This window comes from Raphanus sativus, unplaced genomic scaffold (assembly GCF_000801105.2).
Source record: "Raphanus sativus cultivar WK10039 unplaced genomic scaffold, ASM80110v3 Scaffold0116, whole genome shotgun sequence".
Taxonomy (NCBI): domain Eukaryota; kingdom Viridiplantae; phylum Streptophyta; class Magnoliopsida; order Brassicales; family Brassicaceae; genus Raphanus; species Raphanus sativus.
This window is the reverse complement of record NW_026615436.1, coordinates 1-65,133: the sequence shown is the minus strand read 5'-3', so window position 1 is coordinate 65,133 and position 65,133 is coordinate 1. Positions and strand designations below refer to the sequence as shown.

Here is a 65,133-nt window from a genome sequence, read left to right as displayed (position 1 = left end):
TTATACACTTGTACCATATGCATTTTTAAATTTATTTTTTAAACTTTATTCTGAAATTTGCAACATATTACATTTTTTTTAGTAGTTACCTAACATTATTAGTCAATAATATTCGTCACCAAAAATAGTGATTTAGAAATCGACTCGAAAATGAAAGTCTCATACTCTATTATACATGACCTATATACTTGAATGGTTCTTAAACTGTTATATCCAAAATCCAATATCAAATCCAATCTACACCGAAAACCAAACAATTTTTTTGAAAAAAATCTTTGAAAAATATTTTTAGTATATTATGCTAAATATGTGTGTATATATATGAGTTAATATGGTATTCACTAACTTTTAAAAAAATCACATTTAATAAATATTTTTAATTGAATAACCCATTTAAAATCCGTTAAACTAAAATCTATAGATTATATCTTTAGTGTGAAGTTCTATTAATAACGTTAGAAAAGTTAGAAAAGTCTAGTTTATTTAAAAGATTTATGTACATTTTATTTTTTGTATGTTTGAACAAAGAAATATATATTTAATTTTTATGTTATATTTATTTTAAATTTGTGTTAACTACTGGCGCTGATATATATATGATTTATATCTGTAATATATTTTATTTTTTATATCTAATTTATTTTAAATTGTGTGTTAAATATATTGATCAAATCCGGATGTTTTTGATATTACGGTAGCAAATAATATAACGCTCAACTTTGGATGGTTTTAGTAACTTAGCTTTTGGTTTAATTTAAGTCACATGCTTAACATGTCAATTAACTTCGGATGGTTTAAGTATATTTGAGGTTGGTTAGTTTAAGTGAGCGTGTATATAATATTTCGGATGGTTTAAGTATATTTGAGGTTGGTTTAGTTTAAGTGAGCGTGTATATGATAACAAACTTGTAAAGATATAATATATAAGGTAAGAAAATTGAAAGAGTTCAAATTTTAAAATGAACTTTTTTAGGTAGATAAAAAAATAGGATTCTGTTTTAATAGATTAGATACAGTATAATTCTTAGATCTTAAATAATAACTAAAGGAATAGAAGTCCCCTTTATTTAACAGTTGGCCGATAAAATCATTCAAATACATCGGATAACCTTTTTTTTTTTTACAACGCATCGAATAACCTTTAAACTTAAAGATACATATGATTTTTCTTCATAAAAAGGAAGTTAAGAAATGGTTTTGGCAGATTATGGGTGCAAGTTTCTTACATACGGTTAGGACCTCAAATAAGGTTACTATCATGATTAAGGGTCACGTGTTTCTTTAAAATCTAAGGTTCAGCTGGCAAGTGTGCTATAAAATGAAGAAGTTGAGGGGTTTCCAAACTCACCCATATATAACTTTTTCTGGAAATTTATCGTATCCAAAGTATAAATTTATTTTGTTAAAAAAAGATATTTATCTTGTTTGGGGGCATTACATTTTCAGATACGGTTTTGACAGTAGGTTGAAGCGTCTTTCGTGATTCCATGCGTTACGTATTTAATCATCTATTCAGAAATAGTTAAATCTATTCGTTGTCATGAGTTTATCATTGTTTATGGTAAACATGATAATGTAGTAGGTGAAAATTAACTCCAATAATTCATAACTAATAGGACAAAAGAACATGAACTTAATCAAGGCTTACGGTGTGATGGTAATTAATTTGAAAAAAAATTCAATAGGGTGAAGCCATCAGAATTCGAATGTCGGCTACTGGAGAATTAACATTCCGGTATCTATAATTCAAAAAAAAATAACATGAACTTCATTTGTATAGCTTTAGTATATACCAGAATCTTATGGTTAATAAGTAACTTGTTATGCTTTCACATTTGGTTTTCATTTTTCAAAGATAGTTCATTCTTGTAGGGTGGTTTCTTTTCTCTAGTCAACGACTCAACGTTATAAATGGAAATTACATTGATTCAATATATTATTCCAGTTACACAATGGCGAGAATGTTCATTATTTTTTTAAATGGGATACAGTTTTCTCTGACACTATCAGTGATGATATATCTAATCTAGAACTAACACTACAAAAAGTTAATGATTAGTTGGTATGTGGTTATAAATGATTATACAGTGAAACATCTATAAATCTTATTATATAAAGTTTGATTCTTCAAAGTTACTAATTAATATGATCGCGACACATGGCAATTGTATATTTAGGATTATGACATGTGTTAATTAATATTATAAAAGTAATAATTTTTATATAAATAGTTAATTAATATTATTTTCCTTTTTAAGTTTTTAAACAAAAATAGTGTAAACAAATAATAAGTTCATATAAACAATTAATTAATATTATTTTCCTTTTTATGTCCAAGAAATAAAAAAATTAAACGAAAATAATTTTCCTTTTTTATAAAATTATGAACAAATATAATTATAATATTTATTTAATAGTATTTTTCCTTTTTAAGGTTTATACAAAATAATTGTTAACGAAAAAAATTATATACTAATAATTATTTAATAGTAAGCTTCCTTTTTAAAAATAATCTTATTATATAAAGCTTGGTTCTTCAAATTACTAATTAATATGATCGCGACACATGACAATTGTATATTTAGGATTATGACATGTGTTAAGTAATAATTTTTATATAAATAGTTAATTAAAAGTATTTTTCCTTTTAAGTTTTAAACAAAATAGTGTAAACAAATAATAAGTTCATATAAACAATTATTTAATATTATTTTCCTTTTTATGTCCAAGAAATAAAAAAATTAAACAAAAATAATTTCCCTTTTTTAAAAAATTATGAACAAATATAATTATAATATTTATTTAATATTATTTTTCCTTTTTAAGGTTTATACAAAATAATTGTCCACGAAAAAAATTATATACTAATAATTATTTAATAGTAAGCTTCCTTTTTAAAAATAATAAAAATAAAATTCTATAAGCTATATGAAAATAATTTTCCTTTTCTAAAAATACTAATTCACAAATTGAACTTTAAAAGACTATTTTGTAAGACTGTTTATTATGTTAGAATTTGTTTCAAATGGAACACATTCTATTTTATAAATATATTTTTATTTACAATTTAAATCTCAGGTTTTTATAATTCGTTTAGAAAAATTTTAAACTACTATTTCTTTCATAGTTCTGTTTTTCATGATTTTTTAAAAAAGCAAAATTAGAATTTATTAAAGAGGAAAATGTACAAAATTACCATTTTTTATATTATATATTGTTAAAAATATTTGATAGTAATTTTAATTTTTTGATTGTGATATGTGTCAATAAATTTTTAAAATTGTATGTGTTAAAATATGATACAATTTTTTGTAAGGATTTTTTATTATATAAAGTTTGGTTCTTCAAAGTTAGTAATTAACATGATTGTGACACATGAAAATTTTATATTTAAGATTGTTACATGTGTTAAACAAAATCTTATTATAAACAATTATTTAATAGTAATTTTCTTTTTTTTGTTAGTAATTAACATAATTGTGACACATGGCAATTTTATATTTAAGATTATAATATGTGTTAGATAAAATCTTATTTTAAATAATTATTTAATAGTATTTTCCCTTTTTTGAAAAAGTATTGTAAATAAAAAAAATTACCATATAAATAGTAAATTAATAGTAATTCCTTTTTTAAATCCAAAATGAAAATTGTAAAAGCTATATGAAAATAATTTTTCTTTCCAAAAATTCTAATTTTCCTTTTTGTGTTAAATAAAAATTTTCATATAAATAATTATTTAATAGTATTTTTCCTTTTTTGTGAAAAATTTTGTAAACAAAAAAATTTCCATAAAAATGTAAAATAATAATAAATTCCTTTTATTATCCAAAATGAAAATTGTAAAAGCTATATGAAAATAATTTTTCCTTTCAAAAAATTCTAATTTTCCTTTTTAAAAAAATCGTGAACAAATAGAATTATAAAATAAAAATAATATTTAATAAGATTAATGTTTTTTACACATTTATAATTAATTAATAGTAATTTTCTTTTTTTCTGCGAAACAAATTATTGTAAATAAAAAACATTTCCATAAAATAGTAAATTGATTGTAATTTTCCTTTATAAATCTAAAATGAAAATAGTAAAATCTATATGAACAATAATTTTCCTTTTTTAAGAAAATCATGAAAAAAGAATTATAAAAGAAAAAATTGTAGTTAAATAATATTTAAAACGGATGATAAAATCCTAATAATACACCAAACTCTTTAATAATAAATCTATGATTTAGCTAAAATCATAGATTACTTTTGTTTTATCCTAATCAAAAATGTAAAAGAGTATTTAATATTATTTTTTATTGTAAATAAAAAGGATATTTATAAAATAGAACATTTTTCCTTTTTTAAAAAACAATTCAAGCAAAATAAATTTTTAAAAGCTTATTTAATAAATCATTAGATTAATACATAAGAAAATGTATAATGTTATAATTTACTTGATTGATGTTATTGACTTTCAATTTTTCTTATTTTAGGTTGGGTTTAATTCAAAAATTTAGGTATGATGTTTTTTCTAATCCAAGTAGAAAATTGATAACAATTCATCTATGTGCCATTATTATAAAATACAAATTTTAACTTGAACTTATGCATGAAAATTATTTTTAGTTATAAAATAAATCTTACAAAATATATGCAAATCAATCATAAAACTATAATAAAATGATTATTATTTATGTTTTTATTAAATTAAAACATCAAACAAAACCGTTGCAACGCAACGGGCTCATATCTAGTTAATATATATAATGTTGGAATTACAGCAAAATTATAAAATTTTATTAATTTATAGAGATTATTAATTTCTTGATGTACTAATTGAACCAAAAACTCAATTTAAAACTATAAAATTATATTATTTTATAGAAATTTTTAGTGTATATTAATTTATCGATTATTAATTTAAAGAGGTTATACTGTAGTATCAAAGTTTTAATAATAATTGTCTGGAGGCTAGTACATGGTAAACGCATGCATGGATTAGGCATATTGTGCTCTTAGTTTAATCCAAATAGGAAAAATGCTTTAATTCGTGTCATTAGTATTAGTAAAAGCTGCTTGCTGTGTACGAGAAGATCAGAGCAACTTCATAGAGGGTATCTAACTTAGAGTATTTCAAAGTACAATTATGTGTATGTGTATATTATATGTGAATGTAGTTGCGGGGTTATAAACTTTAGGGAAACGGATCCAAAGTATCTAAATTAGAGATTCAAGAAAAAAAAAATCAATAATGCAGTTTTCCATAATATATTTCATTAACCGGTGACGGGTTTGAGTTAGAAAAGTCATGTATTGCGTTCAAGCATAACGCTATGTTTCTTCTTTGGACATCATACCCCTCTGTTTACATTCATTCCGAAGTTCTCTCATTGCTATTTTAATATCTTCAAAATGTTAAAAGTAATTAAATAGTACTTTAATAAATTTGCTGTGCTTTTGCTTCAAGGATATTAAAGTGGTCGGTGGGACTATGGTATATGAAAATATCTGTATGGACTAGATATTTTCCCTTTCGAATCTAAATAATTCATTAGATCGAGAAGTTGATCATAAAATCTGGTCTTTGGCCCATCGTTAATGTAAATCATTATCTTACAAATCTAACACTAATGCTGATTTCTATAGTATAGATCGCTGATATACTCATCCCCTTGGACTTATTTAAAGCCTTTATTTAACAGCTTAACTATCGAAGATTCAGTTTACGTATTTGCTTGTTGTTAAAAGAAGATTTGCATAATGGTTTCCTATGATTTATTATGTCCCAACATTTTTATTGTGGAGATACATTTTAGTCTAAACTATGACGATTTTATTACAAAATGAACGGACAATTCTATATTTTCTACATCATGATATGTAGAATTTACTGGCATCCCTCTATGGTGGACAATTATATTGCATGTGGCTGAAACCTTTTGTAGTTTGTCCCCATTAATCTCCAGAAATTCCATTACAACCGAACCTAGATATTTTAGTGTAAATTCATTAATTAAACATTATACCAATCGCGAGATTAAGGAATCTTTTTCAGTGCATATATTTATATCCAAGTCGAATAGTAAAGCACCATATTATTAATTAGTAAAATCAATATTTATGCGAGTCGTGTTGTTTTTTCCTCTTTAATATTGAGGAGTTTCGCATTGTAAAATCTATCCAATCATATCAAGGGGAATCACTTTTGATTATAAAAATAACCACATAAAATGTTATTTTATTTTATAGTGCACTACAAAATTATATTTCTATCCGGTATTTTTCTTTAACATAACATTCAGTCAATTTTAAAAAAGGATTTCTATCCAGTAATTGAAATCCGACTTCCTTGCTTTTATTTGACTGCTTAAGATTTCAACTCTAAATCATGTAAAAGGTGACAAAGAGAATGAGTGGAAATATTGAAGTTCTTATAATTCTTTACAATTTACACTGTTTACAAAGAATATTTTTTACATATAATTTCTTTATATTTTTTTAACATTTAAGAAATAATAGACTTTGATTTTAACTCGTGATCATCATAGAAATTTTAGGAATTAATTTTGGTGAAAAACAATTTTTTGTTCTATATTACTCTAGAATAAAAAATAAGAAAGAATGAAAAGAAAATTATTCTTTAGAATGGAAACACATCTATTCTATTAAGACAGAAGTACACTTTAAAAATACCCCTTAATTTTAGTATTATTTACAATGATATGCCACTGAACATTTAATTAATTTTCTAATATTAATGCTTGTCCTTTTTCAGTTATTTAATGTGTGTTTCCTAAAAATTCTTTGTCTTTTTTTTGTTTAATTAATGTATTTTCCAAAATAAAATTCTATTAATGTGTGTTACCTTTTTTAATGATTTTTTCATCTTTTTCTGTTTTAATTAATATATTTTCTAAAATTCAAATTCGAAAATAAAAAAGTTTGGCAACAATAACTAATAAACCTAACTTATATTGTTCAATGTTTTTTTTCCTATTTTCTTATATAATGTGTGTGTGTGTCTTGGAAATAATTAATAAACATAGATTTAAATATTTAATAAAAAATATTATTTTAAATATGTAAATATAATTTTATTATTTATTAGTAATAAATAAAAATAAAAGTCACATTACAATAATCATTTATATAATATATAATATATTATGTCACATATATTTTTCATATAAATAATACGACAATGTAAGTTCAGTATGAAAAAAATGTGAAAATATAAATATATAACACCATATATTTTTACAAATATATCCAACAATTTTATCATACATTATCATAAATTTTGATCCATAAAAAATATCATATTGGGTATATTCTAAAAGTATGGATTATTACAATTGATGGGTTGTAAAACAAAAATAAAATTACTCCAATATAAATTATAAATTATTTTGTTTCAAAATGTCATATAAACAATTATCGGAATAAATTTTGAAAAAAATATATATTATCAACTTATACAGATAAATAATTATTACAAATTTAAGATCACATTCCTAGCTTTTTTAACTAATTAAAAATTTTCAAAAAAAAAAATCTATTTTTGGAAACTTTTCTAACATGATTTAAAATATTTCACAGTGCAATACACCTTATCTATTTTGAAAACTATTGATACAACTATATAAAATTAAATATTCTATGGAAAAATTGTCTATATATTTTTATTTTTCTCAAATGTTATAACTAATGTATCAATTTTTAATAATCATAACTAACTCAAATATTTGTATATGTTTTTTACTTTTAGTTCAGAAATTTAATTTTCTAGATATTTTTATACATAAATCTAATTATACAAATGTTTGATTTGTTTATATGATGTCCAATAAATATTATTCATATAATTTACTGTAGAAACGTAAAAAATTATTCGATGTAATTAAAGGACATTGTTATTTTTAAATATATTAATATTAGTACAAACCATGTATAGTATTTAATATAAAAAAAAAAAAATGAAAACTGATATCCGCCCGGTCGAGCGGGATCAAAAATCTAGTAGAAATATTAAAGAACACATTGAATTTTTTGCCACAATGTTAGATCCTATAATTATTTTTTATCAATTAGGAGAAAAATATATTTTCTTCTTTATTATTTTTCTTCTTATTCCGTGGTAACCAGTTAAAAACTGTAGACAAATATCAAAGATGATATATGCTGCATAATCTCTCTTTCTTTTTATTAAATACTTATACTATACGCTCTACTCGTTCTAACTAAAATGATTAATTTTCATTTGTTTACATATGTTAAAATGTATTGTAATATATTATTTTGATTAGTCAATTTTTAATTAAATTAATCAATAACATTTTAATAAATTTACTTTGTTTTTAATATGCAGTTTATTACTATAAAATAATAAGAAATTTATAAAGAACAAAAAAAAATTGTGAGTATTTTTCAAACATTTATCTTTATAGAAAGGATGTAGAACTCATGGCAACAGCCAACAGGGAACAATTATTTTTCCCCAATCACCCATCTTTTCTAATTAATATTGTGTCAATTTTAACTAATTACTAATCGATTATACAAAATCTTTCCTTTACTTAGCTGACAATAAATCAATAATGTTTCATAAATGCGCCTAAGTAATGTTTCCTTTAGTGCATCAATAAAGGAAAATTTAAAGGCACCTTTTTGTCCTTTACCAATTAATCAAAAGAAAAAAACCCTTATGTTTGGGTTCATCACCTGACTTCAACTCAAAGAGGCAAATCTTGTTCTACCTCACTCACATACTCATTTTTTACGTCCCTCGCGTATTATTATACACGATTATTACGATTGGCGTAAGAGCAAGAGTAATTAGCCCTGGGGTTAAAATATACATGAAATCAGATGTGCCTAAACAAAGCATACATTCAAATTATATTGAAACCCAAAGCGGTCGTTTAACCCATATAGCTGGCTAACCTTAGTACGTTTAGAAAAACATATTTAACCAACCTTAAATCACTAGGTGTTTTGCCCGCACTTGCGGACTTAAAATTTTTAAAAATTTATAAATATTAATTACCATTAGAATAATATTTCAAAATTTTATAAATTTTCAAAAATCATTAGCATAAATTGTTTTCATGCTTTTGGCAGCACAAAAAACTTTACTTATATAAAGCATGAGAAAAAAATTCAGATATCTAGAATAGTTTTCCTTGTGTTAGCACTTATTTGTATAGTTAATCACTTACGGATAATGAAATAATGAACCAACAATATAAAAATCTGGATGCACCAAATATACATATCTTATAATCAATTAATATTTAGTATCTATACCAAAAATGAGCCTTTAATAAAAAAACACCAAAATGAGAATCAACCAATATATATCCAAAAGTTAAATAATCATAAAAATATGATATATCCTGAATAAGATGATTTAATATTGTGATTGTCTTAAATCACATGTTTAATTAAAATATAAAATAAGTAAAATTATTAACTATATTTATTAAGCATATGATAAATAAGTAAAATTACCTAAACCAATGAAAATATGACAAAATAAGCAAAATTACTTAAAATTTACTTAAAACATCAAAATAAGAATCAACCAGCATATATCAAAAATAATTATAAATAAGATGATATATACTAAATAAGATGTTATAATATTGTGATTATCTTAAATCACATGTTTAATTAAAATTATTAAAAATAAGCAAAGTTATTAATTATAATTATTAAGCATATAATAAATAAATAAAATTACCTAAAACTATTGAAAACATGACAAATAAGCAAAATTAACTTAAAAATCATGGAATACATGACAACTAAGTAAATTTACTTCTCAAATAATGTTTAATTAAAATTATTAAAAATAAGCAAAACTACTAATTATAATTATTAAGCATATAATAAATAAATAAAATTACCTAAAACTATTGAAAACATGACAAATAAGCAAAATTAACTAAAATCATGGAATACATGACAACTAAGCAAATTTACTTCTCAAATAATAGTATAGATCGGTCATGTGGAAAATTAAAGTATGCATATTTGATTGTATATTACTCCTAGATCGTATTGGCAATTCATTTCATGAATAAAATGTGATCAATTAACAAACCAACAAAACTATTTGTTATAAATGACATTTGTTGCTGCATCGAAACACATAAATATTGATTAAACTAGTTAACATTGAATTTGGTAAAATAAAATAGTTGAACAATTGAAAAATAAATATTTTAGTCATTTCCCCATTTATTTAGTATTATTTTGGGTTTTTTTCTTTATTTACTATTTTATCATAGTAATTTTGGTGTTATCTAACTCATTTGCCTAATCTCAATGAAGTGATCTAAGAAGAAAAAATATCATATGTGTGGAGAGACATGTATTAAGAGTCTTTCAAACCTCCTATTAATAGAAACGTACATGGAAAAACAAAATTCACTGAGCCAATAAATCAGTACTACAGTATTATTTATTTCAGTAAAGAAAATAAACGACATTACATACCATTTTAGTAAAATGTTTTTTTCTCCAAGTTCAACACCGTCGAAGACCTTTCGGATTTTGATAAAACAGGTTTTACCTTCACATGAAAATAGTCGCCTTTAATATAAAGTTTTTGTCAATGACCATATCTTACCCTTTTTTTGTAGAAAACCATATCTTGCCCTTTCGTAATATAAAGTTTTTATATGACCAATGAATGTAAAAGATAGAGGAGCTGCAGGAGAAATCGCCATCGATTGATACGATGACGTCACGGGGTAATTGAATCCTTTCTCCAAACTTTTTGGCAAACCATGTCCATCGTGAATCATGACGTTGGACTATATCTCATGCAGATATTAAATATTATATGATACGAGACAACACAAAATAAATGGAACATGCATGAAGAGCACGTCGGCTTTATCTCTAGAGGCCCTATATAAAAGGAGAAATTGTAAAGATAGATTCAATAGGATATGATATGATTGGCCGATTTTGTTATTGCAATTACATAAATACCACATCTGTAAGAAATAAATAACCTAATTTAACATCTATAAATTTTCTTTTTGATGTTTACAAGTTCATGCTTCTAGTTTCTTTTATACGTATATGAATTTGAATGAGCAATTTCATATTCTTTTATAATGTAAAACCAGAGTTAAATATTACAATAACTAGAATTTGATCCGTGAGACCGTTCGAATATTGGTTTTTATATTTTCATACATTGTTATTTATTTTTAATGATTAGTGTTATATTTTATATATATTGTTATATAATTAATTGTGTTCAAAAGACCACTGTATTGGATAATATATGGTTTTTTTTGGTACACAATAGAATCTATTTTAGATACATTGATTATTTGAATTTTTTTAGATTCTTATACATCAGAACCATATTTATTCAGATCCGGAAGGATCTAACTCGAAACCCATCCAAAAATGTATAATATCTGAAAGGGGCCTAATTTCAAAATCTAAAAAATTTGATACCCAAAAAGGTAAAAAATATTTGAATGTTTACCTTAATGTTCATGTCTAACTGATTCATTAAGCATATAAAAAAATCTGTGAAAAGTTCTGAATTCTGGTAACGAAGAAATTCATTTAAAATAAATAATTTATGTTTTGTAATTCAATAATAAATATTATCAAATTATTTGGACTAAACAATAAATGAAGTAGTTAGATTGTGTTGGAAAAGAAAAATGAAAGATGTAGAAAACATTAACATTTAGAAAGTATTATTTATACTTTTGTTTTAATAAGATAAATACATATATCATAAAATTAATTAAAATATATCAATTTTCAAATAAGATCAAAACTAATTTGGAATCTGCACCCTATACAATTTTATTTCCCTAGCAATTAATTATCAAATTTACAAAGAAACGCATTTGGTTTTAAAGAAACGTTTAAAAATGTTTTTTAATGGCAGATAAGGTTTACGTGTAACGTACCAAATTGTTTCTAATTATTGAAGGCTTTATTGGACAATATATGAGTGATGCTTCCACTCCCATATAAAAGAAGAACATGATAATAACAATACTTTGTGTGATTTTTTGTCTCTTTTTCTTTCATTTTTTATGAACAAAATTGTTTCTCATTTCCATTTTTTAACACACAACTAGGAACAATGACGTTGGTCTTCCCAAAAATCTGTTAGAACAAAAAAAAAAAAAAAAATCTGTTAGAAACATTTGGCAACTTGTTAGTTGTATCAGGAGTGTGAGAGTGCGTGTTAAATATACCGTATATCCCATTATCATCTTGCTTATTAAAAAATATTATAACTCGAAAATTATTATATATGAAGATTATCTCCCATCCACTATTAGGCAAAACGTTAAAGTAAAGTTCCTTCATTTGGGTTTAGTACAGCTGGCCTGTGTTTCTTTGGTGCACCAACATTTTCCCTCTTTTTCAAATATTTAAACATTTTGGGTTTTTATTTAAATAAATTATATGTTAAGATTATCTGCTCAAATTTATATAAGAAATATATATATTAATAATACCGGTTCTGATGGTAAGAAAGAAATAACAAACCAATGGAATGTATTAGGCCATCCATACATTAGACAAACTTATATACACTTTCCTTGGTGGTTCAAGCATGTATATGCAGCCCCTCTCTCAGATTTTAGAGATATTCATGATTCGTTCTGTTTCGTTCAGAATAATCAATTTTTCAATCTGATTCGATCCATAGCTATCTGGATATTCGGTGTCTGGATATCCATTTTTTTAGATTATTAATTGGATATCCGATTCAATCTGTGAAAATAAATAAAATTTAAAAATTAATAATAAATAATAAATATTTATTCAATATAATAAATATTACTTTTCAAAATTATAATAAATAATTTAATAAATTTAGTAATTAAAATACTGTAAACCTTATATACAATATAATATTTATACAGTCTATATATAATTCTGTAAGATATCATAATATATATATATATATATATATATATATATAATAACGGATCAGATGAGATCCACTTCTAAAGTTTTAATATTTATTTTTTATTTTTGTTTCTTACAGATATTGCATATTAATATTTGATTCGTAAAATTACAGATATCCATGTTTTCGGTTCGAATCAAAACGGATAACGAATCGAATCAAAATGTAAGGATATGTTGCAGAGGCAGAATCTATAGTATTTATTCAGTGACTGTGTTTTGGTGTTAACAATGGCATATCCTAATTCATAGAAATCCTATTCAGCAGTTATATATAGAGGGAGAAAAAAACCTCTTTTTCCGCAGTCACTCTCCATCTTCTCCTAGATAATTAGACTACTACAATTACATATTATTTTACAAAGCTGGAAACTGAAGTGAAGAGTATGCATGTTTGCTGTTTCTTTGCACAAAAGCTTACCTTAACATGACTAAATATAGATGTGTTAAAGATAGGAGCATCTGGTTCTATGGTGTAGTGGTTAGCACTCTGGACTTTGAATCCAGCGACCTGGGTTCGACTCCCGGTAGGACCTCTATTTTTGGCTTTAACAATTTTGTTCGAAGATTCTAAGCTATATTATAAGTTCGTAACAAAATCTATTACATTTGGGCCTTGTGTTATTATTCGGTCCAATAATGTTAATTACCCGTAGCAGATCCGATCCTTTTCTTTGGGGTTGGGGGTACTTGAAAATGTTTAGCAAAGTCAATATCCACGGATGCTGCCCTGAGGGATGACAGGAAACATGTCATACACCTGTACTTGGTGCTCCTGTTGGTTATGTAAATAATGTATCTAGAATGACTCAACATCTACAAAACAAAGGTCGTCATATTTGATGACATAAAAGACATGGCCAATGCCAAGATGCTGATCACAAGCATAAAGAGTCATCATATATATATTCCTAAACACTATTATCCTCCATTCATGTTTCTTGTTCTAGTTCAGTCAAAACACCTTGAAGTATTATTACATCTTAAGTCTGACTTAAACCCAACAAAAAAGAAGAAGCTAAAAGTCTAACCACTTCTGATAATAAACACATGTTGTAGGAGAGATAACCCCATCAGGTGTACAAAGCCCTATATGTGGACAACCCCCACAAGGCATAGAAGCAAAAGCTCCATCTCTAGCTTCACCTCCACCAGATTTTTTACCGATCAGTTTATAGCAAACTTCACCGATTCTCATAGCGGAATGCTCACTCGACACATTGCTCTTCACCTCCATGATAACATTATCCAAAACCAAGTTATCGAGTATCTCCTTAGTCTGCTCTCTACTCAACTCCTTTTCCAAACATAAACATATAACATCAAGAGGAACAACCTTTTGCTTAGCTCTCTGAAGTATCTCGACACAAATCTCCTTGAGACCTTCGATCTTGGCTACGTCAAGAGCTCCATCGACGTACCAGTCCCCGCCTTGTAGCTCCTTACAAGGCTCGAACTCCACAGCAAGCAAGTGTTTGGTCCCTTTGTTTTCTTTGATGAGCTTGCTCTTCTTGAGAGAAGTGGTGGCTTTTTTTACGAGGGTTTGTTGGATGCTTGTCGCTGCTGCAATCTCGTATATAGTTGCACCCATGCCTTGCTTGCTACGGATAAAACCTAGGATCTTCTTCTCGTCTTCGTTTATACCACCTGACGATGATCTCGGAGCAGCAGGGCGTCTTCGTGTACTCATCTTTTCTAATCACACTGAAAACACACACACACACACGGATAAAATTTATAGACTCACTCAAGATACAACAGCGTTTTGAGGGAAGATCAGATTCAGTTTACCTCGAGGCTAGTTTCTTGGAGATGAAAACAATAATTAATCTATTCGGAGAATTGGGATTTTATGAAGCGATAATTGTGCGAGGAGGAGCCAGGAGAAGGAAGAAGCAGTCAGTAGCTGGAATGCGAAGGTAAGCGAAAAGGAAACCCTTATATAGAAGAAAATAGGGTTTAGATAATAATTAAAGAAACAATCGAGGAATTGAGAAATAAATATTAAGGACTTTCTTACAGTTTTAGGCTTATCTTATTTCTGAAAAATAATTTATAATGAATTTATTGTTCCTTGAATTTTCTACTAATTAGGGTGGTTTTTTTTTGTCAATTATTAATAATATATAAAATTCTATTATAGTTTTCTCATTTTCTTAAGTTTGATTTTTTTTACGAAGAGATTATTTTTCTTTAATTATGACGAATAACAATTTGAATATTTTTTTCTCTGTTTAATTTTTAATATATTTATTCATCGTTTTATTTATTTATTTGTTTCGTTTATCAAACACAGTCACTAATCGAAGTTTTTAAGTTTAAAATATCACTCTTTCTTTTAAAGCCAAAAATATTTTAAGAAACTAAAACCAAATCACATAATTTCGATGCATCGATAAAAAAAAATATTTTCGTTAGGATGGATCATGGATATAGTCCAAAGAAATGAGTTAATCCAGCTGCCAAATCTTCGAGGCTGGAACAGTTTCCAAAATATCCTCACCAAGATTCAACATTTAACATTGACGTTGGCATCTTAGTGATGATTTTTTGCAACTACTTCAGTTCAATGAGTTGGCTACTAGATTAGTTCATGTCTGGAGAGGATGACATGTGACTTGCTGCAATCCAACATGCTCGATCGGTTTAGCAAAAAAAAAAAAAAAAAAAAAACATACTCGATCTCTTCACATGAAATATAATTTCATCAAGATCCAACATAAGATAAGAGCCATTTGAGTACTAGCAGCGCTGCACGTACATAAATGGAAGATCAAGGTCCTTATGTTTCCCTTGCTAAGACTGGTTAGTTTCAGGATCCAAGTTCTTAGCAAGGGAAACACAAGATCCTTGATCTCCAGTTCAACTTGTTTCTCAAAGATGACATGATAACTTACACGGCAGTAAGGTAAAATTAAATTTCCTAGTCACTAGCTATATCTCATTCTTCATAAGTCATAACAGCTTGGAACAGATGAGGAAAACGGGTTTTTATATACATTTTGCCTGCCGGGTTTTATCCAATGATATTGTTAGTGACTAGGTTTTTGCATAATTGTATGCAAGTTCCATTGTATACCGTTGTTATCCAGTGGCATACAATTCTGCAAAACCAAGAATCACTAACAATGTCAAGCATCCTGCACCCGGATTTTGTCTTCGAAGCGATCGTTATAAACTGAAGAGTTTCAGAGTGCTCAAACTAAGTAATGCGTGACACTCTGCAGCTGCTCCTGAACCTCAGAGTCCTCAGCCTCAGGTGCATTGCCATAAACCAAGATGCGCTCATTAGATAAACTAAAAAGTCTCGAATTTCTCAAGTCTCAGCATCTCTCATTCTTACCTCATGGACCTGATAAGGAGTAAGCCAAAAAAAAAAGAACAAGAACAAAAGATGGATAACGAAGGTTTTCTTTTTCGTTAATCATTAAACATAAGCCTAGTTTAAGAGAAATAGCAATTTTATTATTATAAATGTTATTTTACGTTTTATTGTAAGAAAAACTATATTGTTACGAAACTTAAATTGGGGAACATAGGAATCTATACTATTATTTGCGAAGTAAAATTTGGATTCGAGCTCTCACGTTAAAAGTTAGAGTGGTTAATATCGTTTATACCCTTAATGAATAATATATATAATTAACTCCAAAATAAAAACGAATTTAAATGATTAAAAATAATAATAACAATAATAGAAGAATTATCTGAAACCTAATATATATTAAAAATGATATAAACACATATATATATTGTGTTGTTATCTGAAATTATCTTTTAATAATAAATTAACTAAAATAAAACAGAAAACACATAACTAAAGATTAATCAAGAAAAATTATCAATTTATATAACTGAAAAGAGAACATTTAGTTTATAATACTATATTCAAAGCGATTTTCTTTCTCTCACGTTAAAAGTTATAGCGTTTAAAATCTTCATTATCCTTAATACATAATTAAATTAGATTTATTAATATAGAATTACTCACAAATTTAAAACGAATTTCATTAATTTGATTCTCATCATTATCTACAAAATTATATATTATGTGATCCAATAATATTTACATCAAAATATTTTTAAAATAAATATAAATCCATGTATATAGTTTTATGAATACATGAATATTTTCAAATTTTTTACATAATAAATATTTTTTATTAAAATAAACTTTATTGTATATAAAATTAATATTAATTAATTATTAAATATATCAAAGACATGAAAATAATTTATTTTAATGGTTCTCGAATTAATAATATATTTATTTAGTAATTTGTAAAATTATTAAGCCCGCAACTGCGGGCAAAACACCTAGTTAATTATATAAATTGACATATGTAATCATGTCATTTTAACTTCATAAACTTTTGTGAACTATCAAACACCAAATACTTCAATTCAAATATATTTACTAAAAACCCAACAAGAGAAAAACAATATTAATATGCTGATAAATATTATTTATTGTTCCATCACCTTTCATTTATAAATTTTGTACGTTTCTTATGCAGAAAAGGTGTATGTATAGTATACAACTTTTTCATTTAATTGCAACTTTTTAATGGGATGTTTAGATTGTCTTCGCACACTAGTTGGTGAATTTTATATTGTAGGTATAGCTATTTGTTTTTTGTAGGTAGCTATTCAAACCAATGGTTTTGGAGAAACATTAATTATGGGCATTAAATTAAAGAGATCGAATAGAGTCCTTCAAGTATAGTAGGTCCAGGAATGTAGCTCAAGTGTCTTGAAGACGTGAGGCTGAGAAGCAATGACGAGACATAAAAGGGAGGACAATGACCAAAGGTGGTACTTAGCACACGTATGACCACTCCTCACTTTTCTGTCCACAAGAAATTTCATTTTCTTCCCCCCATAATTTTTTTCAAGTTTTCCTCCGACTAATCTTCTTCTTTACCGATTCGTAAGAACATAGTAAGTCGATAGCATATGGTCTTAGAGTACGCTATTGATTAATATACTGACTCCGTGACAAAAAGTAAAACCTAACGCAATCTCAGAGTTTAAACTCTAACGTGTATGAATGAACGTCCCTTCTGCCTTGGCCTACTACGAACCTATCAGTTTCCATGTTTGGCTATATAAGTAGCCACGACGACGAGCTTTCACATTTTTACCTGAAGTGGTATTAAATGGGACCTTCTCTGACATATAGTCTACGAGTGGATAAAATAGAAGTACGTGGAATGGTAACTACAGCCATTTTTACCGGTGGAACAAAAAAACAATATTAAAATGAATAAATATCTTTTTATTATAATGTTTTGAAATTTGTAGTTGAATGGGATTGGTTTTCGATTGGTTCGAATCCCCCAAAACAACAGTCATTCTCTGTTTTCATATGAACACTCTTCATCATCATCCTCAAAAGCAGGAACAAGAAGAACAAGAAAAAGAAGGAGAAGCGAGACACGAATGGGATCTTTCTCTCTCCACCGTCGTCTCTTCTTCCTCCTCCTCTGCCTCAGACGTTGTCGGAGCTATTGAGTTCGACCCGACTGATAACATCCTCGCTACCGCTGGAATCTCTAGAAAGATTCGTGTTTACGGCCTCACTTCTCTCTTACGGACCACCTCCGGAGTTAGCTTCGTCGATCAAGCCACCGCCTGCGAGTATTACATATGCACTCCGGCGAAGCTCAGTAGTCTCAGGTGGAGACCCGGGTCGTGCGGTCGGGTTATCGGGTCGGGTGATTACGACGGCGTTGTGACGGAGTACGATCTCGAGAAGAGGACGCCGGTTTTCGAGCGGGACGAGCACGGAGGCCGCCGCGTATGGAGCGTGGATTACACTCGCCACGGTGTGGGAGCGTCGGGATCAGACGACGGGACCATGCAGGTGTGGGATCCGAGATGTCCGCCGGAGGAATCCGTCGGCCTTGTCCGGCCGGCGGGGAGTTGCCGGAGTGCCGTTTGCTGCGTCGAGTTTGATCCCTCCGGCGGACCCGCGGTGGCTGTCGGTTGCGCTGATCGGAGAGGGTACGTGTACGATATGAGGAAACTCGTTGACCCGGCGTTGACTTTGCAAGGACACACGAAAACGGTGTCGTATGTGAGGTTTCTCGACGGTGGTACGGTGGTGACGGCGGGTACGGACGGTTGTCTGAAGCTGTGGAGCGTGGAGGACGGGCGCGTGATTCGGACATACGAGGGGCACGTGAACAACCGGAACTTCGTGGGGTTGTCTGTTTGGAGAAACGGCGCGCTGTTCGGGTGCGGATCGGAGAATAACAGGGTGTTCGTGTACGATAGGAGGTGGAGGAAGCCGGTTTGGGTAGACGGGTTTGAACCGGTTGGTATGACTTCTGGTTCGGATAAGCGGTTCGTGAGTAGCGTCTGCTGGAGGCAATCGGGTGTGGACCAGTGCACACTAGTGGCTGGGGGATCTGATGGAGTGTTGCAGGTTTACGTGGGCAAAAGAAAGCCATAATACTGTTCTTGTTAATTTTATAATTACTATATCCTTTTTTATGATTTATGATGATGTTTTTTTTTGACTAAAATTTATGATGATGTTTCTTCTTATTTTTTTTTTAGATTTACTTTCCTGCCCGAGATTGATTTTTGCTGCACTTGTGAGAGCGTTCGATCTGTCTTGTTTTTATTTATAAAGGATTTTTACTTGTTATGTGTTTCTAATGAAATATCTAGCTAGTTTTTTGGTGTTTCTAACCAGAAAATTTGAGTATTTGATGCGTAAGTTTTCATATTCTTATACGATAATGCATACACATAAGTATTCATGTCTGAGAAATAAGTTTCTTTTATGCATACACATTGCCTTCGGTAATGCGCCTTACGAATTTTGGTAGCCGTGACCTGTGAATCCGTGATACATCTTTTATAGGTGGAATCTATGATCTATCTATCTAGAATCTATAACCGCGAGAAATTATTTAATGGTAATCATGGACCTTGACAATGGAACAAACATTAGCAGGCGATACTAAAATTAGCAATGCCAAAAGGGAAACTTGGTAAAAGAGATTCGTGGGTTGTTCGAAACAACTTGTTTATATGATAAAGCCTAGAATATGACCTTTGGAAATCTATACTATTAAAGTACAAGCACATTTGGATTTTTACTTTTTTTACCCCTATTAAAGAGGCTTTCTTTTGTATTCATTAATGACATTTTGAACATTTTGCATTGGTTTCTTTTTTAATTGTTTTTGGTTTGTCATTAACCACCGGTTTTCTAATTCAATTTTGGTATGTGATTATTCCGTGTTTGATACTGCATCATTTTAATATTTTTCCAACCGAACATGTTTGAAACTGCATCGTTTTTTCTCAAACTGTTTAATGGTTTGGTTTTAAACCGCTTTCTCCTAAATATAATCTCAACTATCTAACAAAAATTATTTATAAAAAATAAAAATTGTTTATTGGTTCAACCAGTGGTTCAACCGGTAACTAGATTTCGATTTTAGTAGTTTTTATTGGATTTTTAAATTTTGTTTTTTTTTCAAACCCGAACTGAATTTATCTTTGATCAACCGGTAATCCGTTCAACCGCAGGTCTCAATCGAATTTCAAAACTATAAAACTGTTATATTGATTTATATTTAAAATATCTAATTCAAAATTAAAAACCTAAAAATACATGTATAATATAGTTTTACCGAACATAAATCTGGATATAAAATATATATATATGAGACGGATTATATAAATACATATACAAAACGGATTATATAAATGTGATTATATAAAATTTTCACCAAACATAAACCCGCGCTTTGAAAGCGCAGGTCAAAATCTAGTAATTTGTTACAATCTATAACTTGTTTTTCAAGATAAAGTCTAGTCATATGAGCATTGGAAGTAATCTGTTATACTCTTCTATATCATCATATCACACATAAACATGCGATGGTCTTAAACCCAAGTGGAGGGTATATCACACACACACAGCCACTTATCATAAATAACTAATCTTGATTTATTGCATAAGGTTTTCTGATCAAGTAGACAAAATGTAGTTGATTTCTAGAGATACCGAAGATAAAAAAAAGATGAAAGTAGTCATTTCAGATTCCAAAATCAAAACCAAGCAAAAGTAACAACAATACTTCAAAAAAAGCTCTTACATTCCAGTGAATGCCTTCTTAGCAAAGGCGGATGCGCCCGCTGGGATCACCTTCAGCACATTGAACCTCACCGTCTTCGACAAGGGCCTGCACTGGCCAATGATGACATGATCACCTTCTTTGACACGGAAGCAGGGCGAGACGTGAGCAGGGATGTTGGAGTGTCTCTTCTCATACCTGATCAAAAATAATTTAAAAAGCAGATGTTATAAAAATCTTTCTAGGGTTAATCATGTAACACTCGCAGTGACCGTACCTCTGATACTTCTTCACGAAGTGGAGGTAGTTCCTGCGAACGATGATGGTTCTCTGCATCTTAGCACTGTGGCAAGTACCAGCTAAGATACGTCCTCTTACAGAGACGGTTCCAGTGAATGGACATTTCCTATCAATGTAAGTTCCTGTTCCACATTAAGAAAAACATGTCTGAATCTGACTGAACTATCGGCTCTGTACGAGTTATAGAGTTTCAAGAAAAGAAAAACAAACCTTCAATGGCTTCACGGGGAGTCTTGAAGCCCAAACCAATGTTCTTCGAGAAACGGTTTCCGCCTTTGCCAGGTCTCTTTCCTTTCCCTGATGTCTTGGAGCTTAGGAAGACCTTGGGTTGCTTAAGAAAAGCCTTCTCAGTCTGCAAGAGATATATAGAAGAAGAAGATGAGATTTAACTGTGTTGTTAGAGTGTAGAAATGAGTATTTGAGAACCTGTTCAGCCATGGCTACCGGTTGCTGCTGCTGCTCTCTGTTGAGGAATGTTAAAAGAGATGCGAGAGGCGAGGCAGCGACTGATAAACTGAAAGTAACAAAGCTCCGGACAAAACCCTAGTTTCGAAGAGCTCTCTTTAGCTGGGTTTGGGCCGTCTGTCCAATGGGCCTTAAGTTACATATTAATATTAAAAATCGTCAACGTGAAAATATATTTTGTTTGGGCTTGAGATTTGGAGCATGTTAAATTGAATTTCTATAAATAACACATAAAGAAAATTACAGTATGAGCCATGTTCTCTTAGACCCTGTCAAGTTTCGACCATTCTTTTTTTTCAAAATTGTAGTTGAATCAAGGTCGGATCTGGACAGTCTAGTGGTTTGCCCCTAAAATTTGTAGAATTTATATATAAGCATAAGTTTCCGAATTATGCAAAAAAAAATTATTCTTTTACCAAAATTCTTGATAAATGTTTATAACCTCCAAAATCTCAGATCAGATCATGAATTTACGGTTGTTACAAGTGTCCACAAATCTTACTATTGCCAACTGCTAAATAACAACCAATGAACCATTGTATTTCTCTAATTATGGTCACGTAGTGACTTGTTAGTGGCTAATTACCATTGCCACAACATACAAGTTTTGGTAGCTATCTCGAGTGACTTTAAAGAAAAATTTTGCAATTGTGTTTTGTATTAAGCAAAAAAAAATTGTGTTTTGTATTAAGTTGTCTCGTAACCATAATCCTGCAAATATCCGAAACTAAGCAATAAATAATATCAAATCAATGTATTACGGGACCCTCTTTCCTGTTTTTCTGCCTATGATCCAACCACTGACCTCCGCACTTACGATAGGAAACGATCATACGACCATACATTGCGCTATAAAAGAAACTAAATATATCGTTGCACGTACCACACAATTCATAGAGATAAGGAAAAGTACAAACTACAAGAAATTAACAAACGCACCCCAAATCAATACTATAAAATTTTTCCATAACTGTCTATGTTGCAAAATTAGACCCACACCACACATTACGCAAACTAGAAACGTATGAATGAATACCTTATTGGATGATTTTCAAATTTATAAGAAATGAAAATAAACATTTCAGAAACATCAAATACATGTTTTCCATCGATATAATTGAATCACATGAATCCAAATAGCTTTTTTGGAGCAGTTCCGTTGGCACGGTACTTGGCAGCTAATTCCTCGGCCTTGAGAACCTCTTCTCCACGTCTAGCTTCGATCATAGCTCTCTTCTCTTCTGCCTGTTTGTGAATTTGAGCTATTTTGTTCTTCATCAACTCAACATACTCGGCCTTCTTCTTCTCCAATTGTTCCTGTTGTAACAAGTTCCATGCACAATCATAAACGTCTGACAAAGATGTAAAAACTAAATAGGTAAAATATTCTGAAAAGTAAAGTTTACCTCTATTTTCTTGAGCTCAGCTTCTACAGCTGCTTTTTTGTTGTTCTCCCATGACCCAATTGAAGAAAGCTTCTTCTCAGCTCTGTATTAAACAGTTTATTCATCTTACAACAACTAGATTCTAAAGACCTTAATGATAATATTTCGGTTTAATTGCAAGAATCTAACGAGGGCTTTAGTTGTTTCAGAGACCGGTTATATATTAGAGGTAAATGTAAAGTTAGTAATTAAGATAAACAAAATGTTACTTGTTCTCCACTTTGCATTTCTCAGCTTCTTCCCAAGCTTTGATAAGTGACATCCTCTTCTCTGTCTCAACTCTAGCCAGGACAGCATCTTCACTCCCCCAAATATTTTAAGCAAGTGAAATAATTAATCAGAGCATGATTATGTAGGAAAATAAGAGACACTGGTAAACACACACCTCCATATACAACCTTTTATTATACCAACTGTCTGATTAGATACACAACCATAACTAAACGGGAGCAAAACCACCAAACTCTTTAAATATTTATTTTCAGAACCAATTAGTTACTAAATTCCGAAAACATTTTAGTTCTCGTCCAAGTTGATATAGACATACTTGATGCTGTAATTATTATCCTTTAATTTCATATTACATTAGTAGTGTAAAATCATGTTCTTGACAAAAGAAATAACAAACATGAATCTATTTCGTTTATTACCTCGATTAATCGACCCTTCCTTTTTCTCTTCTTGTACTTCTTCTGCCACAAAATGCTCTAAAATTACTCTTTTGTGTTATTAATTAATTTCTTTGGTTAAGTTTGATAAAAAAAATTCTTTGGTTAAGTTTGATAAAAAAAATTCTTTGGTTAAGTTTGGTAATTCTGTTCTTAGCCTTGCAATAATCTTGAAAAAATCAGGTATATGATCAATATATAAATAGACAATATATTTTGATCAAAAAAAAAAAAAAATAGACAATATATTTTGGCAGAGGTTTTTCAGCAAACTTATGAGTAAAAATAATTTTACTTGCGATGATGGAAATAAGAGCCTTGGGGTCCTCTAGCTTCTTCTCCACCGGCGCTGGAGATGGAAGAACTGGAGGTGGAGCCACAGGCTTCTCTTGTGGAGCAACAACCGCTGTAACAACAGCTTCCTTCGCTGGAGCTGACGGGGATGGAGATCGTTCTGACACGTTGTTAACGGTATCCGTCACCTTCTTTGGTTCTTCTTCGGCCATGTTGTATGACGTCAAAGTACGTATATAACCACTAAAGTTTATATATAAGAGTACAAAGAATCCGAAGATAATCAAGAATGATTCAGAAGTCTGGCTGTTTAACAGAAAGAGAAGAAACTGATGCGGAAATGTAGTATCATTCATTCACTGATGCACGATGTTAATGTTTATATATATAAACTTCACAGGAGACAAAAGAATCACCTGCTTCCGTGACGTCATATGAGGTTAATAAAAAGGTTAGAAAAATACTGAGAAATAAATATATGATATTTACGTTACGTAACTTATGTAGCCCCCAAAAAGGTGATTCTTTATAACTTGTAACATTTCTTTACGCGAATCTTGTTTCTTATCGAAACCGTAAAGATTTTATACTTGTCGTAAATTGTAAAGTTTATGAATGCATACTAATCATAATATATATGCTAATTTCGGAATATCATTATAATTGATGATTCTATGACGACAGAAACCAATCTGAATTAATTATTTATAGGATTGCGTTACCTGTTGAATCTTGTTTTTTTTTTTGAAACTTGTATTTGTAAAGTCACTTTATAGTGTCAAAATATAACTCTTATCTTATGGAAATAATATGTTGATTTTTTTTTAATAAAAGGTTTGAGAAAATAGATTCATTCTTTATTTTCGTGTTGCCTAAGTTGTCTACCAACCAAGTCACTCAACATTGTTTATAAATTGTATATGAATATTTTCTTGATTTGATAGGTCCTGTTGTCATAATTATTATATTCTACAAAGAAGTTCATTTACCCTCTAACCTTATCTTAACTTCGATTCCACACATAAAAATGAAATATATACAACTAATCTTTGAAAATATGACAACGGACCCAAGATTTTTCTCATATGATGGAGGGAGTTAAACTCAATACTTAGACAGAATTTCCGACCTGATCTCTGGGAAGTTAAAGCCCACTTCACAAATTTTTGGGCCACTCAATCGGTAAAAGCTATTTGCAGCCACACTCATTGAATTTGGGCCTATCTTGCTACTTGCTCAGCAGCACAGCACGTCTTTGGTTGCCTTATATTCGCAGTATATAGTGGGCAAGACATAATCTACACTTCTACAGTTTCATCATGTGACCAAATTTTATGGAGCAAATTTAATGGCGAAAACAACTATCTACATTTATCAACATATTAATGTTTGAATAAATATTCCAAGAACGTATGATTCTGTAATGTCGTGCTGCATAGTGCATAATGGCTGTTTTGTTGGAAAATGATGATTAAAAGATTCAGAACTAAAGTAGTTTACAGAATAGAGAGGTAGTTACTAAACAAGATGTAAATGTCCTTTCAAAAGGTAGATATTTCAGAATTTCTTCGGATCTGATTCTATTTTGGTCCACTTCCACTTTGATCGATTAAGTTAGCTTGACGTTATCAAAACTATAACTATAATCATTGTTCTAAAAGTTGGTCTAAACTTTTTAGAAGAGTTATAATCGAAATGATTTTTTACGATGATTCTTTAAAATCCATCTCAAATCCTCCATTTTATAAAATGTCTAGTTACCGTTACGATTTGTATTACAATAACCCAACCTTGACTAACCTAACCTTAACTGAAGTATTTTCGTTTGTTTGGTCTGGATGCAATATATTTTGGTTGTTTCCTTTAAATGTTCAACCCTTAGTTTTGTTAAAATGTGTATTGAACAATTAATTTTACATCTTAAATTATTCAATGAAACGTTTAGTTTTTATAATTTCCATTGAATTATTTACTTCTTGGGTTCTTCTTCTTTCTTTTCTTCCTTTTTCTCCTCTTTCTTTTCCTCTTTCTTTTCTTCCTTCTTCTCTTCTTTCTTCTCCTCTTTTGCCGGCCCCACCGATATCAAATCGACTTTGCCAACCTTCTTCAATTTCTTTACCACCGCAACCGCATCCATCAGACCTATCACTGTCAATTTTTGCTCCTTCATATCTGCTGCTATCGAATCAACTCCTGTTTAACAAAATAACCAAGTCATCTACCCACTATGTAGAACTACATTGTATCATCTTTGGTCAAACAAGTTAATCAGTTTTGTTATCTCACTCTCTCACTACATATTTCATTAAGGCAGATCATATACACACATCCATTACTAAGTTCCCCATAATAAGTTTTCATATAGGCCAATAAAATGATGGGCCTCTAAAACGTAGGTGACCCCCTACCATTGGTTCTTCACCGTTAAAACAATATCAACTCGTTGACAATATGTCCATATCCAAGCTCTCAAAGTCTGACGCAGTTATTCAATCGAACCAAATTTAATTTTATAATGTATTCTAGCTGAAAATGGCAGTTTAGACTGACAAAACCTAGCAGCTTAATATAGTTCCTATAAGATCTAAAAACAGATTAAATTTACCACGGAGCAATAACAAAGAATACCCACAAACTAAAATTGAATTTCAGTTGAAAATAACTAAAGAAATAAACTAGTTATAATAATCACCGAAGATATCAGCTGCAGCTTCGATGGCTTTCTGCTTGGTCTTATCATCCGTCATGGTTAAGACCTTCAACACCACTTTCTACACAAAAAAGAATGAAAGTGAAAAAAATGATTTGGGAGAAAGATAAATCATACATCGTACTCAATTTTTTTAAATAAAAATTAATGAGCAAAAACCTGAGCCATTTCGTCTGGGATCTTGGAAGAATAAGGAAGAGATTGAGATCGAGAAAGGATATGTATGATATGAAAAAGAAACAAAAAAATCTGTGGGAATAAAAGAGAGAATCGGGTATTGACAAAAACTTGTGGTGGCTTTTGGCAAAGGGTGAGACATGTGATGTTTGTTTCAGTGTGATGGACATGTCTCTACATTATTCTTACCACGCCTACTTTTCTAAAGTTGTTTCAAATTGCTTTGTTTTCGGACCAAGTAGTTGTTTTGTTTTGTCTTTTATTATTTTCAGAAAAATGTACTATATGAGAATTTGCAAGTAATTAGGAAAACAATAAGTTAAAAGCCAAGTTTTGAATTCATCCTATTCATGTATTATTTGCTGACGTAGCATGTATAACTTTCTTACATAACATCATGTGAAAAGCATGCTGATCATAATGAACATCTGATAGCACATAAATTATATACCTATGTTAATGTTTCTAAATGCATGCTATTTGTTTACCATGTGAGTGATTTTTACTTTGGCGTCGATGTTACATTTTAACAGACATCACACATACAATATAAAAATAAAATAGTTGATATGTTCATAGTTCATACCTTTAAGTGAGATGATATATTTTGTATTAATGTGTGTGATTTCCTCTAATAGCACGGAACATATGGATGTTGGAGGTCAAAATCGTATGTGATACTTTCGGTCTCTGTTACATAACTTGTCCCAATTGTCAAGGGTGGATATTTGTCTTTTTTATGACTGGTTATAGTTTGATGGGAATTTTTTTAAAAAGGAAAATTGTAGAGGACATTACCCTTTATAAAATGTCATTATAAATTACTTTTTTAACTGGATAATTATGTTATTACAAACTATGAAAATGTTACAGACAATTTTACAGCCGACAATTTTACCTGTCATTGACTGCATCACTTTACCTGAACCACTATATTGAATCCATGTCTGATGGTACTCCTTACACCATGCTGCAGAATCTTTTGTAAGTTTTTTTTCTTTAATTCGCATAATTTCGTCTTCACTGGGATTCGAAATACAGACCTCCTGGTATAGAAACATTAATAAACCCTTAGTCAAACCACTGGACCAAAGGAGCTTCCACGATCATAAATTACTAATTATTAACAAACTAGAAGTAGTACTGAGATAGGGCTAATTGTTATTTCCGCATTCTAATAAAACAAAATGGACCACACAGCCGTTCAAGCATCTTAATCAACAGCCTGCCAGTCAATGAATAATGGTAGATCCGTAGATGTGATCGACTAGCTATTCTTACAATATACACATGAAGACAAATAATTACGAATAAATTCAAGTAATAGACACATACGTCTTATAGTCCACACAAGAGTTTCTTTCCCCGAGAAGATATAAAAATGTTTTCATGTCTGTCTTCCCGCATGAATATATTACATATACATAGACATTATCACATATCTTCATCTTCCCTAACAAAATAAATGGACATTAAAGAAAATAACGAGTCTCCAGTTTTGAAACCAACCGAGCTTCAACTTCATGATTCAGTTTCTGCAAGAACAGGTAAATCCTTAATCATGATCATATTATCATTAGCAATTAATTACGTTATTTATAGTCGCTAATAATTAAGTTGTTTTTTCTTAATTTAAAAAAGGAACGTTGTGGACGGCCGTGGCACATATAATAACAGGAGTGATCGGCGCAGGAGTTTTGTCTTTGGCTTGGGCCACGGCGGAGCTTGGCTGGATAGGTGGTCCTGCCGCTCTTATAGCCTTCGCCGGAGTCACACTTGTCTCTGCTTTTCTTCTCTCCGATTGTTATCTTTTTCCTGATGCCGACAACGGTCCCCTCCGCCTTAACTCATACTCTCAAGCCGTTAAAGTGTATTTAGGTTATACTTCAAACTCTAATTCCAATTTTATTCACACAAGAAAACAAATTTTGTTTTATGTGGTTGAGGAAGTTTAACTTATATCTAGCTGGCACGCGAGTAAAGAAAAAAAGAAGTTTTCGAGGTCACGAGAGTTCGATTATGGGCAAGAGACAACATGATTTCTTAGAAAGTATTATAGGCCTTAAGAAATAGTACTTTTGTTTAAGAAAAACAAAGACTTTTTTTTGTTTTAATTGAAAATTAATTAGTTTATATGGGTAAATATAATATGCAGGGAGGAAGAACCAGATTGTATGTGGGGTCTTTGTATACATTAGCCTTATTGGTGTTGGCGTTGCTTATACCATTGTGACAGCTACTTGTATAAGGTAAAAAGTGTAAACATAACCTGACTTTTTTTCTTCTAAATTTTTTAATATTGACATGTTGAGTTGCTTCCATTTTATTACAGAGCAATTTTTAGATCGAATTGTTATCACAGAAAAGGACAGAATGCAACATGTTCTTATGGAGACAAGAACAACTACTTCATGCTTTTATTTGGTGTGCTTCAGATCTTTATGTCCCAAATACCTAATTTCCACAACATGCTTTGGCTCTCTGTTGTCGCTGCAATTATGTCTTTTGCTTACTCCTCCATTGGCCTCGGTCTCGCCTTTGACCGAATCATAGGTATATATAATAGTTAAATTAATTTTGCTTTGTTGCTTATGATACAAGTGATGAGTCAAGTTAAACCAGTTAATGTTGAGATTATTTAATATATTTTGTTTTTGAAAATGAAGAAAAGCTGCAAATTGAAGGAAGCGTAAAGGGAAGTCCAGCAGAAAACAGAGGTGCAAAAGTATGGTTAGTGTTCCAAGCTCTTGGGAACATTGCCTTTTCTTATCCTTTCTCGATCATACTTCTTGAAATTCAGGTAAATATCTTAAACTCAGGTTTATCTAGTGATGCCAAGTTAGATTAGTTAACACGTTACCTACACTGATCCATAATATTTGAAAAAAATGTAGTATAGATCACAAAGAGTTGATATCTTGCTGATCAAGAAACCTATGTTTATGCGGTTTGAATGAAAAAATTAATAACAGGATACGTTGAGATCACCACCGGCAGAGAAGCAAACAATGAAGAAAGCTTCAACGGCTGCAGTATTCATCACAACATTCTTCTACCTTTGTTGCGGATGTTTTGGTTACGCAGCATTTGGAGATGCCACCCCGGGGAATCTCTTGACCGGTTTCGGTTTCTACGAGCCATTTTGGCTCGTCGATTTCGCTAACGCTTGCATTGTTCTTCATTTAGTTGGTGGATATCAGGTATCGTATCAACCTTAATTTTAATATTTTGAACAAATGGGAAACTGGCTAACTATATAGTCTATAAATGCAAAAGATCTTGTTTTGGCGTTAGCGTTTATAATCAACAGTTAAATAGCAGAACTTCAGATTTATTTTGATAACAGTTCAAATATAAGGTTAAGTGACCATCTCCAATATATTTTGTTATTTAAGAGTTTTATAATGAAGATGAAATTCACCATAATGTATTTAAAAATAATATTTTCTATTATAAAATAAAAAATAAGATGATATTTTTCTTATTTATAGAAAAAATCATTTTAGAGTAAAATTACTTTTTAACTGCTATTATATAGGCACAAATGAATTGGAGATGCTCTTATCAGATATTTAACATAAAATTGCATTTCAGGTCTACAGTCAGCCGATATATGCAGCTACGGAAAGAGGGATAACGGAGAGATACCCACAAAACAAGTTCAGCACCAAATTTTACGGCTTCAAACTACCATTATCACGAGGAGTAACGGTGAGACTGAATCCTATGAGGTTGTGTCTGAGAACGATGTATGTGGTGATAATAACCGGAGTGTCGATGCTGTTTCCATACTTCAATGAAGTACTCGGAGTCTTAGGGGCACTTGCGTTCTGGCCTTTGGCTGTGTATTTCCCTGTGGAGATGTGTATATTGCAGAAGAAGATCCCAGTTTGGACGCGACAATGGATTCTTCTTAGAGCTTTTAGCTTAATTTGCTTGCTCGTCTCTGTCTTGGCTCTTGTTGGATCCATTTATGGACTTGTCGGAGCAAAACTCCGATGATTAAACAACTTATTTTCAAACATACTAGGTTTGTGTTAAAGAAATTATAATGAAGAGATACACCATGTTTGGTTTGGTTTTAACAAATCTTAAAACCAGGTTCAACTATTATAAATTTATAATCTCTTTCAATAAAACCAGAAAAAAAACTAGGATTGATCAATCAATCCCACGAAAACAAGAGTCTAACACAGGAATTCAAGAATGTATTAAAAGCCTTAAAGCAATGCAAAATCTTATTTCTTCTCTTCTTTCTCAGCATCAGCGGCTCTCTTGGCTCTGGCACCAGCATGGCGTTTGTTAGTGCGCCTCCAGACGGATCTTTTATAAGCCTTGAATGCCTTCATCTCAGCAGTCACCTTCACAAGCTCCATCGCAACCTTTTCTCTAGCAATAGCCAATAGGCATGTACTCTCCTTGCACTTGAGTCGCATTAGCAATCTCCTCTGGAGTAGAATCACCAGCTTGCAAACAACAACAAATTGTCATTTTTTTTTTTTTGGTCAAACAACAAATTGTCATTTTATAAACGAAAACTCAAAGACACTTTTTCAAAAAAAAAAAAAAAACTCAAAGAGGTTTTATATACTAAAAAACCTTACTACTGGGCTTTATATGGGCCGATCTCCATTTCATGTTTATATCTCCGTGAATTAGACCCGACAAACTATTTAAAACGGTGACGTTTTAAATAGAAACAAGGAGCGGCTTCCTATATACACCAGATAAGAGACAGTGAAGTGGACATATCGAAAGAGCGTCAGCGAATTTCAAAAAAATATCCGTAACGGCTTAAATCTGGTAGATGGAGACGAAATCGATGAGCAAGGCGGTACGCGTGGTGGCTAGGGTTAAGCCTCCATCGTCGTCGTCGGATCCGGCTGTACAAGCTTCGTCAGGGTCATCTGTATCATCAGTTCACAACAGAGATCAATCGGAGACGGTTAGAGCTCAATTCGCTGGGTAATTCAATCTTTCACCTCACTGATTTTTCACTCTGCTTTGGCTGATTCCGGGAAAGAGTTTTACATCTGGAGATTCCTGATTCTCTCTCTCTATTGTATATGTTTTGTTGCAGTTCGAAAGACTCATGTGAATTGGATCATTTCTACGAAGAAAACGAAGCCGCCGCGAGTTCAATTCTCACCAAGGAGATTATACCTCTTATCTCTAGCGTCTTTGAGGGTAAAGACGCTAACGTGATTGCACATGGAGCAAGATGTAGCGGGAAAACACTTCTGATTCAGGTTTTGAAAGAAGCGAACTAATCATCAAGGATGTTTACTGTAGATTGAAAAATGCTGATGGAGTTATTGTGTGATTTGGTTTTTGTAGGGATCGGAGCGGGAGCCTGGTTTGGTCATCCTTGCGATGGCTGAGATGTTAGCCATGGCTGAGGAAAAGGGAGACTCCATTTCTGTCTCGTTTTACGAAGTCTGTCATGAAACTGTGTATGACATCTTAGACCAAGAGAAGCGAGTGGTTTCTGTACTGGAAGGTGCACAAGGGAAGATCCAACTAAAAGGACTTTCCAAGGCAAGTCATTTCGTGTTCTTGAGTAAATCCTGGTTTCATTCATATTTTACTGGTTAACATCATTAATGTTTCAAATTCTTCTTCTTTCAGGTACCTGTGAAGTCACTCTCAGGATTCCAAGAGGTGTATTTCGGTCTCAACAAAATCCAGAAGCTGGTCAATGACCCTCCTCCACTTAGGAGCCATAGAGGTGTGATGATACATGTTACTAAAGGGGAAGCTAATTCGGGATCCCTTGGGAGGATGAATTTTCTTGATATGGCAGGTTGGGTGTTTTTTATATCAATTTTTTAGCTATATTTTTTTGTGTGTGTGATAATTTTCTAGTAGTATCTGATGGGTGTTGTCTTGTCTTCCACTGGCAGGATATGAGGACTCTAGGAAGCAATGCAGTGATCTAGCTCCTCTGGAGATCACTAGGATAAATAAATCGATATATGCTTTACATAATGTCATGTATGCTCTCAACGCAAATGAATCTCATGTGCCATACAGGGAGAGCAAACTCACTCATATGCTGAAAGATTGTTTACAAGGAAGAAACAGAACATTGCTTATCACTTGTCTGGTATATACTTTACTGTTTGTTGAGTTGCTTTTTTGGGTTTATGCTTTAATGATTGTTGTGTTTAATTGCGAGAAATGCTAACCAATTAGTTTCTTGTTTCAGCCGCAGGAATTTAGCCAAGATTCATTTTACATGCTAAACTTGGCATCACGGATCTGTCTAGGCAGTAAACAATCCATGACTACTAAGAAGAGCAAATGTCCGGCTGGATCTATTTCATCCTCTGCCGCTCAAAAGAAACACACACCCTTGGCTGTGTCTGCTACTAGGCAACAGACAGGGATAAGGGGAAGTTTGACAGAGAGAAAAACTAAGCTCAATACTCCTGCTTCTGCAATTAAAGGAAGGTAAAACTCAACAGTTTCATAACCAACTTAGTATCAACTCTAAGCTTAAGAATTCTTGGTATGGTTGCATTTTCTCTGCTGTCAGTTTCAAAATATCAAATAACAATGATATTTTTTTTCAATGATTGAAGGAAACTGTTTGGTGAAGCAAGTGGTTCATTGCAATGTAAAAGTAGCTCCAAGAAGGTAATTCATCACTTGTTCTTATTCTAATAAATGTTCAGAAATAGTTTAGTCAGACTTGTTTTGGATTTTGTAGATGGAAGGCAAAGCAAGGATGGCAATGAAAAAGGTAGAGCTCATTGTTAGAATAATGCTCTTCAGATTCCTTTCTCACTGCGAATAACATCTGTGTTTCTTTTAATGCAGGAAATCTCCATTCCAAATGTTGTCTTGAACGTCCAGCCCTCCTCATCTGAAGAAGTAAATTTTTTCTAGCTTTAACTATATCTAGGATATGTATTACTCAGACATTACTTACAAACTCTTCTGTTATATAATGTAGGAAGTCTGTTCTTCAATGGTGGTTACAGATTCTCAATCTTCAACGGTAGAAGAGGTAGAATTTCATAATATTAAATACTAGATTAAAATCATCAAAAATATATTTGCATTTAGCGGTTCAAGTCTAACAATGATTCTTTAGCAGGATCACTCTGTCCCAGCTTTCTCAAGTTCTGAAGCAGCCATGGAACCGGTAGTTTTTCCATCTACAACTTCTCTGCATCTCAAACAGTTTTTACATTGCTTAGTTTCAACTTGAACTCTCTAATATTTCTTATTCGTATTTAGGGATATTTAACCACTGCTTCGTTCAGCTCAGAAGCTTTTGACACTGCATACGAGGTCATTTCTAATAGGTTTCTGTTTTATTCTAACATCTGGATATCTATAGTATTTGACATTTCTTCCACTAAACTTCAGAATACACCTCGAAAACATCAAGAAGAATTTTCAAAAGATATTGCATGCAAAGGTGAAGCTAGAAAGTTGATATAAAAGGGTTTGATTTACCTGGGAATTTAGTTCTTATCATATTTGTTCTTTGTATTGCAGCCCCAGCAGTGGAGAGAGATGAGAACCATTCAGTCATTGAAGAAAATTTGATTCAAGTTAATGAAGGTAGGTTGAAAATCTAATGACATTAATCTAAGAAACTGTCATATATGTAAAACCTTGTTTCAATATCTGGCATTTCTCTTGATTGTAGAAGAAAACTTGGACAAAGAAAACAACCGCTTTCTAGACAGTGAAACTGCATCACCACCGCTCAGCCTGCAGCTTCGAGAACTTTCCATGAATTTGAAGTCACTATTTAATACCTCAAACCTTCCATCCCCACCTGAGAAGTACCAAACTGTCCTAACTAAATCTTATGTTGAAGAGCTACCACAACATAGCGAGATTACTGAGCTAAAAACACCAGAGAGAAGTATGCCTTCCAAGATTGATTGTAGTCCTTGGAAGACATTCAGTGCACACAGCTCTAAGCTGAAGGTATGAAGAGCTAGTTTAAATTGCTCTTTCTATATATTTATTTATGTGATTGTGTACTATTTCTACATATCTGATAGCTGCCTAATAGATAATAATTTTTATTTTATTTTCTGGAATGTTGCAGAATTCTGCTGTTGGAGAGTATCTTAAGTTTTTGAACACAGCAGACAAGTAAGTTTGTTTCTCTCTACTTATAAATCATTGGATATATGAACACAATGTGAAAAATCCCTGTCTGTCGGTGTTTTAAAGAAGTGAACTAACACCAAGTTTTTCTCTTCTCTTGTGTTATTTATAGGGAGGATCTAAAGAAGCTGAAGGTTAGATGACTAGCCTGATCAAAAGGTACTTAATGACTGTTTATGATATGGTAGCTAACTCGTGTTACACTGTTGATTTTATAGGGCATTGGAGAGAAGCGAGCTACTTACATAGTCGAGCTCCGCCAAGAATCTCCTGAACCATTTAAGCAAGTAAGTCTTAAATTAAAATGTGAAGGTCGACATTCATTTGAGTTGTTTTTTAAGGACCTTATATTCGTCCATTGCAGCTTGATGACTTGAAAGACATCGGACTCTCAGAAAAACAGGTTAGCTTATTATCATTGATTCCTTCATTGTCTCTCTTCCTTGCATGTGTATCTATCTAACTCCACGAGTTGTGTAATGGAACTGGTGCATTGACAGATTAAGGGATTGCTAAGGAAAGAGATTGGCGAGCTTTTCCAGTAGCTGAAGAACATTATCTATGGTCACAACTGCGAGGCAACACGTAGTTGCTCCACTAAGAGTTCCATGGTTTGTGTTATGAATCTGTGTCGTGACCCTTCTACTGTCTGATATGAATGATCATATATCTTATGTATTTATCATTAGCTACATCGCTTGTCATTAGACATATCAATCATGCAATCATAAACGGTCGCTTTTATTAACAATAATCTTTACCTGATGGAAACAAGAACACAAACACAACACAAGAGTTCTGAAGTAGACAGTAGACAAAAGAGATCAGAAACTAATCTCCTTTGTTGTCGGCTGAGAAGTAAATCTCACAAGACCGAGGAAGAAACACAGGCAACAAGAGACCAAACAGATTGTAAAACCACATGACAGTGTTAACAGAAGCAATGGCTCTTCCTCCGTACAATCTCACTGGACCACCAGGACGCTGAGTATCTGAGAACTCAGCTTTGACCCAATCCAACAGCGCGAAGATACGACGAGCGTTGTAGAAAACCGGTCCAAGAATACCAATGGGAGTCGCAAACCGGTCAGAGAAACCAATTGGTTCTGTGAAGGCTTGACCGGAGAGGAGGAAGAGATGTGGAGCTGCGGCTCTAACACCGTGAATGTCTCCCCGGTATAGTCCATCTCCGATGTAGCAAATTGGGAAGAGTAGGCCTGAGAGAGAAAACGTTTATAAAAAATAAAATAAAAAAGAAAACGTTAATAACAAAGATGAGATAAGGAGAGAGTGATAACCGATAATAGCAGTGGCGAGGAAGTAAGTTTGGAAGAGTTTGTTTTTAGGGTTCGAGAGTCTCCTCTTCTGCTCGTTTTTCTTGCGTGGGAAGGCAAACCTGGAGATGAACTCATACAAGTATATGTAAGATAGTATCACAAACGCTACTTCTCCTACCCCCACGAGTCCTTTTGCGGCTAGTAATATCATGAGGGAGAGAAACACGAGCTGTCTCTTGCGGCTGATGAGGCCACGTTTTGGCGGCGGTGGAGAAGGTTTAGGGTTGGTGTCACTACCGTGCTCGCGTATCTCTTCCGACATTAGAGAAGTCTTTGGTTTCAAGAGTTGTTCAGAAGCTGTTTGAAGTTGAGGTTTTGTGTTTGGTTTGGTGAGGAAAAGAAAAAGAGTGTAGAGATATGGGAGTGGTTGGCCTTCTCTGTCTTCTTATCTTTTTCTGGGCCATACAACTATTTTTTCACCTATGCGAAAAAGAGTAAAAAAGGATAAGAAAGAGAGATATTAGTTTATTGTTATTTGTAGATTAATGACAAGTGGTCAGCTTGAAACCTCTCGTGTTGTGGAAGATCTTGAGACCCCAAAACAGGTTAATAAAACAAATTAGAAGACTAATTTGAGATATATACTAAACACCCTTAATTGCCGAAGTGAGTAAATTTTACTGGAAATTGACTTCAGACTAATATCTCAAGTTTTCTCATTATATAAGAAGATTAGTCCTATCTATATAATTATTTAATCACTAAATAAATGGCACGTGGAGTGTGAGTTTCTCTCAAATGAAAACATGTTTATCTTCTCTATTATTTTTTTATATTTTAATTGTGAAAATTATGTGAAAAGTTTGAAACCAGACATCCACTTTCAGTTCTATTGTTTTCTCACTCCGGTCGTCGAACATTATTTGGATGGTGGCACAAACCATTAGATTTTATATTTTTTTCCAAACATCAAACGGCCATTCTACCATTAGATTGGATTGTATGTTATTGTCTTGATTGCTGTATGATGTGTATATGTACGAAAACATAGAGCAAGGACCAAAGAATATGTATTGTTAGAGATAGACAGGCCGTTCTATCTTAATGGTGTATGTAGCCCATTCTAACATTTTAGTTGGATAACAAAGTGGCCCATTTGAACTAAGGAAATATTAGCACCATAATATGTACACATCACACATAGTTCTGATTTTCGAAATAATGTTGGATAGGGTCGATTTTATATCAGTACTTCAGTAGATGTGTATCAAACTTTCCAACATTTTCAAAAATCTAGTCAATTTTAGAAGAGAAAAAAAAGGAATGGTGGGCGAGGGCGACATAACGCGTAGACTACAGATGAGTTGGACCAAGTAAATGACGTGTTGGCTCCGTGTTTTGATTATTCGTTGCAGGTTCTACCCAAGGTTGTCCTCTCGTAGCATATACCTCCGTGTGTTAATGTTTGATTATTCTTTGTAGGTTCTACCCAAGGTTGTCCTCTCCTAGCATATACCTCCGTGTGTTTGATTATTCTTTGTAGGTTCTACCCAAGGTTGTTCCTCTCGTAATTTTTTTTTTCTTTTTTTCCTCATAGATATATCAAAGAACTTTTCATTCTACTGGACAAACTATGAAGTATTCTGAAACTATATAATATCCAAACATATATATGAATAATATATACACCCATGATTATGGTCGTGCACTATGGACAACATCGTAAAACAGCAAAGATAAGAATCCATCTAGACTTTTGATAAAAAGCAATCGAATATTCATGATACACCCAGAAATTTACTATAAATACATATCAACACTTACCTTAGTCCTCTGTCTCTGGTTCTAAATAAATCTACAGACTCCAGTCTTGCCCTAACGAAAAAATGTCGTTCCCTGGCCGAGAAGTGGAAGTGACCATCTCATCAGCAAAGAACATCAAGAACGTGAACTGGCGCAACGGTCCAAACAAGCCATACGCCGTCGTGTGGATCGATCCCAAGTACAAATTCTCCACCAGAGTCGACGAAGAGGAGGACACGTCTCCCTCGTGGAACCAGACATTTGTCATCCCTTTGCCTCCGGGCAACGATGGCGAGGATGAGAAGGTCTACGTGGACATCGTGCACGCGGGAGGCGAAGAGGACACAAAGCCACTCATCGGCTCCGCTCATCTCAACCTCCGTGACGTCATCGACGACGTTGGCTTCGGCGTCCCCATGGAGAAAACCCTCAAACTCAAACGCCCCTCCGGCCGACCTCACGGCAAGCTCGACGTCACCGTCACCGTCAGAGAGCCTCGGTATCAACCCGCTCCGGTATCTTACCACGCGCCATCGTACGGTTACACTCACGCGCCGCCTCAAGCTTTTTACGGTGAACCATACACTCACGCGCCGCCGCAACCTGTTTACGGTGATCCATACGCGCCGCCGCAACCGTACGGACAGTCGGGGTATACTTATACGGAGGAGAAAAAGAAAGGGAGCAAGTTCGGTGGGATGGGGACGGGACTGGCGGTTGGGGCGGTGGCCGGAGTTCTTGGTGGGGTTGCGTTAGCGGAGGGGTTGGATGCGGTTGAGGACGACATCGCTGAGGAAGCTGCGGAGGATGTGGAGGATGATGACGCCGGAGACGACGAGGACGACTTTTAATCCTGCTGTTTAATCATAAATAATTACTCCATCTTTGCCGACAAATCCTCGTTGATTGTCGACATTTCTCAGTTTGTCAAAACTATTAATTAATCCGTCTGTAAAATGATGGAAAAAAAATACCACTTGAGCTACATGATGTAATGAAAAAGTATACCATTTGCATATATAAACTATGTATTATAAATTTTTCATTTTTCGATCCATGGCTATTATTTAGCACTTAGAGCAGCTACAGCCTAAAGTTCTCATGTTTCATATTTCAAAAGTAGCAAGTTCAAAAGAAAGAAAAAAAAATCTATTGTGAGATATTTTAAAACTTAATTCGAGTCCAGTGATTTCTCAAATATAAATGAGAAACTAAGTACACATCCATATGTTTTATGGGCCTATGAGCTTGATGAGTATTTGTACGTTACTAGTAGCTAAACCCGATATGCCTTAAAGTAAGCACAGACAGCAATCTGTAACAAATCTGCATAATATTCAATAACAAAACTTTGCTATGTTATTACAAATTGTTTGTCAATTCCATTCAACGGTAACGGCTTGAATTCGCCAAAACTCGGTACATCTGATTTCCATGAGACCATGAAAGAAAAAAAAAGTGATAATTATTTTTGAAAACTATGCATACGTAAGTGGCAGAAAAAGAAGTGTATTTCGTAGATTCTCAAATCTCACACATGAATTCTTATGTACTGTACCTTTTTAGAAATTTAATGTACATGATGCACATTTGCTTTATTCCGACAAGCATCTTGTAATAAAGCCATAAGTTTCAACATACAACAAAAGAGACGTACCCTGAAACAAATCGGGTGGGCGTTGAAAAAAAAAAAGCTTTTGGAAAAATAACGGTGCCGAACTCGTCCTTCAATTGAGGCAACCAACATAAATAAACAGTACTTAGATCACCCCCCCTATCTAATTCATCTCTTAAAAGTCATTGCCTTAGTACAAAACAATGAATAGTTACCACTAACCATAAACCATACAAATGTAGAAAGTATTATCTATTAATTATCGTCGCCATATCCATCGTGCCAGATTCATGTCTATATATGTTAACATACATAGTAACGATTTGAGCAACTTTCAAACACCTTTCGAATCTTTTTGCTCTAAAAGAACCGAATGGCAATGAAGCTAGAGATCTTAAGCAAAGAAGTGATCAAACCTGATTCACCTAATCATCTCCAAACTCTTCATCTTTCTCTCTTTGATCAATTTCTTCCCACAACATACGTTTCCGCCATTTTCTTCTACGATGATCATCAACCAGACCAAGAAGAGATTCTTGTTCAGAAGCTCAAGAACTCACTCTCTCAGACTCTTTCTCTATTTTATCCACTCGCTGGACGTATCAAAGAAGGCGTTACTGTCGATTGCAACGACGAGGGAGCTCTGTTTACAAAGGCACGAGCCGATGTACTTCTCTCAGATGTTTTGAGAAACCCATCAGATGCTGGTTTGGTTCACAAACTCATTGTCTCTCCAGACCGTGCAGATCCAGGAACCTGGCCACTGTTGCATGTCAAGGTCGTTTTCTTCAGAGACAGAGGCTTCGCGGTTGCTGTTAGTGCCTCTCACAAGCTATGCGACGCGGCCTCGTTGTCTATGTTTGTTCGCAGCTGGACTAAGGCTGCGAAAGGGTTTGCTGACACCGTGAATCCTGAGTTCTCGGCGTCGGTTTTCTTCCCTCCTGCTGATATCTCTGTCGAGTTTCCTCCGTTTCTCGAACCCAAAAAAAAATCTAAGACCAAAAGCTTTGTCTTTGGTCCTTTGATGATTGAAAAGCTCAAAATCAGGGCTTCATGTGGCTTACTTGTGCCACAAGCAACCCGCGGCGAATCCATCACGGCACTGCTGTTGAGATGTATGACAAATTCGAGGCGGCCAAAGACAGAGGCGGTCACAGAGTTTGCCATAACACATACAATGAACTTGCGCCCTAGAGTTCCTTTATCTTTCTTGCCACGCAAGGCAATCAGAAACTTTTTCTTTTTGCCTTTACTGAAAGAGACATCAGAGAATAAAATGGAGATTCAAGAAACTGTGTCTAAGCTGCGAAAGACTAAGGAGGAACTCAATGAGCTGATCACAAAGGATTCCGAAGACTCGGATACAAATAGCGACGAGGCCGCCAAAGAGAGAATCGTAAGCGCCATGCTGAGCTTTTTGTGTGAGGTAAGTCCTGAAGCAGAGACATATGCTGTTTCTAGCTGGTGCAGAATGTCGTTTTACGATGCAGACTTTGGCTGGGGGTTTCCGGTTTGGGTTGCACCAGGTTCCGTTGACAAGACTCAGGTTGTGTTAATGGACGCAAAGGACGGTGAAGGGGTAGAAGCATGGGTGACACTACCTGAAACGGACATGGCTGAGTTTGAGCATGATGATGAGCTTCTTGTTTACGCTCCTCCAAGCTAGTCTTAGTATCCGCACCAAGTAATAATTATGTTTATCAAACAAGTCTAAGTATGGTAAGAAAAATTTACGTTTCAGTTTATAGTAAGTAACATAGGCAAGTGCTGTAAGCGAATTATGTGATATGTTTTGGTATCTTTTGATAATTGGGTCTTATTATAAAGCTTTCCTAGAGTTGTTCTACTATGATTCTATCTAAGTTATATGTTGAACCTTTAAGTATGCTTTGCATCTTTATTAGTTCCATTATCTCAATGAAATTCGTAACACTAAAAACTAAAGAATAAAAATTAATGAATGAGAGAGAAGGAGATGAGTCTCAAATGAGAAACCCGACAAGAAATGTTGAAAGAGTTTTGAGACAGATGACAATGTACGAAAAAATGTCGTTCCCTGCCGAGAAGTGGAAGTGACCATCTCATCAGCAAAGAACATCAAGAACGTGAACTGGCGCAACGGTCCAAACAAGCCATACGCCGTCGTGTGGATCGATCCCAAGTACAAATTCTCCACCAGAGTCGACGAAGAGGAGGACACGTCTCCCTCGTGGAACCAGACATTTGTCATCCCTTTGCCTCCGGGCAACGATGGCGAGGATGAGAAGGTCTACGTGGACATCGTGCACGCGGGAGGCGAAGAGGACACAAAGCCACTCATCGGCTGCCGCTCCGCTCATCTCAACCTCCGTGACGTCATCGACGACGTTGGCTTCGCGTCCCCATGGAGAAAACCCTCAAACTCAAACGCCCCTCCGGCCGACCTCACGGCAAGCTCGACGTCACCGTCACCGTCAGAGAGCCTCGGTATCAACCCGCTCCGGTATCTTACCACGCGCCATCGTACGGTTACACTCACGCGCCGCCTCAAGCTTTTTACGGTGAACCATACACTCACGCGCCGCCGCAACCTGTTTACGGTGATCCATACGCGCCGCCGCAACCGTACGGACAGTCGGGGTATACTTATACGGAGGAGAAAAAGAAAGGAGCAAGTTCGGTGGGATGGGGACGGGACTGGCGGTTGGGGCGGTGGCCGGAGTTCTTGGTGGGGTTGCGTTAGCGGAGGGGTTGGATGCGGTTGAGGACGACATCGCTGAGGAAGCTGCGGAGGATGTGGAGGATGATGACGCCGGAGACGACGAGGACGACTTTTAATCCTGCTGTTTAATCATAAATAATTACTCCATCTTTGCCGACAAATCCTCGTTGATTGTCGACATTTCTCAGTTTGTCAAAACTATTAATTAATCCGTCTGTAAAATGATGGAAAAAAAATACCACTTGAGCTACATGATGTAATGAAAAAGTATACCATTTGCATATATAAACCATGTATTATAAATTTTTCATTTTTCGATCCATGGCTATTATTTAGCACTTAGAGCAGCTACAGCCTAAAGTTCTCATGTTTCATATTTCAAAAGTAGCAAGTTCAAAAGAAAGAAAAAAAAATCTATTGTGAGATATTTTAAAACTTAATTCGAGTCCAGTGATTTCTCAAATATAAATGAGAAACTAAGTACACATCCATATGTTTTATGGGCCTATGAGCTTGATGAGTATTTGTACGTTACTAGTAGCTAAACCCGATATGCCTTAAAGTAAGCACAGACAGCAATCTGTAACAAATCTGCATAATATTCAATAACAAAACTTTGCTATGTTATTACAAATTGTTTGTCAATTCCATTCAACGGTAACGGCTTGAATTCGCCAAAACTCGGTACATCTGATTTCCATGAGACCATGAAAGAAAAAAAAAGTGATAATTATTTTTGAAAACTATGCATACGTAAGTGGTAGAAAAAGAAGTGTATTTCGTAGATTCTCAAATCTCACACATGAATTCTTATGTACTGTACCTTTTTAGAAATTTAATGTACATGATGCACATTTGCTTTATTCCGACAAGCATCTTGTAATAAAGCCATAAGTTTCAACATACAACAAAAGAGACGTACCCTGAAACAAATCGGGTGGGCGTTGAAAAAAAAAAAGCTTTTGGAAAAATAACGGTGCCGAACTCGTCCTTCAATTGAGGCAACCAACATAAATAAACAGTACTTAGATCACCCCCCCTATCTAATTCATCTCTTAAAAGTCATTGCCTTAGTACAAAACAATGAATAGTTACCACTAACCATAAACCATACAAATGTAGAAAGTATTATCTATTAATTATCGTCGCCATATCCATCGTGCCAGATTCATGTCTATATATGTTAACATACATAGTAACGATTTGAGCAACTTTCAAACACCTTTCGAATCTTTTTGCTCTAAAAGAACCGAATGGCAATGAAGCTAGAGATCTTAAGCAAAGAAGTGATCAAACCTGATTCACCTAATCATCTCCAAACTCTTCATCTTTCTCTCTTTGATCAATTTCTTCCCACAACATACGTTTCCGCCATTTTCTTCTACGATGATCATCAACCAGACCAAGAAGAGATTCTTGTTCAGAAGCTCAAGAACTCACTCTCTCAGACTCTTTCTCTATTTTATCCACTCGCTGGACGTATCAAAGAAGGCGTTACTGTCGATTGCAACGACGAGGGAGCTCTGTTTACAAAGGCACGAGCCGATGTACTTCTCTCAGATGTTTTGAGAAACCCATCAGATGCTGGTTTGGTTCACAAACTCATTGTCTCTCCAGACCGTGCAGATCCAGGAACCTGGCCACTGTTGCATGTCAAGGTCGTTTTCTTCAGAGACAGAGGCTTCGCGGTTGCTGTTAGTGCCTCTCACAAGCTATGCGACGCGGCCTCGTTGTCTATGTTTGTTCGCAGCTGGACTAAGGCTGCGAAAGGGTTTGCTGACACCGTGAATCCTGAGTTCTCGGCGTCGGTTTTCTTCCCTCCTGCTGATATCTCTGTCGAGTTTCCTCCGTTTCTCGAACCCAAAAAAAAATCTAAGACCAAAAGCTTTGTCTTTGGTCCTTTGATGATTGAAAAGCTCAAAATCAGGGCTTCATGTGGCTTACTTGTGCCACAAGCAACCCGCGTCGAATCCATCACGGCACTGCTGTTGAGATGTATGACAAATTCGAGGCGGCCAAAGACAGAGGCGGTCACAGAGTTTGCCATAACACATACAATGAACTTGCGCCCTAGAGTTCCTTTATCTTTCTTGCCACGCAAGGCAATCGGAAACTTTTTCTTTTTGCCTTTACTGAAAGAGACATCAGAGAATAAAATGGAGATTCAAGAAACTGTGTCTAAGCTGCGAAAGACTAAGGAGGAACTCAATGAGCTGATCACAAAGGATTCCGAAGACTCGGATACAAATAGCGACGAGGCCGCCAAAGAGAGAATCGTAAGCGCCATGCTGAGCTTTTTGTGTGAGGTAAGTCCTGAAGCAGAGACATATGCTGTTTCTAGCTGGTGCAGAATGTCGTTTTACGATGCAGACTTTGGCTGGGGGTTTCCGGTTTGGGTTGCACCAGGTTCCGTTGACAAGACTCAGGTTGTGTTAATGGACGCAAAGGACGGTGAAGGGGTAGAAGCATGGGTGACACTACCTGAAACGGACATGGCTGAGTTTGAGCATGATGATGAGCTTCTTGTTTACGCTCCTCCAAGCTAGTCTTAGTATCCGCACCAAGTAATAATTATGTTTATCAAACAAGTCTAAGTATGGTAAGAAAAATTTACGTTTCAGTTTATAGTAAGTAACATAGGCAAGTGCTGTAAGCGAATTATGTGATATGTTTTGGTATCTTTTGATAATTGGGTCTTATTATAAAGCTTTCCTAGAGTTGTTCTACTATGATTCTATCTAAGTTATATGTTGAAACCTTTAAGTATGCTTTGCATCTTTATTAGTTCCATTATCTCAATGAAATTCGTAACACTAAAAACTAAAGAATAAAAATTAATGAATGAGAGAGAAGGAGATGAGTCTCAAATGAGAAACCCGACAAGAAACGTTGAAAGAGTTTTGAGACAGATGACAATGTACTAATAGCTTATGTATGTAGAGAGTGTTCATAGTCATCATTACATAAACCAGGAAACCAAAGTGCTGCGTATCTCACACATTGTGTGTGTTTGTTTGTTTCTTATTGGGTTGGAGAATCTTAAACCGGTTAGACCGTGAAGAAACTATAAACCGGAATCTGAAAACCCCGATAAAACACTAAACCCTCGAAAGCCACAGCGAACGAGGCGGCTCTTGTGAGTTGTGACGACTCCGGAAATAACGGCGCTTAGGGACGCTGATACGGTTACTGGTTTGTTAGAGTGCGATGGGATTAGGGATATTAAGATGGTTGTGAATAGAGTTAAGACTGATATGATCAGAGGAGAAGATATGATATGATGTCTGTGTTGGATGTTCAGGAGATGTTAGATTTGTCGTTGCTCGGTGTGATTCCTGAAGACTCTGAGGTCGTCAGAAGCACGAACCGCGGGTTTCCGCTGGTGTCTGAACAAGCCTCCGATGCTTGCAGGGTTGGCGTTTGAGCAGGCGGCTTGGAGGCTTGTGGAGCAGGATAGTATGAAGGTTGTTGTGGTGGAGGAAGAGCATAAGAAACGTGGGTTCTTCTCTTTCTTTGGTGGCTGAATGTTGCTGAGTTGAAATGGGTGGATTCTGGTATGTTTGCAATCCAAATCTTTTGTATAGGAACAACTAGGTTTTGTCTCTTTTCTTTGAGAACTTAACTTTAGATTCGTTCCTATGCCTTATGTTTCTTGAGGTTGTTGATTTCTGTTTGTGTGTGCGAGACAAACTTCATGCGGTTCCCATTAAAATGAACAAAAAGTTATGATGTTAAAATAGTACAAAACGGCATGCAGTTCCCTTGAAAATACCTAAAACAACATGATGTCAAGAAAAAATAAAATAGTATGGTTACTCCTAGACCAATAAATTTAGAAATTTTAAAGTCTTCAAAACTAGTAAATAAAGTTTCTAGCTATTAGAACGTGACTATATTATCATATATATAAAAAATTGAAAAAATTAGTTTTACTAATCAAAAACTACATTTTAAGAAGAACCACTCTCAATGAGAGGCGCGTGACGACACCAGTCGCCTTGTTGTGTTGGGTTAAAGGTCTTTGCTAATCTTCACCAGTTAAGAAACATGGTTCCCTTTTCTAAAAAAGCACACTTAATATGTGAGTAAGAAGAACCTATTCGGATACAAAAGGTTTCAGTTGAACCAACTTCAAAGGGTCTAACTAATCTAATTTTCCAGCTTTTCCTAATTATAGTACCACCCATTAGGCTCCTACCTTTTGAGATGTTTGGGTTATTTAATGATTTTTTTTTGTTTGGGTGTTAACTTTGATCTTAATCCCCCTTTGGTATCAAGATATTCATGTATCCATTAAGTTCTTGAAAAACGCTAGTGAGAAACTGAAGCTCTTTAGTTGGCTTAGCTAATCTGACTAGAGCCAACATGACTCCACTTCTTCTGTATTGTTCACATCTTTCTTGCAGAAAATTATGTAATGATATAGTGATGACTCTGTTGATTTGCCAAGGATCCTGTTCCTTTGGTTGAACATCTTGTCTTACTCTGCTTCTCCATTGTTTTATTTGTTAAAGTTTAGATGGAAGAGAACTGTTAATACAATGATAAACCCTCAAAACTTTTTTTATTTATTGGAACAAAAAGAGTTTGCATACTACTATACTCTGATAACCACTATCGTTACCATTTGTTTTACTACTAGTTTTACACATGCTCATTAGAACCATAGCAACCAAACACTTAGGCTACTCGGTTCCTCACTTGTGTCAGAGACACTGACAACATATCAAAACCAAAATTTTAGATACTACGACTCGATTATTCCATGGGGTTGTAAAATTCTTCAATGGCGTGTATTGATTTATGCGGAATCGCTCTCTTGAGCTTTGCCATTATTGCCAGCTTCTAGATCATTACTATGACTGCTGTCTGAGTCCGTGAACTTCAAGTAATTCTCGATGTTCTCTGAGCTCACGTTTCTCAGTTGGTCCAGCCAGCGGTGGTGGCTACTCTGTTTGGGTCTCGGCCGGTTGCTGATGGCTATGGCGTAGTCATTGGGGAAAAGTTCGCAGGTGACAAAGGCATGGATGATGGTGGTTATGAGCAGTGCGAAAACGACTAGTGTCGCAATGGCGCAGAGGATCACACACATGACTTGAGTCATGGTGCTCTTTACTACCGTTGCGTACCTGATGGTCGCAATTGCAGCACCGGTCATTGGAAATGTATACGCCCACCAAGACAGTGAAAATCTGTATAAAGAAAAAAAAAATGGTCAGAGATAATTAAAACTTACTTCCACAAAATAAAAAGTTTTTTTAAAAAACTTACTTGATTCCACGAAAGAAATTAATCCGAACAGCCTATAAGATTCATGCAAAACAAAGAGAAGATTTGTATTAGTAACACGTTTTAGTGACAAAAAAAATAGAAAACGTTGAGTCTACGTACCAATGAGAAGTAGAGGAACATAGCGATGAAATAACAAACTTTGGAACCATAGTCAAAGGAGTCAGTGATCTTAGCCCAAGCCATGGAAGCAACACTTGGAGCCGCGACAAAGAGAAAGAAGACAGGGTGAAGATCTTTAGGTAATGTCTCATTAGTCGGTAGTCTTTGGTAGAGTGTAACAAACAGGACCAAGTAATGAGCCATCCCAACTGCGTAGAAAAATATCGGTCCTTCCTTAAGCCCCATGCTTGCACCGAGCAACGCCCCCACAAAGTTTCCAACGATCGAGAGATGGTTTGTCGGGTTAGCGACTCGGGAGAGCCTGCGTTGGCCACCCGACATCCATTGACCGTAGATCTTGAGCTCGAGACAGATGAAAGGAAACATGAGGAGGTACCAAAGGAACTGTGGCAGATCTGTAGCTATGGAAGGTGGGACACCGAGTGCTAAGAAGAGTAGAGAAATGAAAGGAGCGAAGAAGAAGTTGATTCTGATGGGATGGTAGTATTCTCGGCGTACGGCTTCGAAGTAGAGGATGATTTTGAGGAGGTATATGGTGGCGATGGTGAGGATTAAAGCGACTGAGATGAACCATAGAGCCTCGTTGATCCATAGTGGTATGTGGAGGAACTTGGTTGGCTCGGCTGTGGCTAGGGTTTTCCACATAATAGCTTGGCTGCTCACTCCAAGGCACATACCAAAGGTGGATATTGGGTAACGGAGAAGAAGCGGCCATGTTTGTTCACTTGGTAAAACGATCTCTTCTTGAGGCTGCAACGTTCAAAATATTTTTTAGAAAATTAGAAAACATATCACTACTAAATATATATAGCCTAATCATATATTGGGTTGTTTACGCGTTAATAATTCTCTAAATAAGTTGCTAACGGTATAAAATTTGACATGATTACAAAAAAAAAGAAAGAGTAGGTATAAATATGTACCCGGAGAGTCTCTAGTTCAGGACCTTCCAAGGCATCATAGTAACGGTCCACAGGCATGGCTTCATGTGTATTTAAATTCTCCTTAGCCCGGTTTGGTGTTTCCGGTTCAATAGAAGCCGGTTTTCTTGTAAACTGTCTCTCGAGTTTCCCTGACCATGTCTTGAACGAGTTGTACCTGTGATCCTTAAGCTTATGCATCGCCGGGTTTTGATTTTGAAGACGACCGCTCTGATGATGATGATGATGATGACCATGATGATAACGATCATCATCATCGTTGCCGGTTTCCAAGTAGAGAGATGAGACTTTGGCCATCGGCTGAGAGATGAACTTGACGGATTTGCCAGTTGTTGACCCACCAATGTTGTTGTTGCTGTCGGAAGACGAAGATGTCGGATCGGAGATCATTAGAACGTTTGGTGAAGTTGGCATTGAAAGTGATGGTTTCCTTTGGTGTTTGGGCATCATCCATGGTGTAGTCTCTTCCATTGCTTCTCTTGATGCTTCTTGACCACTCTATTCATATATATATATGTAACATGAACTGGTTAGACTTATTTATATAATAACTTTTAACCTAATGTTTGCGAATGTGGAAGGCAATAAGTTAAATAAATAATATAATACCAAATTAGTTGTGGAGGCATGAGAATGATGAAAACGACTGACGAAGTGGGGAAGAGGAAGATTACTCTCTTTGTAATTGTCAAAGCCAAGCATTTCTTCTGTTGTGGCTCGTCTCAGTAAAGTTGGCAGCTCCTCTTCTACTTGTATTTGCACACAACTTGAACTCTCCTCCATTTTTAAATTAAAATTCTCCTGTAACAAAAACGTCAATTGAATTTGCTTTATTTTTAATCTACAAAAATAAGTAATCTTTTCACTTGACATGTATCATTGATTTATTCATGTTATCATGTAACCCTTGAAGTCAACTCAATGCATTTATAAAAATTTAGATGGTTTTTTTTTTTTTTTTTTGTAACAAAATTTAGATGGTTAAAGCAAAGACTATATTAAGGAATATTCTCAATAAAATATTGGCCATGGAGAAGGACTTCTGGCGAGTTCTTGATCCATTAGATTGACACCTCTTTTTCTCTGTTATTCATTTATTATTCTCTATAGCATATCTTCCTAATCTAGAAAAATGGATTTGGGGTTTAAATTTTCGAAAACCATTAACTCATGATAAAGTAGAATCAGTTTTTACTATATAAACAAAAACATTATCTAGCCAATCTTACCTAAATTCTCCACGTATAAACATCTACCTAAATAGCATTAGCAAAGGATAGTGGTCCAGCCAGGCAGCAACTAAGCTGGGTTTTCAGCTGAATGGATTCCGACTACACTTACCGTGTAGTGGATATCGTGTGCTATAAAAAGTACAACTACGTTTTGTTGATCATAAACATTTGCACTAGAAAACTATAAGTATAGATAACAACCGACCTTAGCTCAGTTGGTAGACCGGAAGACTGTAGTCTGTGACAGCAAATCTTTAGGTCGCTAAAAAAGAAGTTTCAAAAAAACTATAAGTATAGATATGTATTGGGATCCCTTAAAAGGTAAAACTCCTCTCAAATCAAACAACCATCATCATAAAAGCGAACAAAGTATTATATATATATATATATATATATATATACTATTTAAACTATTGTTTCAATTTTTCTTTTGGTTTCCAGGTTATTAAATTTGTGTACGGTAATCTTCCGAATATTATTTGAGAATAGTAAATTTACTGCTGTAATAAGAAGTATTTGTACCGATTGTCATGATCGAAGTGATATATTTGATAGATAACCAATTTTCTAGCAAATCCTTAACTAAATGGTATATTGTGTAATTTAAATAGGGTGATACACAAAAAAAATATGTTTGAGATACTTTTTTTAAGGAAAAGCTAATATTTTGTATATTATTGAGTAGGAGTCGTCATGTACAAGATTTATTATAGGAGATTACACTAGTGATTGATGTTAATGGATTCTAATTGTAATGGTACTATATACTTAAAACTAATTTAGCTTATAAAACAAAACTCCTGTAAAAAACAGAAGTAAAAAAAACAGAATAACAAAAAATCAAAAGTAACGAAGATTTTTAATCAATTGTGTGGTGAGTTAAGCTGTACCGATCAACTCATCGGGTCCACTGCAAAGTTGTGGTCCGACCGGGCAACAAGGCTTGTGGTTATTGTTACACTCTAACAGGTAACCAATAACAAGGCTTGTGGTTATTGTAACACTAACCGGTAATCAATCGCTGACAACGCGGTTTCATCCTATATACTAGTAAACCGGTTTCATCATCCAACATATACAAGTAAACCGGTTTCATCGCATTACGTACAGCTAATTCCGTTAAAAGTTAGGATTATCTATTGGCATCGTGGGGTTTAGTTCCAGTTTTTGTCGTTTTTGAAAGCATTTTGGGTTTGAGAAAGAAGAACGAACAATGAGGAAAAGGGAGCTTAAAAACACAAGAAAACAGAACTCTAAGTTGAGATTAAAGCAAATACAATAATCGCATTTGCCTATACATTTCCGTAAGAAAGGATATGCAAAACTAAAATCAAAACCCTAAATAATTTATTTATTTTTCTGATAAAATGGACTCTAACAAGAAGCCAAAAACAAAGCAAACGAGAGATGAAATAAACACTAACCTGAAGATTTGAAATTTGCAGTCGTAGTCTCCTATGGCTTGTTGAATAATGTGTGGAACTCTGAGGAAAAGTACGAGAAAATGTTCTTGAGATATGAAACCTCTTGATAAGAAATGGAGTTTTATTTTGTTGGAAAAGAAGCTAAGATGAAGGAGAAAAATAAAGAAAAAGCTGAGCTGGTTTGGGCGGAAATAAAACACGTCTTTTGTGCTATATATAGAGAGATGTGTATATTCACGTAAGCACAGTTTTTATGCCGAAAAACGTAAGTACAGTTTACGGAAATAGATAGTATATGTTTAGCTGTAATTCAAAGCTTTCAACGTGGCTGTCCTCTTGTTGATTAACATTCACGTCATTGACAATCTCAAGTAATTTTCTTTAATTTTGCAGTTTTAAAGCTTTGGTCATTAGGTGGTGGACCGCATTATACAGAACGGACAAAAAAGCAATGCAACTTGGAAAATTTTCAAATTCATTATATGCAACTGAAGTTGAAATCTTATGTAAAAATGCATAAAGTGTTATGTAAATGAGTTTTGAATATTCTCATGAGAATTTTTTTTAGTAGCTTTTCGTCAAGTTATAGTGAAACTCAAGGGGGAAAAATCGATGCTGTTTGATGAAGTTTTTCTATCTAAAATCTCATAAAATTCCCAAATTTACAAGATGCATGTAATTATTTATATTTGGGAAATTCATGATAATCAAGTACCGTAACTGTAGGGCCTAAAATAATACATAATTTCGTAGCCAATGATATGGTGACTTGTAATAATATAATACGAATAAATGGCAAAAACGACTAACCCGACAATGATTTTTCAAAATTGCACAAAGACGTATGATAGAGGAAGAAACCAAATTGGTTTGTACATACCCTTCACAAAGATTGTGTTGTTAGGTACAATATTTGACCGACTTATTTGAAGTAGGATTTATGCTGACATCAAATTGTTTTTGTTATACTCATCTTATATTTGTCCCCTTATCTGTAGTTCATGTTTTAGTACTAATAAACATGTCATCAAAATGTTTTTGTTATACTTTTATTTGTCCCGTTACATGTAGTTTATGTTTACAATATCTTCGCCTGGTTCCCATCAACATGCGCTGTACATGAGTTTTGTCTTTAGAGCGGACAAAACTTAGGTTTGACCTTATTGCAGATTTTGATAATGCCAAGATAAACTTTTTTTTAAGGATAAACTTGATTTACGTGTTACAATTTAAAAAATCAGTCACAAGCAAACGTTTTGAATAATTATTATTAAGGATTTCCTATTAAAATAATTGATCATTTACATGTTGGTTTAAATGTTTAATAGGTTGATGTAGCTTATGAAACTGATAAAACCATAAATCGAAGCTTGATCATTATTTGGGTGATCTAATATTTTACAAATATGAATACATATAGATAAGCATTTGATATCTCACAACGAGAAATGTAAATAAATGAGAATTATATATATGTGATATGATAATTCTCTATTTAAAATAGTTTTTGAATTTGAATTAGGTTTATTCTTGATATATATATATATATATATATATATATATATATATATATTTGAATTAGGTTTATTCTTTATATATATATATATATACATTTGAATCTGCTCTATATATATGCTTTTAGTACTAATCAAATTATTGAAAAAGATTATTGATTGCATCATCGTAGAATCGCCGTGAAACTGTTCATCATATTCTTTTATATGTAGCAGATAGTTAATCATCATATCATATGTAATAAAATATATATTATACGATGATTAACTTCTGCTGCATATACGAACGTCATGTATTTCTACTCATCACATTTGAATTATGTATGATTATGTATGTATGACATTTTTTATGGACAAAATTTTTTCGCAGCACAAGGGTGCAACGAATGATTTTACTTACAACATTGTATTTTCTCTAGTTATTGTACCCTAACGCTAATAGAAAAGTCTATAAACTTTGACTAGGAAACCACTGTGCTTTGCAACAATGTATATTATTTCCACTGAAATTGTTTATTAGAGTGCACAGTGAAAAGAAAGAAAATACAAGACAATGTTGGTAGACTTTACCAAAAAATGTTATAATCAGATTTAAATTGAAATAGTTAATGATATAATTACTTTTTTGAAGAAGAAAAATAAAATGAAGAGAAGAAATAACTTTGTAACTATCGATGATTGATACTATAAAAAGGGAAATTAGGTCTACTATACAAGAAAAAATACAAATTCACAAACTAACCAAAATCACTTTCTCTCTCCTTATTTCTTTTCCTATCGCTCTCTATCTTCTTATTAGAAAACTAATTTCTCATTATTTTTTGGTTATTTAACAAATAACCCAAAAAAAAAATATACTAACTTTAACAATTTATATTTTTTTTATCAAGAACGGCCTTATTTTTATCTTATTTGAATTTAAGGATATGGTTTGGCAACTAGGAGATGCCAGCTTTACTTTCGATAAGGACTCCAAACTCTGCCCAAAAGTAATTGACAATTAACAGCACTTATCAGTCATATGGGTCCATAGCCTATTAAATTACAGCTACGTATTTTATGAAAATGTATTCATTTCACTTTTCCCCAACTTTTGTCGTTCACTCGTTTGCAAATTGGTTGGAAGGTAGAATAAATTTTCTGTCCCCCTCTGAATATCTTTTTTTTTTAGTTTTGTCTTCTTCAATCATCCATCCTACAATAAATATTCTTTTCACATCGAAATACGGCATTAAAAGGCATATTCGAAAATCGATTAGTTCCAACAAAAGAAAAACATTCAAAAATATGTTCTGTCAAAAACAGAAATAAACAATTCGCGTATATATTTCCAAATCACCAAAAAGTAAAGAATATGATTTTAAAATACTAACTAGAATGTTTCACTTTTTATTGTTTTATTCATCAATTATCTATTATATTAAAACAGAAATACAAAATAGTACTTACTTAATTTTAAGTGAACTATTGCAGATTTTCATTCATTTTCGATTAGTTATAACCAGTTCATTTATTATTTTCATTTAAATGTTTTATTACATATTTTACATTTCTTTTTCTACTCTTTCAATTATTTAATTAATTATATTTGTTATAATAATTAGAAAACATTTATTTTACGTATTAACTATAATAATTTCACGTATTTAAATGATATTGATTTCATTGATGACAAGAATTCAAACCAGTTAACAAAATTATTTTGTTTATTTACATAATCAATTTGACATGTACATTCATGTATACATTACAAATTGATTTTTACGAATATCGGGTTTTGGATTTTAAAATTAAATTATATTCGGATATTATAAAAAATTGACAGTGTCCGATTTGAATTCTTTTGGGTCTGAATAAATTTGTATGAACGTAAAAATATCTAAATAACCTATATATTTTAAAAATATCACTAAAAATTATTTTGAAAAAACAAAACTAAATCTGCATGGACGTGCAGATCAAAGCTCTAATTAATTATTAAGTTTAGTATAGTTATACTGGTTGTGTTCCAAAAAAAAAAGTTACGTAGATTAACTTTTTATTTATCGATTTTTTTTTTTTTAACAAACTTTTTACTATTAAATTGCATGAAAGAAAATGTTTACAGGGCAGGACCCAATAGCTAAGTAGCTTAAATAACACATAGTGTAGAACTCAATTGAATCAAAAGCCCATGATGGGCAGAGGGAGAAACAGAGTAGGGAGAGTAGTAGTAGTCAGTTAGCTTGTGGCGAAGTAAAGTTGAGATAGCTGAGACGAGAACACCGGTCTTTCCTGCCTTAGACTTGATATCCTATCTTTGACTATCATCCTCACTTTCTTCAGAGTTTGAGGTGCGGAAGAGAAGTGGTTTCGATGGAGCCGGTTGTTCCTTTCCTGCCAAAGAAAATAGATCACCGCATGCCAATAAAGAAGAAGAAGAGTCCTTTGTATTCTTGTTCCAGTGAAGGAGACCAGCTGATTTAGGCATGGCAGCCATTGACGAGATGGCGAGTAGTAAGTTGATGGAGCTGCGGATTCCCACACTTGCCAAGAGAATGGGCACTCAAAATAAATATGTGAGATAGATTCAGGGGCAGATTGACAGAGGAGACAGGCCGGGTCCGTGGGGAGTCCCCAATGGATAAGGCGATCTCTTGTAGGACATCTATTCAGAGTCACTAGCCAAGTTAGAAACATATGGCGTGGGATTCCTCCTGAAAACCAAACCTGTTTATGCCATACAACTTCCGGGTCATGATCACAAAGCAGTTTATATATCAAGCCAGTTGAGTATCTAGTTGCCGCAACTCCTCCCGGCATCCATTCATAGCAGTCCATACAGTTGGTAATGGAGAGTGATAGGAGGAAGGTAATAACTTGAACCTGGTTTTCTGATCTTGCCGGGGGATTCGCCATCCATCGTTTTCCCATAGCTCTGCCAGTGTTGCCTCTCTCGGTATTGGAAACCTGATTCTTGAATTTCGTCCTAGATAGTCAGACAAACAACCAAAAGGAGACCAATTTCCAGACCAGAAATAGCAAGTTTCTCCGTTCCCAACCCTCTGAATTATCCAAGGATAGACAGTTCCACGCATACCAATTAGTTTCCTAGCAAGCCAAGAGTGCTTCTGTTTCGTGTTGATGACCCAGAAATTGTTTACATTTCCTTCCAGGACCTCTGCTATAAACCATAATGACCAGATAGATGCAGGACAGAAGAAGAGAAGATAAATTAACTTCATAGCACATGCCTCATTCCACTTTGCTAAGTTTCTCAGACCTAATCCTCCTTCTTTTTTATCTTTACAGCAGGAGCTCCAGGCGACTTTAGCTGAAGAGGGAGCCTCGCAGTTACCTTTCCAGAGGAATTTTCCACATAAAGAATCTATTTCCGCCGTGCAAGCTTTTGGCAATATGAAGGCACTAGTCCAGAAATTGGTGATACCATTGATAACAGTGTTGATAAGCACCAGTCTTCCCGCGTAAGAAAGGGTTCTGTTTGTCCAGGAGTTCAGCTTGCTCTTGACCGACTGTATAAGAGGTGCGCACTGGTGGATGGATATCTTTTTAGAGCACAGTGGTACCCCTAAGTATCGGATGGGAAGGGAACCATACGATAGCCCCGTAGATGCTTGAATGGAGCTGATTTCATCTTGTCTTAGCCCAGATGCAAAGAAGCAGGATTTAGATATGCTTATGCCCAGACCCGTCTTCTCTTTGAATTCTTCAAGTATTTGCAGAACATTCTGAACTGAAGAGAGGGATCCATCCGTGAATATCAGAAGGTCGTCGGCGAAGCATAAGTGGGTTAATTTGGTGGATCGGCACTTGTGGTGGTAGTTTATTTTTCCTTCCTCCGCAGCTCTATTCAACGCAAGAGAGAGACAGTTCATTGTGATCACAAACAAGTAAGGCGATAGGGGATCACCCTGCCTCAATCCTCTTTTCCCTTTGAAGTATCCATATGTTGATCCATTGAACCCTGTGGAGAAGGCTGGGGTAGTAACACATGCTTCTAACCAACGAATACAGAGGTCAGGGACCTGAATCGCTCTGAGGCATTTGAAGAGAAAGTCCCAACGGACAGTGTCAAATGCTTTAGCTATATCCAGTTTCAGTGTTATCCTCTTTACACCACCCTTTCGATGATACCCTTGCACTATCTCTGAAGCCAAGAGTGTGTTTTCTAGGAGTAACCGCCCTTTGATGAAAGCTGTTTGGTTTGGCAGAATCAGTGAAGAGAGGATAGGCTTGATGCGTTTCACCAGTAAGCGCGAGATGACCTTGTAAGAGGTGTTACAGCAGGAGATAGGACGAAAATCAGAGATTAGCGAAGCCCCCGGTTTCTTTGGGATAAGAGTGAGGATTGTTGCATTTGTAGACGATGGCAGAAACCCCGTAGTGAAGAATTTGGTTACAGCTGTTTGGAACTCTGAACCTAAAATCTGCCATGCTGCTTTAAAAAATCCTGAGGTGAAACCGTCAGGCCCTGGCGCTTTGTTAGGGTTGATCTTTGAAAGCACAGACTGTATCTCCATCAGAGTCGGGAATGAAGACATGAGGCATTTCTGCTGGACGTTGCATCTGAAGGTGTTAAGCTCTTCCAGCCATTGCAGGGTGCAAGTTAGCTGTGGCAAGAGTTCAGGGGCCAGAATATCCTTAAAATGTGCGATCGCTATCAGGCTCATCATGTCTGGATCAGTGACTTCTTGACCATTAGCACCGACGAGAACGCGTATGGAGTTGTATGAGTTCCTGGCTGCTGCAACCATCTGAAAAAATGGTGAGTTACAGTCCCCCACCTTAAGCCAATTTATTCTAGATTTTTGGTGGAAAAATGCTTCTTCTATTCCTCTCAGAAAACTCCATCTCTGGTAACAGTCTCTCTCATTTTGAAAAGTGATAGTATTAGGGTTGTCCATCGCTTGTACCTGCACCAGTTTTAAACAAACGTTAGCCTCACTCACTCGTTTCTGAATATCTGAAAAAATTATCTTTATGGAGAGTTTTGAGAGATCGCTTTAAGTTTTTCAACTTATAACCCAGAGTAGCCAAGTCTCTTGCTTCTCCTCCACCGAGAATCCATGCAGTCTCAACCGTTTGAAGGAACATGGGATGGGTGGTTAGGAAGTTGAAGAATTTAAATGGTTTGGTTCCGGATTGAGGTAGAGGGCAATGAAGGTTTATGAGGCAGGGAGAGTGGTCAGAGAAGTCGATAGGCAGGAAGGAGGCAAGGCTATTGGGGAAGGTTTGGATCCAAGTGTTATTAACTAGAGCTCTGTCCAACTTCTTAGTGATAGGAGCAGCTGGTCTTTTGTTTGTCCATGTGTGGGCAGTACCATGGTATCGTAAGTCATCCATTCCCAAGTCGACAATCACGTTTTTCAGCTCCATCATATCTGGCGTCAAATGGTCAACAGCTAGAGAAGAGTGCTCAGCATAATGGATAATCTGGTAAAGGTCCCCACCAATTAGCCAGCTTTGATTTTCCAGAAATAAAGTTTGCTGCACTTCTTGAAGCGTCTGCCAGAGTTCTAATCTCTCATCTCTAGTGTTTGAAGCGTACACCGCAGAGTAATAAAATGTATCCCCATTGCCTAAATTTACTCTGCAAGTGATAGATTGCCAAGTTTGGTGAAGCACTTGGACAGAAGTTGGAGCTTTCCATATAATGATAACCCTGTCATCAGTGTGGGTGTCGTGGTTTGAGGTATAGCTCCATCCCGAGCACAGTTTCCCCATCATATGATTCAATTGAGTTTCCTGAATGTGTGTTTCCAAAAGAGCACCGATAGTAGGCTTGTTTTTTTCCAGCCACTGAACAAAAGGTCAATGCTTGTCCGGCTCATTTATACCTCGGACATTCCAAAAAAAGATTTTTTTACTCATTGGGGATTGGTCGGGGTCACTCCTAAAGGAAGGAGAGGACCCTTTCCAGGGAGGGAGCTAAGGTCTGGTGGAATTAGGGAGGAGGAAGAGGAGACAGTTTGGCCCGGGAGAAAGATAGGTGGAGTTTTTGATAGGTTTTCGGGGCAGAGAGGGGCAAAAGGGTTTGAAATGGCTTTAGGAGGGAGGTGAGAAGAGCCAAATCTAGAAGGGTGATTGGATTATCGATTTTAAAAGTTAGCCATCTATTATTATAGTTTAGGGGACAACTTCAAATCATAACTTGTGTTTTATGTTACTAAAAATTAAGTTACTTATAGATCATGTAACTTGAACATATTTTAGATTAACTTCAGGGAACTTACAATTTTTTTGGTAAATGTTAAATGGAACTTATAATTTTTGGATAACACTGTGAACCCATGACAAGGGGTATATTGATCCACGTATAGATCGAAGGAGATAATAACTGAAGAATTAAGTTATACAAATAACCATTGTTAGTTTTTTATTACCTTGGTTTTTATAGGCCTAATTTCCCTTTTTTTTTTGTAAACTAAAGTTAGTATATTTCTAAAGTAGAAAAACAGAAATATACTTTAACTACGGTAAAAATTAGCTCCAAGGTGTGATATATAGTAAAGAGTCTGCTTCTTCATTTAAAAATAAAAATTCATGCGTCTCTCCTCCACAATTTCTAAAGTAGAAAAACAGAAATTGTGGAGGAGAGACGCATGAATTTTTATTTTTAAATGAAGAAGCGACTCTTTACTATATATCACACCTTAGAGCTAATCTTTACCGTAGTTAAAGTAAACTAAGAGTCAGATAGCAATCAAAGCAGCGGTATCTTCACATGTCAGGTGTTTAAATGTTTTTTCTAACTCTAAGGTCCTCATCTTAATCTTGAAGTCTCAGGTTCAGGATGTTGTTTTGAAAGGATTTTCCATAATATCAGTATGTTGGCAAACTCTTTCGAATCTATCTCTTTTAATTTCATTCTGCATTTAGCAAATGTTGTAGCTGACTTTTCAGCAAAAGCATCTTTGTATTCAGGGGCGGATGATGTTAGGAGTTTTGAGGCTCCTAAGTCAAATAATAGTATAGTGGAAGTAAGTTGTCGAATCAGTTCTGAGGGACTCAAAGCAGTGAGAATGCAAGTATTTGCCTAATCTAAGTGCAGCCAGTGATTTGATGATTTCTAAACTAATGATTAAAGCTAATGCAAAGCAATAAAAATGATACTTTTAAGCTATTGGAAAGGAGAACTCATGGGTATAGGGATTTAGACCTTGGGTGATCAGGTTTCGAACTAAGGAATGTAAATGATAAATCAAACTATCAACCTTAAGCCTAGACACAATTCTAAGCAAGCTCTATGTCTAGATGAATGCTCATTTGCTAACATGTCTCAAACATCAAATGTCTTTGGTTGAATAACATGCAAGCAATCATTACTAACAAGTCTATTAGCTATCTTAGCATCTTTAACAACAAATGTCTTTGGCAAAGTACACTAAAAGCCTAGGAGAGTTGACTCAGGCATTTCATCAAACACCTGTCGGGTGAGAAATGCCTAGAGATCACCCTTTGAGTGGCCTACTCAAATGATGCATTAAGATCACTCTACTATGCAAGGAACAAGTATGATCTATACCTAAAACATCCTAGAACTAGCCTAATCAACCTTAATCACCCTAACCCATGAATCCAAAAGGTGATTACTCACTAATCTCCATGATTCCTCTTAAACCCATGGTGGATTTCAGATGAATCATATAGAGAAATAGAAGAGAAACTCACAAGAACACAAGAACAATCAAAGCCAAAAGAGAACTTTTCTTGAGAGAGTTTTGTGTATTCAATAGATTTCATAAAAGATAATCTGCCAAATGGTGGCTACATAGTACTTAAACATTAGGTTTTCCAAGTGCAAAAACGTGCACAACAATTGCAAAAAGGTCCTTGAAAATAATAAAATCGTGCAGCAGATAACGCGGAGCGACCTCAGAGGATCACTCCAGGAGGTCGCTCTGGGTTGGGAGCGACCTTGGAGGGTTGCTCTGAGAGGTCGCTCCAGCCTCCATTTTTGTGTCTCCGGGCGATGAAAACGCGAGCTACTTAGGCAGGTCGCTCTGGTTGGTCGCTCTGGTTGGGAGCTACCTTAGGGGGTCGCTCCAGAAGGTCACTCTGCGGTTCTCGACCAGGATGGATATGCCTCTAGTAAATTGATCATAACTCCTCCATTACATCTCCAAATGACTTGAAACCACTTCCATTAGAAAGCTAACTCAATTTCCTGTGTCTCCACAAAATCTTAGCAACAGAAGATTTCTCTAAGGCCTCCATCCATGCTCATCTTTCACCCCTTTTTGATCACATTGCTTCCAAATGTCTCCAAGAACTCCATGTGGTGTTCCAATACCTGATAGAGACATATGTATGCCAAATGCAACCTAAACATGTCTAAATCCTAATCTATATGATGCAAATGCTTATGAATGAATAGCTAAAACAATGCAAATATGCAAGATATCAACTCCCCCACACTAGTCCTTTACTTGTCCACAAGTAAACTTTCAAGAACCAAGGAGAAAAGTTTGAAGATGGGGACTCATAACCAAAAGAAACTCTTCTTAGTTCTCAACCTAACAACCTTGCATAATCATACCAAATAGCAAGAGCAAAGATTTTATCCATCTCTAACTTCTCTAGGCCTATCCCAGCTCCTTTGATCTCTACACTCATTAATCATGCATCCACAAACCACAAATCCACCATCTCTCTAACATTCAGGAAGCAAACTCAATAGACATCTCACAAATGGTCAACTGGTCCAAGTCATTTGGTTTGGTAAGACAAAGGCTTTAATGCAAGTGAAATCAGAGGTTCAAAATAATCTTTAAGGTGGTTTACTCTCAAACACAGTAGCTTTGACATTACACATAATATATCTAAGAAAGGGATCAACTCATGCATACAATGCTCAATCTCCATTGTTCTACCCTTTCCCAAACACACAAGATATTTAATTATTCCTCAATGTCAAACCCAACTCACATCTCTCACCAAAAGATCCCAAGAACATTCTTCACATCAGACTCTTTCTTTTTGAAATCAATAAGGGATTTTTCACAATTTTAAAACAAATCTTAGCTCCTAACAACTTTGCTAGCCCCCTTTTTATTCTCTTTTTTTTTTTTTTTTTTTTTTATATTGGGGGCCAAGACTTTTCACAATAAGAGCTAGATACTTCTCCACTTATCCCATAAAGACTAATCATTTAAGCACAAAGAGTCAAACCTTTCATATTCCCAAATCACAATCACAACACTCACCCCCTTCCTATAGCTAGACAATAGAGTGACTAATCTAGCAAGAATGGAGACTAAGCATTGTCGTTCCCAATACTCTCAACATTATGCACATGTAAAGCTTTCCAAAGAGGCCTCACTCAACAAATAATGATGGTTTAAAAAGAGGTATGGGTTTTGGGAGTGGAGTACCACTTGAGTTTGTCAAGAAGATTGGTAAAAAGGATGGGACAACTCAAGTGTGTATATCCATGACTTAGTACACAAGGACCATATGCAAGAGACATTAAAACAGGAGCTTGCTTCAAAGAGAGAGTATCAACAGTCAAATGAGTTTCAAGAGGAGCATTCAAGGCGCGAAGTTTACAAGCTTTCCAAAGGGTGCTCAAGCTACTTGTCATGATTACAAAGGTCAACAAATTCAGTACTTAGCATGAGCTCTTTACAAGGTTGAAATCCCCCTAATGCATGAATGCAACCTATATGCTTCTAGACTCAATCCTAAAAATGCAAATGATGCAACTAAATGATTCTTTTTGTGTTTTTCAAATTTTTTATTTTTTTTGATTTTTTCTATGCAAATAAGAATGTAATATGCAATGCATGAGACTCAAAATCATGAAAACAAACATGATCAAATACTTGGTACCTCCCCCACACTTAAATCACACAGTCTCTGTGTGAGTGAGGTACCCAATGAAATTCTAAAATGCAAAGAAAAACTGGGAGAAGGGAAGTTTCCAGTTACCTGAGACGGGAGAGGTGGAAGGGTCGCTGCGGCAGGTCGCTCCCAGCTGGAGCGACCTCGTGACGTCGCTGCGGAGACCTCGCTCCATGGTCAGTTTCGCTCGGGTGGACGCGAGCGACCTCTGGGGCGTCGCTGTGGGCAAGTCGATCCCAGCTGGAGCGACTTCTCTCCCCTCGCTCTGATGTCCGACTTTCTGCTCAACACCTGCACACAACTTCATTTTCCCATTGTTTTATGCAATAAGATGATAATGCAAATACTAATGCAATATATACAAGGATACTCATGGGACTTCCTCCCAAGTGAGCTTGTTTTAAGTCTCTAGCTTGACTTTGCCTCCTTTGGATCAGGCTGGACTAGGTGCAGAAAGTGGAGTTGACACCCATCTTCCTCAGGTGGTAGCTCATCAAAGTGATCATCAGCAGGAGGGCCCATTTCTTCTTCAATGGTGAAGGCTTGTCCAACACAGTGGGGTTCCTCATTTTCTCCTTGATGTCAAAGTGGAGGATGTTCTCCTTGCCCAAATGGAGGTCAATCTTCCCTTCCTTCACATTCACAATAGCTCCTGCAGTAGCTAAGAATGGCCTTCCAAGAATCAATGGGTCTTGAGCCTCCTCACCCATCTCAAGCACCACAAAATCTGTAGGTATCTCATACCTTCCAATCTTCACAGGGAGGTTCTCTAGGATGCCCACAGGGTACTTCACTGAACGATCAGCCAACACCAGAGAGAGTCTACACTTCTTGTACTGAGTGAATCCAAGCTTCTTTGCCACAGACAAAGGCATCAAGCTGACACTAGCTCCCAAATCGCAGAGACATTTCTCAAACACCATAGGTCCAAGAGCACAAGGGAGTGTGAAGCATCCTGGATCCTCTAGCTTCTCTGGAGCATCAAGCCTCTGAATGATGGCATTGCACTCATGACTCAGAACCATCATGCCCTCCATCTCCTTCTTCTTAGCAGCTACAACATCTTTCAGGAGTTGCTGTATTGAGGAATCAGCATGAAAGCATCAATGATGGGCATTGTAACCTGAGCTTCACTCATCTGCTTCTCAAACAAAGCCTTGTACTTCTGTAGCAGCTGCTTTCTTGAATCTACCAGGGAATGGAAGCTTTGGTTCATAGGGAGGAGGGACAGGAGAGCTCTCACTTGCTGGAGCAGCAGATTCACCATCTTTTGTTGTTTTTTTCTCTTCTCCAACCTTTCCTTTACCCTTGGCTTTCACAATCTTCTCCAAGATCTCAGCATCTGTCTTCTCATCAACAATGACCACTTCATCATCTAGGTTGATGGCCACCTCCTCACCTTGTTTCTCAGCATCCTTGGTGAGGGTTACAGGAGTCAACTGCTTACCACTCCTAAGTGTGACAGCTTTTGCTTCCTTGGGGTTTTGATCTGACTTTCCAGGTAGAGATCCTTGCTGGCGGTTCTGGTGGGAGCTCATGGAAGCAAACTGATTCTCCAAATTCTTGACAGAGAAGCAAGGTTGGAGAATTTGTTGTTGAGCTCATTGTAGCTTCCATCAATCTTGGAGTGAAGGTTCTTCAGCTCATAGCCACATGCTTCTCACTTCTAGTCTGAGACTCCAAGATCTGTTTCAGTAAGGCATCAGTGCTGCTCTGTTGAGGAGCAGAAGAGCTAGAGAGGAGTTTTGCTGAGGCTGATAGTTGCTCTGCTGGTTGTTTCGAGGCTGATAACCACTCTGCTGGTTGTTGGAATAGGGCTTCTGTTGGTAGTTGTTGTACTGAAAGTTGGGTTCCTTCTTGTACCAGCTACCATTGCTGTTGATGAAACACAATTCCTCTTGCCCTTCCAAACCCTCAACCTCATTGACAGTAGGAGGTATCTCCTGGTTTGGTTTCCAACAAAGTTCACCTGCGCTTGTGTGGCCTTATCAGCAATGAGTTTGTCAATCTTCTCCTGAAGAGCCTTTATCTCATTTCTTGTCTGCTTGTCTTCTGACTCTATTGCTCTGTCATGGTCCCACTGTAGACTGCATCACTCTTAACCATGTTGTCAACCAG

General features: G+C 34.7%; 12 protein-coding genes, 1 non-coding gene and 1 pseudogene across 16 annotated transcripts; 8 read left to right on the top strand and 6 right to left on the bottom strand.

The window, feature by feature from the left end:
* Positions 1 to 13,423: 13,423 nt before the first annotated feature.
* TRNAQ-UUG (transfer RNA glutamine (anticodon UUG)) lies at positions 13,424 to 13,495 on the top strand. Its single transcript has one exon. It is a non-coding gene; the product is annotated as a tRNA-Gln (tRNA).
* Positions 13,496 to 13,912: 417 nt separating this feature from the next.
* On the bottom strand, positions 13,913 to 14,858 carry LOC108826864 (uncharacterized). Its single transcript, XM_018600210.2, has 2 exons — positions 14,751 to 14,858; positions 13,913 to 14,663 (listed from the first exon to the last, which is right to left on the bottom strand). Exon 2 carries the CDS (start codon positions 14,647 to 14,649, stop codon positions 13,978 to 13,980), a length of 672 nt encoding a protein of 223 aa, XP_018455712.1. The 5' UTR covers positions 14,650 to 14,663; positions 14,751 to 14,858; the 3' UTR covers positions 13,913 to 13,977.
* Positions 14,859 to 18,267: 3,409 nt separating this feature from the next.
* Positions 18,268 to 19,614, top strand: LOC108825656 (WD repeat-containing protein RUP2). Its single transcript, XM_018598984.2, has one exon. The coding sequence runs from the start codon at positions 18,268 to 18,270 to the stop codon at positions 19,414 to 19,416; it is 1,149 nt and encodes a 382-aa protein (XP_018454486.2). The 3' UTR covers positions 19,417 to 19,614.
* A 1,293-nt stretch (positions 19,615 to 20,907) lies between these two features.
* Positions 20,908 to 21,940, bottom strand: LOC108825598 (40S ribosomal protein S11-3). The gene is made up of 4 exons (XM_018598922.2): positions 21,785 to 21,940; positions 21,569 to 21,710; positions 21,336 to 21,480; positions 20,908 to 21,256 (listed from the first exon to the last, which is right to left on the bottom strand). Exons 1-4 carry the CDS (start codon positions 21,794 to 21,796, stop codon positions 21,076 to 21,078), a joined length of 480 nt encoding a protein of 159 aa, XP_018454424.1. The 5' UTR covers positions 21,797 to 21,940; the 3' UTR covers positions 20,908 to 21,075.
* Positions 21,941 to 22,844: 904 nt separating this feature from the next.
* On the bottom strand, positions 22,845 to 24,653 carry LOC108825950 (remorin 1.4). 2 transcript variants are annotated; one of them, XM_018599319.2, is made up of 5 exons: positions 24,232 to 24,653; positions 23,919 to 23,957; positions 23,478 to 23,565; positions 23,230 to 23,311; positions 22,845 to 23,140 (listed from the first exon to the last, which is right to left on the bottom strand). In XM_018599319.2, the coding sequence occupies exons 1-5, from the start codon at positions 24,584 to 24,586 to the stop codon at positions 22,946 to 22,948; spliced, it is 759 nt and encodes a 252-aa protein (XP_018454821.1). In that variant the 5' UTR covers positions 24,587 to 24,653; the 3' UTR covers positions 22,845 to 22,945. The 2 variants fall into 2 exon arrangements, with proteins under 2 accessions (XP_018454821.1, XP_018454820.1); XM_018599318.2 differs by having other exon boundaries at positions 23,919 to 23,960; positions 24,232 to 24,650.
* Positions 24,654 to 26,054: 1,401 nt separating this feature from the next.
* Positions 26,055 to 27,293, bottom strand: LOC130501193 (heavy metal-associated isoprenylated plant protein 39). Of its 2 annotated transcripts, none has more exons than XM_056996066.1 (3): positions 27,100 to 27,293; positions 26,923 to 26,997; positions 26,055 to 26,423 (listed from the first exon to the last, which is right to left on the bottom strand). In XM_056996066.1, exons 1-3 carry the CDS (start codon positions 27,257 to 27,259, stop codon positions 26,200 to 26,202), a joined length of 459 nt encoding a protein of 152 aa, XP_056852046.1. In that variant the 5' UTR covers positions 27,260 to 27,293; the 3' UTR covers positions 26,055 to 26,199. The 2 variants fall into 2 exon arrangements, with proteins under 2 accessions (XP_056852046.1, XP_056852047.1); XM_056996067.1 differs by having other exon boundaries at positions 26,923 to 27,001; positions 27,100 to 27,289.
* Positions 27,294 to 28,465: 1,172 nt separating this feature from the next.
* Positions 28,466 to 31,206, top strand: LOC108824422 (probable amino acid permease 7). Its single transcript, XM_018597848.2, has 7 exons — positions 28,466 to 28,664; positions 28,759 to 28,995; positions 29,273 to 29,366; positions 29,450 to 29,670; positions 29,784 to 29,917; positions 30,090 to 30,317; positions 30,712 to 31,206. The coding sequence occupies exons 1-7, from the start codon at positions 28,583 to 28,585 to the stop codon at positions 31,117 to 31,119; spliced, it is 1,404 nt and encodes a 467-aa protein (XP_018453350.1). The 5' UTR covers positions 28,466 to 28,582; the 3' UTR covers positions 31,120 to 31,206.
* A 645-nt stretch (positions 31,207 to 31,851) lies between these two features.
* On the top strand, positions 31,852 to 35,945 carry LOC108828410 (kinesin-like protein KIN-10C). Of its 2 annotated transcripts, none has more exons than XM_018602098.2 (20): positions 31,852 to 32,082; positions 32,198 to 32,366; positions 32,455 to 32,655; positions 32,746 to 32,920; positions 33,021 to 33,223; positions 33,326 to 33,570; positions 33,702 to 33,756; positions 33,830 to 33,862; positions 33,940 to 33,993; positions 34,076 to 34,129; positions 34,217 to 34,267; positions 34,363 to 34,416; positions 34,495 to 34,546; positions 34,627 to 34,692; positions 34,781 to 35,067; positions 35,192 to 35,238; positions 35,366 to 35,387; positions 35,472 to 35,540; positions 35,618 to 35,656; positions 35,754 to 35,945. In XM_018602098.2, the coding sequence occupies exons 1-20, from the start codon at positions 31,925 to 31,927 to the stop codon at positions 35,796 to 35,798; spliced, it is 2,079 nt and encodes a 692-aa protein (XP_018457600.2). In that variant the 5' UTR covers positions 31,852 to 31,924; the 3' UTR covers positions 35,799 to 35,945. The 2 variants fall into 2 exon arrangements, with proteins under 2 accessions (XP_018457600.2, XP_018457601.2); XM_018602099.2 differs by having other exon boundaries at positions 31,853 to 32,082; positions 34,220 to 34,267.
* A 25-nt stretch (positions 35,946 to 35,970) lies between these two features.
* On the bottom strand, positions 35,971 to 36,979 carry LOC108828411 (uncharacterized). The gene is made up of 2 exons (XM_018602100.2): positions 36,552 to 36,979; positions 35,971 to 36,470 (listed from the first exon to the last, which is right to left on the bottom strand). The coding sequence occupies exons 1-2, from the start codon at positions 36,850 to 36,852 to the stop codon at positions 36,085 to 36,087; spliced, it is 687 nt and encodes a 228-aa protein (XP_018457602.1). The 5' UTR covers positions 36,853 to 36,979; the 3' UTR covers positions 35,971 to 36,084.
* Positions 36,980 to 38,248: 1,269 nt separating this feature from the next.
* Positions 38,249 to 39,388, top strand: LOC108823468 (uncharacterized). Its single transcript, XM_018596685.2, has one exon. The coding sequence runs from the start codon at positions 38,417 to 38,419 to the stop codon at positions 39,182 to 39,184; it is 768 nt and encodes a 255-aa protein (XP_018452187.2). The 5' UTR covers positions 38,249 to 38,416; the 3' UTR covers positions 39,185 to 39,388.
* A 919-nt stretch (positions 39,389 to 40,307) lies between these two features.
* LOC130501191 (BAHD acyltransferase At5g47980-like) lies at positions 40,308 to 41,614 on the top strand. Its single transcript, XM_056996065.1, has one exon. The coding sequence runs from the start codon at positions 40,322 to 40,324 to the stop codon at positions 41,612 to 41,614; it is 1,293 nt and encodes a 430-aa protein (XP_056852045.1). The 5' UTR covers positions 40,308 to 40,321.
* Positions 41,615 to 41,865: 251 nt separating this feature from the next.
* LOC130501192 (uncharacterized) lies at positions 41,866 to 42,938 on the top strand (annotated as a pseudogene).
* Positions 42,939 to 43,888: 950 nt separating this feature from the next.
* On the top strand, positions 43,889 to 45,195 carry LOC108825247 (BAHD acyltransferase At5g47980-like). Its single transcript, XM_056996064.1, has one exon. It carries the CDS (start codon positions 43,903 to 43,905, stop codon positions 45,193 to 45,195), a length of 1,293 nt encoding a protein of 430 aa, XP_056852044.1. The 5' UTR covers positions 43,889 to 43,902.
* A 2,001-nt stretch (positions 45,196 to 47,196) lies between these two features.
* Positions 47,197 to 51,832, bottom strand: LOC130494256 (S-type anion channel SLAH3-like). Its single transcript, XM_056996063.1, has 6 exons — positions 51,659 to 51,832; positions 49,612 to 49,803; positions 48,985 to 49,500; positions 48,041 to 48,811; positions 47,921 to 47,952; positions 47,197 to 47,841 (listed from the first exon to the last, which is right to left on the bottom strand). The coding sequence occupies exons 2-6, from the start codon at positions 49,783 to 49,785 to the stop codon at positions 47,451 to 47,453; spliced, it is 1,884 nt and encodes a 627-aa protein (XP_056852043.1). The 5' UTR covers positions 49,786 to 49,803; positions 51,659 to 51,832; the 3' UTR covers positions 47,197 to 47,450.
* Positions 51,833 to 65,133: the final 13,301 nt, after the last annotated feature.

Excerpts from the sequence above, each read along its gene's own strand:
- LOC108823468 (XM_018596685.2), top strand. The coding sequence starts at position 38,417 with ATGTCGTTCCCTGGCCGAGAAGTGGAAGTGACCATCTCATCAGCAAAG.
- LOC108825656 (XM_018598984.2), top strand. The coding sequence starts at position 18,268 with ATGGGATTGGTTTTCGATTGGTTCGAATCCCCCAAAACAACAGTCATT.
- LOC108825598 (XM_018598922.2), bottom strand. Across the intron at positions 21,481-21,568 it reads TCCCCGTGAAGCCATTGAAG|GAACTTACATTGATAGGAAA; the intron begins GTTTGTTTTTCT and ends AATGTGGAACAG. Across the intron at positions 21,257-21,335 it reads TTCGTGAAGAAGTATCAGAG|GTATGAGAAGAGACACTCCA; the intron begins GTACGGTCACTG and ends ATTTTTGATCAG.
- LOC108825247 (XM_056996064.1), top strand. The coding sequence starts at position 43,903 with ATGGCAATGAAGCTAGAGATCTTAAGCAAAGAAGTGATCAAACCTGAT.
- LOC130501193 (XM_056996066.1), bottom strand. The coding sequence starts at position 27,259 with ATGTCTCACCCTTTGCCAAAAGCCACCACAAGTTTTTGTCAATACCCG. Across the intron at positions 26,998-27,099 it reads TCCCAGACGAAATGGCTCAG|TGGTGTTGAAGGTCTTAACC; the intron begins GTTTTTGCTCAT and ends TTGTGTAGAAAG. Across the intron at positions 26,424-26,922 it reads AGCTGCAGCTGATATCTTCG|GAGTTGATTCGATAGCAGCA; the intron begins GTGATTATTATA and ends TTTGTTAAACAG.
- LOC108825950 (XM_018599318.2), bottom strand. The coding sequence starts at position 24,586 with ATGAATGATACTACATTTCCGCATCAGTTTCTTCTCTTTCTGTTAAAC. Across the intron at positions 23,566-23,918 it reads GGAAGGGTCGATTAATCGAG|ATGCTGTCCTGGCTAGAGTT; the intron begins GTAATAAACGAA and ends GGGGGAGTGAAG. Across the intron at positions 23,141-23,229 it reads CTGAGCTCAAGAAAATAGAG|GAACAATTGGAGAAGAAGAA; the intron begins GTAAACTTTACT and ends TTGTTACAACAG.
- LOC108824422 (XM_018597848.2), top strand. The coding sequence starts at position 28,583 with ATGGACATTAAAGAAAATAACGAGTCTCCAGTTTTGAAACCAACCGAG. Across the intron at positions 29,918-30,089 it reads TCATACTTCTTGAAATTCAG|GATACGTTGAGATCACCACC; the intron begins GTAAATATCTTA and ends AATTAATAACAG. Across the intron at positions 30,318-30,711 it reads ATTTAGTTGGTGGATATCAG|GTCTACAGTCAGCCGATATA; the intron begins GTATCGTATCAA and ends ATTGCATTTCAG.
- LOC130494256 (XM_056996063.1), bottom strand. The coding sequence starts at position 49,785 with ATGGAGGAGAGTTCAAGTTGTGTGCAAATACAAGTAGAAGAGGAGCTG. Across the intron at positions 49,501-49,611 it reads ATGCCTCCACAACTAATTTG|AGTGGTCAAGAAGCATCAAG; the intron begins GTATTATATTAT and ends ATATATGAATAG. Across the intron at positions 47,842-47,920 it reads AATTTCTTTCGTGGAATCAA|ATTTTCACTGTCTTGGTGGG; the intron begins GTAAGTTTTTTA and ends TTCTTTATACAG.
- LOC108828410 (XM_018602098.2), top strand. The coding sequence starts at position 31,925 with ATGGAGACGAAATCGATGAGCAAGGCGGTACGCGTGGTGGCTAGGGTT. Across the intron at positions 33,571-33,701 it reads GCTTCTGCAATTAAAGGAAG|GAAACTGTTTGGTGAAGCAA; the intron begins GTAAAACTCAAC and ends CAATGATTGAAG. Across the intron at positions 34,268-34,362 it reads CTGAAGCAGCCATGGAACCG|GGATATTTAACCACTGCTTC; the intron begins GTAGTTTTTCCA and ends ATTCGTATTTAG.
- LOC108826864 (XM_018600210.2), bottom strand. The coding sequence starts at position 14,649 with ATGAGTACACGAAGACGCCCTGCTGCTCCGAGATCATCGTCAGGTGGT.
- LOC108828411 (XM_018602100.2), bottom strand. The coding sequence starts at position 36,852 with ATGTCGGAAGAGATACGCGAGCACGGTAGTGACACCAACCCTAAACCT. Across the intron at positions 36,471-36,551 it reads CCTCGCCACTGCTATTATCG|GCCTACTCTTCCCAATTTGC; the intron begins GTTATCACTCTC and ends TTTCTCTCTCAG.
- LOC130501191 (XM_056996065.1), top strand. The coding sequence starts at position 40,322 with ATGGCAATGAAGCTAGAGATCTTAAGCAAAGAAGTGATCAAACCTGAT.